The following is a 72,089-nucleotide window of genomic DNA, read 5'->3' as shown; positions in this document are numbered from 1 at the left end:
GCTAATACCCCCTTCACCCACCCCTGCTACCCACAATAAAAAAAATTCACACACAGCAGCCCCACAATAAATAAATAAATCTAAATAAATAAATAAATACATGAATATAAATAAATATATATATATATATATAACAACAACCAATGTAACCCCTAACATAATACACTTACTGTATATGCACATCAATGATACTATAGGCATGAATGTATTTTTAATAATATTGTACAGTGATCAGGGGGTTCCCTGAGCCACAAATTAATGCGGTTCAGCTCAGGGGACCCCCTGCTCCTGCACAATATTATTAAAATACAGAAATGCTGCTTCATTACCATAGCTGATAGCCGCTAAGGCAATGAAGGGTTAAAGCAGAATAGCGTGTTTATTGGGGACATTTGCCCCCAATAAACATTGCAATAAACAACATACAGTACACCCCCTGTGTATTTAAAATACATAAACAACAATAAATACATTAAATACATATTTTTAATGTGTCTGTTAAACCTCCCTGCCTTGACTGTAATCTGTGTAGGGCCCCCTCCCCCTAATGTGTCTGTTAAACTTTCCTGCCTTGACTGTAATCTGTGTAAGGCCCCCTCCCCCTAATGTGTCTGTTAAATCTCCCTGCCTGTGTTCCTGTGAGTGCAGTTTGTGTAAATGTTGGGAGGGGGAGGGGGATCCCGATGTCCATACAGTATAATGCAGCGCCTAACTGCCAATGGCCCACCCCGTGAGGCCTAACCACCCTCACCCACTACCCACAAGGGAGGCCTACGCCTTAATTACCTTTGCGGTTATTATCTGATAAGGTGTTTAAGGGGTTAATTGATATCTGAATGTACTTGCAATGTATTGGCTTTGTATTTGCTATGTATTTTGTGGGCAAGACAAGGATGTTGCTGGCGACTGAGACTTCTTATTGATGAGGTCAGTAGTACTTTTTTTATTTGAATATGCTAGTTAATGTTTTTAATAATGGGCAATTAATCTATTATCCATATCTGGATAATAGTTATTTTGCACATTATTGTACTGTAGGTGTTGGGGGGGGTGTACAGTATGTATTGAATGTATAGGCCAGGTTTATTTTTTTTACATTCAGGGTTTGTTCCGTGGTTCTGCGTGGGACATCTGGAGACCACCTGCGGGTCTCCTCGGGTATCTCACTGGTATCAGCCTGGTGGTTCCACGGGTGACACATGTGGGGATGAAGCGGTGGCCTCACATCTGTGGGGGCACCGCGGACCCGTAGTCTGCGGGTATGAAGCGGTGGCCTCACATCTGTGGGGGCACCGCCGACCCATAGGTGCGGGGATGAAGATGTGTGGTCCCACTTCTGTGGGGGCACCGCGGACCCATAGTGAGCATTTGTGAGTTCCCCAGACCCCCGTGGGAACCACCCGAGGCCCCGCAGACACCTGTGGGTCTGACCCGGGGCTCCCAGACATCCGCGGGCCTACCGTGGGGACCCAATTGTGGCCCATGGTGACCCAAGGAGACCACCTGGGGGCCATGGTGCTGGCGGGACCCACCAGCAGGCCTCCAGAACCTGTTTGAAAAGGGCTGCTGGTACCCTGTAGGTCTGTCAGGTGCCCCGCCAGCCCACGGGGACTCGCGTGGGGCTGCGTTATGAACCCTGTTTGTAAAAGGATAAAACTTGTATTTATGGGGGGGGGCACAGGGGGTGGGTAATGTATTTAATAAATATAATGATGCTTATTGTGGGGCTGTGTATTGTTTTTATTGTGGGTACTTGGGGTGGGCGAGGGTATTTTCCCCAAAGGTATGTGGGTAGGCCTCCCTTGTGGGTAGTGGGTGAGGGTGGTTAGGCCTCACGGGGTGGGGGGTTAGTGTGGGAGGGTATGTAGGCATCCCGAGTGGTGGGTGAGGGTGGGTTAACCCCTTAATGACTGTAGCGGTTAATAACCGCTATGGTGATTAAGGGGTTAGGGGACATTACTTTGGATAATTTAATTTTTGTCTCTGTTTTGCAGCAGCGGAGGGGCCATGGGCAGGATGGGGAGGTGGAGGGGGGGGCAACGATATGTGGGTAGGCCTCTCTTGTGGGTAGTGGGTGAGGGTGGTTAGGCCTCACGGGGTGGGCTATTGGCAGTTAGGCGCTGCATTATACTATATGGACATCGGGATCCCCCTCCCCCTCCCCACATTTACATAAACTGCACTCACAGGAACACAGGCAGGGAGATTTAACAGACACATTAGGGGGAGGGGGCCTTACACAGATTACAGTCAAGGCAGGAAAGTTTAACAGACACATTAGGGGGAGGGGGCCTTGCACAGATTACAGTCAAGGCAGGAAAGTTTAACAGACACATTAGGGGGAGGGGGCCTTACACAGATTACAGTCAAGGCAGGGAGGTTTAACAGACACATTAAAAATATGTATTTAATGTATTTATTGTTGTTTATGTATTTTAAATACTGTATTTTAAATACTGTATGTTGTTTATTGCAATGTTTATTGGGAAATGTCCCCAATAAACATGCTATTCTGCCTTAATCCTTCATTGCCTTAGCGGCTATCAGCTATGGTAATGAAGCAGCATTTCTGTATTTTAATAATATTGTGCAGGAGCAGGGGGTCCCCTGAGCTGAACCGCATTGATTTGTGGCTCAGGGAACCCCCTGATCACTGTACAATATTATTAAAAATACATTTATGCCTATAGTATCATTGATGTGCATATACAGTAAGTGTATTATGTTAGGGGTTACAGGGGTTGTTGTTATATATATATCTATATCTATATCTATATATATATATATATATATATATTTATTTATATTCATGTATTTATTTATTTATTTAGATTTATTTATTTATTGTGGGGCTGCTGTGTGTGAATTTTTTTTATTGTGTGTAGCGGGGGTGGGTGAAGGGGGTATTAGCCCCAACGGTGGTTGTTTAGGGCTTGCGGGGGGTAGTGGGAGGGGTTATCCCCTTCATGACCGTAGCGGTATTAACTGCTAGGGTCGTGAAGGGGTTAAGTGCACCTGCAACCCCCCCCGCAAGTCCTAAACTCACACCAAGGGCCAAATACCCCCTTCACCCACCCCCGCTACCCACAATAAAGCGGGCACGGTGGGTAACCCCTTCATTGCCTTAGCGGCTATCAGCTATGGTAATGAAGCAGCATTTCTGTATTTTAATAATATTGTGTAGGAGCAGGGGGTCCCTTGAGCTTTGATTTGTGGCTCAGGGAACCCCCTGCTCACTGTACAATATTTTTAAAAATACATTCATGCTGCTTCGTTACCATAGCACATAGCTGCAAAGGTAAGGAACGAGTGTTTATTGATATGGGTGTTTAATTCATAGTGTAGATGTGCAGAGGGTCTCCGGAGCGGAACCGCTTTTTGTTTTAGGTCCGGGACCCCCTGCTTCCTGAGATACAGGCCCCTTTATGGGGTGCCGGTATCCCTCTGCTTTGTTTACATTCCGCGGTCACGTGATCGGGATTTTCAAATTCAGAGGGATACCGGCACCTCATAAAGGGGCCTGTATCTCGGGAAGCAGGGGGTCCCCGGACCTGAAACCATTGCGGTTCAGCTCCGGAGACCCTCTGCACATCTACACTATGAATAAAAATGTATTTTAAATAATTTTTAATGTGCCGATGTTTGCACAGAGAGAGCAGCGGATCTCTCTCTGCTGCAAACACATCTCGCCCCCGCCAGCCTATAGTATCATTGATGTGCATTTACAGTACTGTATGTGTACAGTATGTTAGGGGTTATAGGGGTTGTTGTTATACAGTATATATACTGCATTACAATTCATGAATTTATGCCATCTGGCGGACACGCGAAGCATTGCAGCCTATTAAATCCTGAACCATTATCAATTAACACATCAACCACGCGTCAGCCAGGCATGGCCCGTGGCTGGGAACGCGGCATGCTCCGGATGAACAGCGTCGCATTCCAGGAACAAGCCAGGGACAAACCGGTGATTTGTTAGAATAAAGTCTGTCGCAGCCGTATATAGCACTATTGTGTATAGTGCATACATTGTGGCAGCATCTGTATGATACATTTTCTGATTCTATTGTGATAGATAGCACACAGTAATTTTATAGGATATTTATATTAATATATATATATATTTATATATATTATCATTGAAATATATATAAATCTAGAAAGTAAAAGTTATACTTTTCTTCTTTGCTGCTCAGCTGCAAAAGCATCTCTTAAATGAGGAGTTAGGATTCAAGTCACTAAAGCCAACAAAGGCACCGGGTCTGTGCAGACTATCAAATTAGATTTTTAAGACACAATCATTTGCGATCGCCGACTTGAGTTTCTAGCCGGTATTGCAGACAATGCTAAATTTCAATTTCTGCTCGCTTTCATGCCATGATTAACCCATGTTAAATTGTGGATAACTCGCGTGAAAAATTGTTGAAATTTCACAGCAGGGACAGGCTCAGAGAGAATAGGCCGCTACATCTGAACTAGGAAAAGCCCCAATATATTGTTTCGAGTGTGAAATATTCTGCTTCTCTTTGCCCTTACTATGTTTTTAAACATGGTATATACAAATTCTGTTCTTGAAAAGTACATTTAGTCATCCTCCTGAGCAGCACCTCTAGTGCACTTGCTAGAAAGAAGTGAGAGAGGTGTAGGTGTTAATCATGCCAGCTGTATTAAAACGAATCATATGAAGGACTCAGGAACCTTGGTACATTACAAAGGAAAAATGTGGGATTAATGCGACATTGGAGCAGAGGCTCTACACATATATAAATAGACACATATTTTCAAAAATAGAGAGAGGCTTTATGTTGAAAAGCCTTTCTCCAGCAAGAAGCACATTTATGGTGCACACCTAGGCTGTTAAAACTTAACATTTATTTATGCCATGATTAAAATAATGGTACACATATGAAATAAATTTCATCAAAAATTGAACTGTGTGTATCGTGTTCTTTAAAAACTTTGTATAGTAGGGGGGTGAAGATAGTGGGCTCTGTGCTATGAATACATACCCATCAGGGTTATGTTTGTCATGTGATATTTATATATAACAATCCCACGACGATGGGTAAATGTATCCTCCTGTATGCAAATGCTGATGTTGGGCTGACAAGGGTTAATTCCCAAAGAAATTTGCCATACCAACGATAAGATGAAAATTGCTGTTTATCAAGTGTATGAAATGTCTAATTGGTTACCATGATTACATGACATTTAGTACTGGTAAATAGAGAATGTGCTTCTTGCTGGAGAAATGCTTTTCAACATAAAACCTCTCTCTATTTTTGAAAATACATTTCAAATCAGCACATAGGTAGCACCCGGTATCTACCTTGATACTTTAGGCAAAATCAAATTTTCATATACTTATTATTTATACATATCAGTGAGCGATATATTCTACATTGGTGTTGCTATAAATAGAAACATACTGTTTATTCATAAGCAAATAATTTTTTTCCCCACTCTTCTCAAACCTACTTCCATTCTCTTCTCCCCATCCCTCACAGGAGGCTGAAGGGTTGAATGTCAATGGTGGACAGAATGTTTAAGTGTCTCCCTGTTCCTCTCTTATAACATACCTCCCAATTGTCTATATAAAACAAACCCATTCATGTAAACTTTCCTACTAATTTGGATGCTGATAATATTATGAAATATATGCAGGTTATGTTCTCTTAATAGCAAGAGTGTATAGAAAGCTTATTTGGTTGAATGAGTCTGGCCTAATCAAAGTGCAGAAGTAGAAACCTAAGGCTGCGTACATAATACACGCACGACTGAGCGTGTGATGTCACGCGTTTACCTCTCCTGCAATTGTTGGCATGTAGTGTAGAAGACGGAGCGCACGACGGGAATCGTGGCGGTGACGTCACGTGAGCAGTTTGCCCTCATTGGCTAAACCGCACACGTGACTGGCCATCTGTAATGGACGTGCTCGCCACAAACCAGGAACAGACCGCAGGGCTGAGGTGGGGATAGAGAAACACCGACCTGAGACCGTGAATTCCATCGTCATGGGTAGCCATGGAGGGATTGGAGATAGCAGGGTAAACGGTATCCAGGCTGGGGTCAAGGCAGGCAGCACAGGACTGTGACTCCGCGATGGTCGGCGTCACAGGCTGGGGTCTGTACCAGGAAAGGCTTCCGCATAGGAGCATCAGCACTGGAATGGCCTCTGGAAGGAGGATAGGTACCGGAAGCAATGAAGGCCTCTGGAAGCAGGGTATATTGCAGACAGACCACTGCAACAAAACAGCTATAGTGCTGGGGATCCAGCATTTCAGCACAGGAACAGCTTTCCAAAGAAGGGTAGGAACTGGAAGCAATGAAGGCCTCTGGAAGCAGGGTATATTGCAGACAGGAAACAGGAACAATGAAACTATAGCGCTGGGGGTTCAGCGCTTCAGCACAGGAAGCAGAGGTGCTTGTGACAAGCACAGGTTACACCCAAGAAAGTCCTCAAGGGATACAAGAATTATGCTCAGCCCTTTCCAGGTGAAAGGGCTTATCCAAAATAGCATGGACAGCCAATATGAGTAGAGCTGCACAGAAAGCAGCATCAAGACAAACTTGAGTCTGAGTTCAGAAACAGGTGATTCCAATTGTTGTTCAACGAGAGATTTGCCTGGAACCTCCATAGCCATGTAAGGGTGAGTTCCAGCCAAACCCAGGACAGAAACTCTTACACCGCAGTGCTGAAAAATCACATTTATTTGTCTGCCCAAGTTTCCATCTCCTACATGCATGCGCACTATTGTCATGTGCATTGACTGAAGCTATTTTGTATTACACGTTTGCGCCATTGGTTACGCCGTCTCCCCTACTATGGCTGCAGCCTACGGCATAGTTGAAGATCTGCTAAACGCATAACAACATATTATTTAGAATACGACACATCAACATACGTTTGTGTACTGCTGCGGCCAAGTTTATTCGAGCATTTGCCCGTTCTTGGCCGCAGCAGTAGCCTGGCGCGCGCCGGAGGGTGACGGGCGCGCGCCGAAGCAGCGGAAGAGCGCCCTCCGATCGGGGCGCTCTCCCTACCGCTGCCGGGTCCGCCGGGTCCCCCGGAACCCCCTGCCGCTGTCCCGCGATCGCGGGACACCAGGGCTCCCTCGGGGAGCCCCTGGACGCGCGTGCAGGGGGCGCACGCTCCCGAAGACGCGTGACCGCGCGTCTATGACGCGCGGCACGCCGAGGGGCGGCCACTAGCAAGCCGGGAAATCTCCCGGCTTGCGGTACCGGCCACACTTTAATAAAGTGTGTCGGTAGTGTATATAATAATTCAGGTAATAACAAGCCCTTTTTATGTTAATATATCTATATACTTTACAATTACAATCTATCCATTTATTTGATGAGAGATAGGGTGCATATTTCACACCTTTTTATAATTTGAATAGAATAAAATTGTGCAATTTTTCATAAATCTATTCCTGAATATTATAGACTATACAGCAAAAGAACAAATCTCAAGCATCTGCTACATAAACTAGTATGTAATTGAAAGAAATGAGATGTTGTCAGTAATATAGTAGGTGCACAGTTCTGCTTTTGCTGTATAGTTTGCAAAATGAAAAAAATGGCTTATGGAAAATGTTCATGTAAGCCAAATGTTTTCAGTTGCTTAACACCTTTGTATGAAATATACATTTTGTATAAAATTATAGACCTCATACAGTACTTCATCATAGGTGTAACAATTTTTTACCAATTTTATAGAAAAATTTTTTAGTTACAGTTAAATATATATTAAAGTCCAATTCCTACATTTACAATATTTTGTAAGGGTACACAAAGGGATTTTTACTTCAGTCACTTCAGTTTACTCCAGAACAATTTTATAAGCTTGTTCCTTAAATCAGTTATTATAACTTTTTACATAGCATCTCAATTCAGCCAAACTTTTCAAGCATGCTCGGAATCTGCCCTATTTGGTCTTCAAATAACTTAATTAGAAACACACTGCTCTCTTTCTTTGTACTATAATCCAACATAAGCATCAACTTTTTACTTGCTACAATATCTCAACCTCAACACCCACAAAGTGACCTTGTCTTTATTGTTTTGCATACATGCCAATTTCCTTAGGCTTAATCATGCATGTTGAAATAATTTCCCAATAGTAAAGGGCTTGTAAAACAAAAATTCAACTTATAAAGTTAATTAATGGTGATAAACACTTAGAGATAAAACATATTTGATCAAATTAACTGTACTAGGCTTTAAAATGAAAAACATTAGCCTTCAGAATAAAGTATTCCAGATTCTGTAGGCGTGCCACAAAATGATTAACTCATAGCTGTAATTTGGTGTTATATTTTTAAAAAAAAATGATTATATTCTTTTGGATGTTTTTTTTTTTTTACTATCTATGTATTTTGAAGTGGGACCATGCCCACTATCTGTACATCTGCCAAAAAAAATTTCAGTTGGTTTTCCAGTTGATTTAATTCATAAGTATGCTAAGTAATTTGTTCTTAATTGTAACAGACATGAAAAGGTCACATTGTCTGGCCTTTGGCCAAGCAATACCAACTAACTCATTATCATTTTTACATTATACTATGGCACTGCAAAGCTTGTAAAAAGAGGCACCAATCTGAACTCTTGGTGATCTATTAGTTTCCCAGCTGCTAAGCTAGTGTAAAATTCAAGCAATAAACAGATTTATCAAAGAAAATTTATCTCATTAATAAGAAATTAGCTGTTTTTCTTTGCTACATCAAATACAGTTTTGCAGCTGGGAGACTGCTGCATAATGCCTATCTGTGATAAGACTACAGTATAAACTCTTATCTAAAAAAAATTCCCTTGGTAAATTTTGGACCGGGGGACCGCCTGGACCAGGGGACCCGCAGAACTGACTCATGGTTCCCCTACATCTAAGGGCTCCACAGTTCATGTTCACCAAACTGCCTTTTGCCACCGTTTAAGAATACATGACCGGTGGACAGAATATGGCAGTGGGTCGACCGGCCACAGATGGGCTCCAGGTAAACTTTAACTTTTTTTTTTCATTTAAAAGATGGGGGGGAGGGGAGGGCGGATTCTGCTTTAAGAATCATCTTTAGATAAGATATACAGTAATTGAAACAGTGTTGTACCTACTGTGTATAAGTACATCTCAAAGCTTTCTCATCCCACCCAGTTTTCCCATCCAAAGTTGCCGTTCCCGTGGTAGTTGTTATGAAGTCATTGCTAACGCGACACATTCTGAAAACTGTATAGTTTTTAGATATAATAGTCTACAAGATTCAATACCATGCAAAGTAACAGGTAGAAACAAAAAATTGCAACTAAAAAAAATATAGGATTCTACAATAAACGAGAATAATAACATACATGTCCCAACTATGGATACAATCTGTCTAATCCTAATTCTAATATAGAAAGTATTACAAAGAAAATACTACAATTAATGAAAAATAAACTGATTATTAATGTTGAAAACATTGAAAACATTTTGTAGAATATTTTTGCACTATGAGTTAAAGAAAAGCCCATCAATTTTCTAGGTAAGATAATATATCCTTTTCCAAAAGCAAATATAAAATGTCTATCAATAAAACTTTCATATAATTAATATCACTTTTCAAGATGTATTAAAACACTTATATTAATAAAAGGCATGTTATTACAAATAGGTTATCCCTGAACAATATGTATTTTAATGTAGCATAAATTAGGACCAGAAAACTGTAAGGACGGGATGGGTAAAAAAAAGTGTTAAATATTTATTGGTCTAAAAAATATATATATTAAAATCCAATGAGTACAGTTGTACTGAACACTTCGGTTTACAATGTAATAAGCAAGCAAAAAAAAGGTATATCCATGAATCCCCTGAAAGGCCAAAGAAGGTGCACAGAAGTAAAACCTGAGTCACAAATATCTGCACATAGAGATGTACTGTACATGAAAATAACCATATGATTGAGGATTTGCACCTCAGTTTATTTCTGTAAAGTTTCTACAACTTTACAGAAGTACACTGAAGTCCAAATCCTCAATCATACCCTCAGTGGCACTTTTGTCGAATTTTTACATCCTAAAAGATTCACTTTGTTCACATTTACAGTCCCCGCCATGAAGTTTCATAATAATCTTGATCGTTTTGTGTTTTAATTGTGACCCATTTTCATAAAATGCTAACCCACAGTGCCTTTTTGTTGATCTGTTAAATTATGCTGCTAATTGTATACAGTAATTGCCCTGTCTTCATTAGACAAAGAGCTAAAAGGAGAGATAATATTTACCAAATAACATTAAAATTAGAGCCTGAAATTATGATTATTTATATATTTTACACGCAAAGCAAGTTTGTGAAAAATGTGAGTGAATTGTACTCTTTTAGCCCTTGTTTTGTTCAGTTTTCAGACTGGGAAGCTATAATAAATAGTACCACGTGACTCAAACTGAAAAGAAAAATAAATGAAGCTGATTGCTGCAAATACCTATGAGGTTTCTTTTCCTGGATATTGTACAGTATTTTAAAAATATTTGGTGATCGCTTCATTGTTCGATGTATTATAAATACAAAATGTTTACATTCTGTAGAGCTATTGCTATGTAGCTACCGTATGACTGTTGTTGTGGTTCCTTAGAGAAGCTTGTGATCGTAAATTATTGATGCAATTGATTTTGCAACATTTCTTGGCATTATAATTTTTGTTGAAAATTCTTGCTGTACAATTGAATTGAATTTAAAAATATATTACAACCGATGGTTTAAAACTAATTTCATGCACATTTGGGAGCATCAGGATACTAGAGCCAAACACACTAAAAGTGAATTTATCAGAACAACATTTCAATCTCATGGCAGGTAAGCTTAATTGTATTGTATGCATTGTATGTCTTAATTTATATAGCGCCATTAATACAGAGCGCTTCACAGTAGTAATACACGTGGTAATCAAATAAATAACAGATAATATAAATAACAGATCATGGGAATAAGTGCTTCAGACATAATAGTAACATTAAGGAAGAGGAGTCCCTGCTCCGAGGATCTTACAGTCTAATTGGTAGGTAGGGAGAACGTACAGAGACAGTAGGAGGGAGTTCTGGCAAGTGCGTCTTCAGGGGGCTAAGCTTTATGTATCATGTGTCCAGTATTATCCACAGTGCTATTCATATTTTTATTTAAGCAAGTGTGTCTTAAGGTGGGTCTTAAAGGTGGATAGAGTGGGTGCTAGTTGGGTATTGATTAATCAAGAATTCACTCCAAATAACAGGCAAATTACTTTTGCCCAATGTAACCCCTAATTGAAAGACAAGGACATTAAAGAATTACAAGCATTAAGAGCCTCAAAAATATTTGCAAGAAGTTAGAAATATCACATCTTTAAAATAATAGCAAAAATACTCTACCAGATTTATTAATGAAAATAATCTCATTGGCTTCAAAGGGCACATTTTTTATTTATAAATCTGGTGCACTTAATTTTGCTCTGCTTTTGCAGCCTCTTATGGGGTTATCAGGAAAACATAGGTGCAGGGATGCACCAATATAGGTGCTCAGAAATGTATAAAAGTTGCTGGAGAAATATCTCTTCCAAATATGAGTTGTAGGCATAAGGCAAAGCTGACAGGGCGCCAGGGTCTCTAGTAATGATGTGGCTCCCCAAGAGCACTATAATAACATGTTATGAGACTCACCCTTGACCAGCTGTAGATGCCGTGCCCGTGATGGATGTCCTGGTGTGTAGCACCGCCAACCCTCGAACGACTCGTCCGTCGTGAGGGCGGTCAATGACCGGCGGTGTGTTGAGTGGCCTCTGCTCCAGCAACCCGGTGTGCGACCGCAAATGGCAGATAAGAGAAGACGCCTCACAAGGAGGAAACACGCGATGCACCGCCGTCAGAACAAATGGAAGGCTGGTCAGCTGACTGTGAAAAAACTTTATTGCTCCCAATGTAGAGCTAGCACACTTTGACGCGTTTCAGCCAATTGGCCTTTGTCAAAAAGTGAATAGCAGCTCGCAGACCGCACATGATATAGCGTGTTCAATCATCTACACCTGTCACTCCCTCGTCACCAAGGTGAAGAGCCGGTGTGTGATGAACACAGAAATATCCACTGACACATTGAGTGAGTTAAAAACATATATACAGCGATTCACCTGCCCTCCACTAGCAACATAAACAATCCGAAATCGTGTAGAGGAGATGATAAAGAACAGGGCAGGCTTTATCACGTTAATGAATGGTTAAAAACAAATTAGTTACATTGGTAAGCATGAATCCTTGTATAGAATAAACATATTATTCATATTAAATGGCAAAACTGGATGACACTATTATATAATATATAGAGGTTCATGGTTAACATGGTGGAACAATAGGTTATATCTAGAAGTACATGTATTGTAGTAATCAAAGAGAGCATACAGTGCACTTACTGTGTATATATAAAAATCAGAATTCATGGGTATAACTGTGATGCCAACATTATGAGATAATGGAACAAGGAAGGGGGAGGGGGGGAGAAGAAGAAGAAGGGGGGGGGGGGGGGAGGGCGAATAAAAGGGGGGGGGGGGGGGTGGGGGAAGAGGGGGGGGGGAAAGGGGGGGGGGGAATGGAAAGGGGACAACGTGAATCCTAAAGGAAATTAATCATTAAGAAAATGCTGCAACTCCCAGTCTGTATTCAGACCATGGGGTTGTAGAGTATCCAGACAGAAGATCCATTTCATTTCTGTCTTATTCAGACGGTTAAGCCTGTTACCCCCTCTCGTGTCTATGGGGATGTGTTCTAAACCATAAAATCTGAAGTTTTTCAATCCACCCTGAGGGCATGTCGAAAAATGGTTAGATACTGGATGGGTAATATCTTTTTTCCGAATTAATCTGATATGTTCTGCGATTCTCACATGTAAGGGCCTAATGGTCCTCCCAACATATTTCAAATGACACCCGCAGGTGATGACATAGACCACATGGGTGGTATGGCAGTTAATATAGGTTTTAATCCTATATCTTGTTTTGGGGTATGTAGTAGTTATCCTCTTGATGGATGATGCAAATTGACATGGTCTACAAAACCCGCATTTAAAGAAGCCCTTAGGTATGTTTGAAATGGAGGGTTTTTGTGATTGAAATGTACTCCTAGATATATGAGTAGCTAGGGTATTGGCTTTCTTAAAGGCAAATTTAGGACCTTTTATAGTAATGTCATCTAGGTCTGAGTCAAGTTTTAGAATGTTCCAATGTTTGGACACAATATCTCTTATCTGTGAAGTATGTCTGCTGTGTTTAGTAATGAATAAAGGACATTCCCCAAACCTCTTTGTTGTTTGTTTGGTCTGTTTGCTATGTTTCACCAACGAGGCCCGGTCTATAGCATCTGCATGTAAATAGGCCTGATGTATGTCGGTGTCAGAATAGCCTCTGTCCATAAATTTTTTGGTAAGTATTTCAGAGTGTATTTGAAATGTCTTGTCTTCAGAACATAATCGTTTATGCCTCAGAAACTGCCCTTTTGGAATCCCACGTATTAGTGACTTTGGGTGGCAGCTTTTGGCATGGAGGTAGGAATTTTTGGAGTGTGGTTTAGAGAAAATATCTGTACTGATACCAGTATTAGAGTCACCATGGAGTGTCACGTCCAAATAGTTGATTGACTTAGAATCTATGTGGTATGTGAATTTTATATTAAGATCATTAGTGTTTAAATTGTGAATGAAAGAGTGTAATGTATCTAAATCACCATCCCAAATGAAAATCAGGTCATCTATAAATCTTCTGTAGAAAATTATATTTGAACGAAAAGTGTTTGTGCTACCAAAAATGTGAATAGATTCCCATAGACCCATGAAGAGATTGGCGTATGAGGGTGCAAAGGAAGTCCCCATCGCCGTGCCCTGTTTTTGAAGAAAAAACTGTGAATCAAAAAGAAAATAATTGTGTGTTAATAGAAATAGAATGGAATCATTGATAAACGTGGTTTGTGCTGTTGAAAGTGAGGATAAATCAAGATAGTGGTAAATGGCACGTAGGCCGTGTTGGTGCTCAATTATAGTATAAAGTGACGTGACATCCATGGTGACCCATCTAAAACTGTCTTTCCAAGTGAGATTTTGTACGGCTAGTAGTAATGCTGTAGTGTCTTGTATATACGATGGAAGGGAATGTACCATAGGTTGAAGAAATTTGTCCACATACCGGGACAGACCATCTCCCAAAGATCCAATGCTGGACACAATGGGTCGCCCAGGTGGGTTCTCCAGAGACTTATGGATCTTTGGGAGATGGTGGAACACCGGTATGATGGGAGTGTCGCAAGTGATGAACTTTTTCTCAGTGGCACTGAGAACATAAAGTACTTCACCCAATTCAATGAGATTGTGTAATTCTTTCATGTATCTATTAGTGGGATCAGATTTTAATTTATGGTAAAAATCTGAGTCCCCAAGTAGTCTAAGGGCTTCTGTTCTATATTGTGTGGCCGATTGTACCACTATGGCACCCCCCTTATCGGCGTTCTTGATGATAATCCTATTATCCTGTTTCAAAAGCTCCAAGTCTAATCTCTCCTGAGTGGTGAGGTTATCAGGAGTGTGGTGTTTTTTTGAGAAGGAATAACCCTTAGCCAATAATCTAAGGTCCCTGTCTATCAGTTTCTCAAAGGTCGATACACAGGGACCCTTGGAGCCATATGGCATGAATGTGGAGCGTTTCCTCAGACCTGAATCTGTGTGTCCAAAGAAAGGGGGGGCCGGTGTGGGGTCAATACTACCCTCCTCATAAAGTTCCTGTAAGTCAGACAAAAGAGCATTTTCATTAAATGAACAAACATGTGTATCAAAAGCATTATTATTCAGTTGACTAAGATTATAAGAGTCAGTATCACAGTCCCTTGTAGTTGGTTCTTTGGGTTTTTGATGATTAAAAAGTTTTTTCAGAGCTAGTTTCCGTGTGTATTTCTGTAAATCGATGATTGTGGCAAAGAGATCAAAGTCCTCCTGAGGGGCAAAGTTCAATCCTTTGTTTAGGAGAATAATTTGTGAAGGTGTGAGTTCTACATTGGAAATGTTAATAACATTACTCTTGTTAGGGTCTAGGAGTATTTTTTCCTCTTGTTGTCGGACTGAGTGTGTTTTACGCTTCTTCTTCCCCCTTCTGCATCTCTTCCGTTTTTTGATTGAGTATATTCTATATTCGGTGGGGCAGCTCTGGTCCGATCATCCCTAGAGCTCATGTATGTTCTATTGAAGTATCCACTCTCAGACTCCTTGTTTTCAGACTGAATATTTTTTGAAAAAGACACTGATTGTCTCTCTGTGTTGTCAGAGGAATCAGTGTCAAAACTTGACCTACGATCTGAGTTTGGGGACTTCAGGATAGATTTGGTATTGGATTTCTTTGTATCTTTATCATCATTTGATGACCCTTTATGTGGTGTGGATTGAAATGGACCTCTTGGTCTATTACCGTCACGAATTGGGACAGGCCGTTCCCAATAATACACCTGGTTCTTTTCGTAATCTAGTTTGTCTCTGGAAAATTTCTCTTGTTTTTTACTAACTACAATTTTTTCCATTTTTTCTATGTTTTGTAGCAAAATTCTATCATTGTGGGAGAATTGTTCCATATGGTTAAACTTATATAATTCCTTTTTGAAGGTATCTATCTCTTTTGTTAACACTTCTTTATCTTTGATTTTGGATCTGATAATCAATTCCATTAATTGTGTTGAACATTCGTCTAGAATTTTCCTCCAATGGAGTTCAAATTCTCTATTTGGAAATCCAAAGGATGGCATTTTTTTGAAGCGTAATCCTCTCGGGATACGCTTGACTCTGAGGTAGTTTTCTAATGTAATTATATCCCAAAATATGCGAATGTCTTGTGTTAACATTCTCTCAAATTTAACAAAGTGATCAATCAGATCCAAAGGAGTGTCACAAGTGATGTTATCTGATGCATCATCAAAAATATGTAATGCTCTCTTTTGTCTTTCTGTGTTATTGCCACATTTCTGTACATATGTAGTGAAATGTTCCACCAGTACATCCTGTACCTCTTCCATGGTGTAAAATACTAATGATGTATAATGAAAGTGAAAAAAATATATATATTTGTTTTGTTGTGTATTCTGGAGTATAATTAATGTATAATGATTACAATGTTGCAAGAAAAAACAGTTTTGCGACAAAATCAATGCTATATGTAAAAAAGTCACTGCCAGCCTTCCTAATGAAAAACAGGATTGTATGGGTTAAAATGTCCATAATGCAGTTCATCATGTGTATATATTTGTATTCATTTGGTCCTGAATCTCATGTGTTTCGAGCAACCTATTAATCAGCATAAGGAAAACATAGGTGCAGGGATGCACCAATATAGGTGCTCAGAAATGTATAAAAGTTGCTGGAGAAATATCTCTTCCAAATATGAGTTGTAGGCATAAGGCAAAGCTGACAGGGCGCCAGGGTCTCTAGTAATGATGTGGCTCCCCAAGAGCACTATAATAACATGTTATGAGACTCACCCTTGACCAGCTGTAGATGCCGTGCCCGTGATGGATGTCCTGGTGTGTAGCACCGCCAACCCTCGAACGACTCGTCCGTCGTGAGGGCGGTCAATGACCGGCGGTGTGTTGAGTGGCCTCTGCTCCAGCAACCCGGTGTGCGACCGCAAATGGCAGATAAGAGAAGACGCCTCACAAGGAGGAAACACGCGATGCACCGCCGTCAGAACAAATGGAAGGCTGGTCAGCTGACTGTGAAAAAACTTTATTGCTCCCAATTAGATTATTGGCTAAGGGTTATTCCTTCTCAAAAAAACACCACACTCCTGATAACCTCACCACTCAGGAGAGATTAGACTTGGAGCTTTTGAAACAGGATAATAGGATTATCATCAAGAACGCCGATAAGGGGGGTGCCATAGTGGTACAATCGGCCACACAATATAGAACAGAAGCCCTTAGACTACTTGGGGACTCAGATTTTTACCATAAATTAAAATCTGATCCCACTAATAGATACATGAAAGAATTACACAATCTCATTGAATTGGGTGAAGTACTTTATGTTCTCAGTGCCACTGAGAAAAAGTTCATCACTTGCGACACTCCCATCATACCGGTGTTCCACCATCTCCCAAAGATCCATAAGTCTCTGGAGAACCCACCTGGGCGACCCATTGTGTCCAGCATTGGATCTTTGGGAGATGGTCTGTCCCGGTATGTGGACAAATTTCTTCAACCTATGGTACATTCCCTTCCATCGTATATACAAGACACTACAGCATTACTACTAGCCGTACAAAATCTCACTTGGAAAGACAGTTTTAGATGGGTCACCATGGATGTCACGTCACTTTATACTATAATTGAGCACCAACACGGCCTACGTGCCATTTACCACTATCTTGATTTATCCTCACTTTCAACAGCACAAACCACGTTTATCAATGATTCCATTCTATTTCTATTAACACACAATTATTTTCTTTTTGATTCACAGTTTTTTCTTCAAAAACAGGGCACGGCGATGGGGACTTCCTTTGCACCCTCATACGCCAATCTCTTCATGGGTCTATGGGAATCTATTCACATTTTTGGTAGCACAAACACTTTTCGTTCAAATATAATTTTCTACAGAAGATTTATAGATGACCTGATTTTCATTTGGGATGGTGATTTAGATACATTACACTCTTTCATTCACAATTTAAACACTAATGATCTTAATATAAAATTCACATACCACATAGATTCTAAGTCAATCAACTATTTGGACGTGACACTCCATGGTGACTCTAATACTGGTATCAGTACAGATATTTTCTCTAAACCACACTCCAAAAATTCCTACCTCCATGCCAAAAGCTGCCACCCAAAGTCACTAATACGTGGGATTCCAAAAGGGCAGTTTCTGAGGCATAAACGATTATGTTCTGAAGACAAGACATTTCAAATACACTCTGAAATACTTACCAAAAAATTTATGGACAGAGGCTATTCTGACACCGACATACATCAGGCCTATTTACATGCAGATGCTATAGACCGGGCCTCGTTGGTGAAACATAGCAAACAGACCAAACAAACAACAAAGAGGTTTGGGGAATGTCCTTTATTCATTACTAAACACAGCAGACACACTTCACAGATAAGAGATATTGTGTCCAAACATTGGAACATTCTAAAACTTGACTCAGACCTAGATGACATTACTATAAAAGGTCCTAAATTTGCCTTTAAGAAAGCCAATACCCTAGCTACTCATATATCTAGGAGTACATTTCAATCACAAAAACCCTCCATTTCAAACATACCTAAGGGCTTCTTTAAATGCGGGTTTTGTAGACCATGTCAATTTGCATCATCCATCAAGAGGATAACTACTACATACCCCAAAACAAGATATAGGATTAAAACCTATATTAACTGCCATACCACCCATGTGGTCTATGTCATCACCTGCGGGTGTCATTTGAAATATGTTGGGAGGACCATTAGGCCCTTACATGTGAGAATCGCAGAACATATCAGATTAATTCGGAAAAAAGATATTACCCATCCAGTATCTAACCATTTTTCGACATGCCCTCAGGGTGGATTGAAAAACTTCAGATTTTATGGTTTAGAACACATCCCCATAGACACGAGAGGGGGTAACAGGCTTAACCGTCTGAATAAGACAGAAATGAAATGGATCTTCTGTCTGGATACTCTACAACCCCATGGTCTGAATACAGACTGGGAGTTGCAGCATTTTCTTAATGATTAATTTCCTTTAGGATTCACGTTGTCCCCTTTCCATTCCCCCCCCCCTTCCCCCCCCCCCCTTCCCCCACCCCCCCCCCCTTTTATTCGCCCTCCCCCCCCCCCCTTCTTCTTCTTCTCCCCCCCTCCCCCTTCCTTGTTCCATTATCTCATAATGTTGGCATCACAGTTATACCCATGAATTCTGATTTTTATATATACACAGTAAGTGCACTGTATGCTCTCTTTGATTACTACAATACATGTACTTCTAGATATAACCTATTGTTCCACCATGTTAACCATGAACCTCTATATATTATATAATAGTGTCATCCAGTTTTGCCATTTAATATGAATAATATGTTTATTCTATACAAGGATTCATGCTTACCAATGTAACTAATTTGTTTTTAACCATTCATTAACGTGATAAAGCCTGCCCTGTTCTTTATCATCTCCTCTACACGATTTCGGATTGTTTATGTTGCTAGTGGAGGGCAGGTGAATCGCTGTATATATGTTTTTAACTCACTCAATGTGTCAGTGGATATTTCTGTGTTCATCACACACCGGCTCTTCACCTTGGTGACGAGGGAGTGACAGGTGTAGATGATTGAACACGCTATATCATGTGCGGTCTGCGAGCTGCTATTCACTTTTTGACAAAGGCCAATTGGCTGAAACGCGTCAAAGTGTGCTAGCTCTACATTGGGAGCAATAAAGTTTTTTCACAGTCAGCTGACCAGCCTTCCATTTGTTCTGACGGCGGTGCATCGCGTGTTTCCTCCTTGTGAGGCGTCTTCTCTTATGGGGTTATGTAGAAACTCGTTTTTTGGATATTAATTGTAAGAGTGCACTATTTAAAAAAAAAAATCTTCCTTAAAATCTTTAGAGGCAGTAGGGGGCCCCTGCTGCAGCCACAGTGGAATGAGGTGGTGAGCGGTGCTTAGGGTGTACATACAGTAGTGAACAGATAGAGAGAGAACCCTGTATAGCACTCAGGTTCACGCTCTGATAAGTGAGTGATTTAAAACATATTCTTTATTAATAGCATCATATATTAAAATAGTAGATGTTGGAGCAACGTGCTGGAGGTAGGTTGATCCTAGATAATAATAGCCGTATTGGCTCCGGATCAGACGATATCTTATATACCAGATATATGTGTAATAGAACACTGGTAACAGAACAGCACAGAGATCCTGATGTGGACCTGTGTGGTAAGTGCGTGCTGTTATGTAGTCTCATTACCCATTTGAGCACACCTATCACTTAATGGCAGGGTCTGCGTAAGCCCTTAGTAAGGTGGTAAGTGTGATCTGTAGTTACTAATAAACACTGGGAGCAAATATATTGTGATTATCAGTGGCCGTGTGTGCTATCAGCTAAGTTACCACTCTGTAGTAATGGTGTGTCTAGCTAAGTGTCAGAATGACCTGAGGTAACCTCGAGGTGCTGTGCTGCAGGGATAAGTGTCCTGCATATTCCTCCTTGGCTATGTGTAACAGGTGGGTTACGCTGACTATGAGCAGAGGGTAAGGTAAAAGGAACCTTTGTCAGGGAGACACTGTAGCTAGAAGATATATAACACTGGTCTTATATCAGAGGGTAAGCTGAGGGTTTGCACAGAGAGTTAACCTTTGTGCTGCTGTCTGAATACCATGTACAGCAGCGCAGCTTGAGTGTTACTGCAGGTAACTTAAAGTCAATACACCTATGGATAGTGAGCACTTTCTTTATAAACACTGCACATTAGAGGCTCAAAGTGACCATCGGGGCACTTTTACCCTGTATATCCTGCACGAGCAGGCTGCCGCATAAACTCGCGGTTAGAGACACATAATGCGGAGGCAGTCACTGGTCTGCGCGTGCACGTGGGAGATAAGAGCCAATCTTTAGCAGCTTATATGATTATTCATGTCTTAACTGTGCTGCACATTCCCCTACACAGTGCATGTCCTGTTCATATATATGAACGCATTAAGATTTGTTTGCGTTTATTTGCATTTTACTTTTATGATAAGAAAAAGTTGGCTGACAATGTTTAGGTATTTATGGTACGTGAAAGTGTGACATGTTTGAAATCATTTTAAACATATCATTTGCATACAGTATGTGCACCACTAATATTCAAACACCGCCTTCAAAACGTTTTTTTCTTAGTGAAAAAAAGATGCTGCACATGCTTCACGACACATTAAAATCTGCTTAATATATTTACGCACCAAGACATTTTACAGATCAAACCCCGTTATAGCGCGATCCGTTACAACGCAAATCCGCATATAACGCGATGTGAGCGTGGCTCCCAATAATATACAGCATATCTCCTACCATACCCCTAGCATGCCATTTTCTGTCCTCTCCAGTTGACCAGGGCTTGTCATGTGCCAGGTGGTAGGGTACTTGCTGCCTGCGCGCCCCCCCCCCACTCCTCCTCAGTTACGGCATCAAATGAGGTTGCGGGGTCATGTGACATCACGTCGCCATGGAAACGAGACATCACGTCGCCATGGCAACATGCCATCACGTGACCCTTTGGCGTAATTTGACGCTGGTATTTTTTAACACGTAACGCGATCTGCATATAACGCGATCACATTAATTGGACCCCAAGCACCGTGCTATAACGGGGTTCAGCTGTAATTTTTTACTCTACTGTACTTCACTTTAAGAAAAAATGGCTTTCTGCCCCGCTTTATTCATAGACTCCAGGACACAGGAGGCCCCATAATGTAGTAGCTACATCCAACAATCCTGCTCTTTTTACTAGAGCAGATGACTACTCCCCTTCCATTCCTTCATCATTAATAGAAGCGCTCACATGATTGGAGTGCAAGAGGAACTGTGGCACTCTGGCCCCATGGCACTGTGGTCCCGCTGGCACACATAGGGTTAAAGATGCATTTCCACTGCCAATGTTTTTTTTTCTTCATATGCTACATGTATTAAACCATGTTGTTTCTGATCACTTGAAGAAATCTGAGAGATTTGAAAGCATGTAACATACAGTATAAACTACTTGTTGTCAGTACTATCATACACCCAGTATATCAAGCACGGTGCCTTGATGCCACATTTAACTCCTCCCTTAAATTCTCCGCTCACATTCAGAATGTGGTTAAAACCTGTGCGTTTTGGGCATGCGCGACGGACACGAGTATGGAAGTCTAGATAACTAGCTCCGTGCCGCACGTACAATAAAATAACATAAAAACACCCCAAAATCACCCAAGCACGATTAAAAAAGCTGACCAGCACTGTCGGAACGTGCGGAGATGGCCCCGAAAAAACCCGGGGGTCAAAAGCGGCCGAAAATCGTCGATGTCAGGGATTACTTCGGCGGGCCAGGAGCGGGAGAAATGGCGCCGGTTTCAAATCCGGACACTGACACGGAGCTGGAGGGAGAGGAGGAAGGGGCCTGCAACCCAGCGTTTCTGCCGGTCAGGAGATGCGACTTCGAGAGACTTTACAACGACTTGAAGTCTCTCCTACAAGCGGACATTAAAGAGGTCAAGAGGGAAGTGGGCAAACTGGGGGCCCGGACAGACGTACTAGAGACCAAGGTAGACCAGACCATCAAGGCCGTGAAAACCAACGACAAAAAGTAGGGGAACTACAGCGACAGAATGAGGAGCTGAAGGACCGCCAGGAAGACGCCGAAAACCGGGAGCGGAGGAATAATATCCATATAAGGGGGGTCTCTGAGGAGGTAGGGGACTGCGAGGATTATGTTGCTCGCTGGATTGAGTCCCTGCTCCCGGAGTGCCCACCGGAGACACGAGCCATGGACCGTTGCCACAGAGAACTCCACTCCCGACCGCTACAAACGGAGCAGCCCCGGGACATCATACTCAGGCTGCATTACTACACCACCAGGGAGGCGGTACTGCGCAAAACCAGGGCCTTAACAGCAGTAGAGTTCGAGGGCCACAAACTCATGATCTTTCAAGATCTGTCCCCGACTACACTACAGAGACGTCGCAATCTCCTACCTGTCACAAAGGTCCTACGTGACCAGAATATAAGATACAAATGGACCTTCCCGTTCGGTCTGATGGTGGCGAGGAACGGGAGGCCCATAATGATGAAAGACCCAGCAGAGGGGCCGGCGTTCTTGGCAAGCTGGGCCTGAAGGGAGCCCCCACAGAAGCGGCAGAGAGGGAAGAGACCCTGGAGCCGGAGTGGAGCGGGGGAGCAGGCCCATCTAATGCCAACGGAGGAAAGAAGAAGTGAAAGCCACGACTTCAGTATTTTGAAAGTTAATAAAAAGTTAATCTGTTAAAAGTTGCCTCGCCTGTTTCATCCTGGAAATGGCCGAAAACTAAGGTCACATAGACGTTACAGCTTCAGCATAGAGGGCAAAAGGGAGAACAAACTCCAGAGGGGCCGCAGTACACCTCCCAATCAACCCTACGAAGAAAGGGACTCTATCGCCGGAAAAAAAGATATGAAATTTACCTTCAGGCCACATCTGAGGTGAGGGGGAAAGATCGCGGGCACGATGGCATCTCACTACATCCAGCTTGAGCCGCAGGACCCGTAAATCTGGAAGAGGCGGGAAGCGAGCGTGCGCTCCAACCTCCACGCAGCAGGATCAATCTCAAAATGGCGGCCACCGGAAACCGGAAGCTGTCACCATCAGGGCCCGGACGAGAGGACGCCATCTTGGAGGAGGCAGAAAGGGGCGCCATAGGCGCGTGACGCAATAGAGAGCGCCGGACAGCAGGAGAAAGCCCTCGAGGAGTGTCCTGGCTGTTGCCGGACGCAGGGACGGAGGCGGCAAGCTACACAACGAGGACCACTACGAGGAGATTGGGAGACATCAGGAGTGGGGGGGGGGGGGGCGGGAAGGAAAGGGCAGTTAGTGAAAATTTAGGAAGTGAATAGCTAAAAGCTCTAGGAGAGGGGGGGGCACCCACAACTAGGGGGATAGAGTAAAGGGGACTGTAGAACACATATCCGCACTGGGAAAGCCAAGAAGGGCACGGGGATAGGAGATAGTAGGGGCGAACAAAAAGAAAGTGAGATACCCGATTAGATACGCCGCCGAGTTGAAGGTGGAGGAACTCTAAGGAGCAGAGGATAGCGTAGTAGGCAGTACATGATGAGTTGTGGCGGCCAGCCTTTCCAGGGTTAAAGCGGGCAAGTGGAGGCATCCAAAAAGTTTACCACACACAGTTTTAGGGGTGAGGACAACGCGCGGACACGGGGTAGGGGAGGATACACATACCCCGGAGTCAGCATGGACCTCAATCAGGCCCAGAGGGGTATGGACCCCATGGGCACCGATAAAGTCCTTTGGGGGGCAAGAGAGAGTGGTAGAGGGGAAACCACGCGGTTTGCCACCCTGAAGGCACTGGACTTGGCTGGGGGACAGGGAGGTCCCGCAACCGACGACAACCTGTTAATGTTTTCTGTGTTATTGATTATATGTTATGTTTTCCCCAGTGTGTCCCCTCATGTATTTCCATGGTGTGCCGTGCCCAGCCCCATCCCAGCCCAATCCCCACCTCCCAGGAAGTGCGAGAAAGACGCCGGAGACAACGGAGGCGGCGACGCTGAACACAAGAAGCCGAGGGATCAAAGCAACTCAGACCGAGGCCAAAGAAAGCAAGTCAGGACACCCATAAAGTTTGATGAATAAAGAAATAAAGTGTATCTCACATAATGTCAAAGGTTTCAACAGCCCCGCGAAATGTAAGTTGGCATTTAAAGAGTACAAACGCTTCAAGTCAGACATTATTTTTCTCCAGGAGACCCACTTCTCTAAGAACAGCTTTCCTAGATTTCTGGATAAAGATTTTAGAATAGTACACATGGCCTCAGCAGCAGAAAAAAAGAGGGGGTAGCTATAGCAATACATAACAGCTTGACATTCCAGGTAGACAAAACAATAGCGGATAGAGAAGGACGCTTCCTAATTCTCGTAGGGTCCATGCAGGGTCAGCCTCTCACGCTGGCCTCGGTGTATGGGAGCTCAACGAAGTGGGGTCACCCCTAGAGGCTAAGTCATAGGCCCGGCATTCTAGAATATGCAAGTTATCAGAAGAGAGATGGATGAAGCGCGCCTTAACCGCCCAGCAGTACAAGAGGTCGCTTTCATCTTAAAGGCAATTGAAGCTCAGCCATTCTGATTGGCTGGCGTCATTGCCTTTAAATGACGTCATCATTTTTTTCCCCGGTCAAATCACATGTTTTTCACGGCCCAATCAGGACCGTGGGAAACATTTGACCAAAATGTGACGTCATAGGCCTATAAAAGCCTATGTCGCCTCATTTTGAAGCCAGTCGCCGAGGAGGGAACACCTCCCCTCCTAAGAAGAAAAGAAGGGCGTGGCAGAAGAAGATGGAAGAAGAAGGAAGAAGACACACGGGTTTTTCCCTACAGGTCTGCAGTGCCCCCACAGATGTGTGGCCACCGGTTCTTCCCCGCAGGTGTCCCCCGTGGACCCGCCAGCCTGTTACCCGTGAGAAGCCCGATGAGACCTCAGGTGGTCTCCAGAGGTCTCTCACAGAACAAACGGAACCAACCCTGTATGTAAAAAAAATAAACCGGGCCTATACATTAAATTCATACATCCCCCTCCCCCCTCCAGCAAACTGGAGACTTAATGAGCTGCTACTCAAAATTCCAGCCCTCGGGAAGGAGATAGGAGTCAAAATCACAGAGTATTTTGTAGAGAACGAGGGTAGCGTGACATCACACTCCACGTTGTGGGAGGCACATAAAGCTACCCTCAGGGGATCACTGATGTCTCTGGCGGCTCGGCGCCGGAGGGAACAGGATCGCCAGATTAAGGAATTACAGGAAAAATTGGCATCACTTACTGCAACACATAAGTCCCTAAACAAAAACGCTAAAGAGTACAAACGCTTCAAGACAGACATTATTTTTCTCCAGGAGACCCACTTCTCTAAGAACAGCTTTCCTAGATTTCTGGATAAAGATTTTAGAATAGTACACATGGCCTCAGCAGCAGAAAAAAAGAGTGGGGTAGCTATAGCAATACATAACAGCTTGACATTCCAGGTAGACAAAACAATAGCGGATAGAGAAGGACGCTTCCTAATTCTCGTAGGGTCCATGCAGGGTCAGCCTCTCACGCTGGCCTCGGTGTATGCCCCTTGCGAGCCGGCACCGGCATTTTTTTCCAGGTTTTTTCAGAAACTCCACAGAATAGCAGAGGGAAATATAATAGTGGCAGGAGACCTCAATAGAACATTAAACCCCGACCTAGACAGATGTACAGTCACTAATCTGCCCCCCAAACAGGACATACTAAACATTACCCAAGGACTGCGGGACTGACAGCTAGTGGATATTTGGAGAGAGCAACATCAACAGGTTAAAGACTTCACGTTTTACTCCCACCCCCACAACCGGTATAGCAGGATAGATTACTTCCTTGTATCCAATAGACTGGTCCCAGGGGTCTCCCATACAGGGATACACGACATTTCGTGGTCAGACCACGCACCTATAGAGCTGCGGTGCATGTTAAATTCTTTAGACAGACCCGGAGCAAACTGGAGACTTAATGAGCTGCTACTCAAAATTCCAGCCCTCGGGAAGGATATAGGAGTCAAAATCACAGAGTATTTTGTAGAGAACGAGGGTAGCGTGACATCACACTCCACGTTGTGGGAGGCACATAAAGCTACCCTCAGGGGATCACTGATGTCTCTGGCGGCTCGGCGCCGGAGGGAACAGGATCGCCAGATTAAGGAATTACAGGAAAAATTGGCATCACTTACTGCAACACACAAGTCCCTAAAGAAAAACGCTACTTTAAAAGTAATCTCAGATATCAAACACCAACTAAATATTCGATTAACCTCCAAGGCGGAAAAGGAGATGAGTTGGACTAAACGTAGGTTCTTTGAGAAGGCGAACAGGCCGGACACCCTTTTAGCAAATAAGCTCCGAAATAAGGCACCAAATTACCACATTCAATCAATTCGCACGCAGGGGGGGGAGCTTACCTCAAACCCTAGGCGCATTGTAGAGGAATTCAAATCCTACTATGAGGCGCTCCATGATGGAGGTAAGGTCACACACAATCAGAAAACGAGGGACAATTTTCGGGAATTTTTAACGGGGGCAAAGTTGCCGCAGTTGAGCAGGGCGGAGAGGGAAGCTCTGCAGACGGACTTCTCTTTAGAAGAGTTAACGGCAGTTGTAAAGTCTCTCAAGCCAGCCAAGGCACCAGGTTCAGACGGATTTTCAAACCTCTATTATAAAAAATATTTGAAATTACTAGCACCACATTTGTTAAAACTCTTCAATTCGGTCTTACAAGGGGCCTCGTTCCCAGCACAGGTGCTCCAGGCGTCCATCTCCCTGATCTATAAACCAGGAAAGGACCCGGCAGACTGTAAGAGCTACCGGCCCATCTCTCTGATCAATACGGACATAACAATATTTTCAAAACTTATAGCCAACAGAGTGGGTAACGTCCTACCTGGGTTGATTCATCCAGATCAGGTGGGGTTCATCGGAGGAAGGCAAGCAGCAGATAATACCAGACGAGTAATAGATCTTATTGACTTGGCCCAAAAACATAATATCCCGTCAATGGTACTTAGTCTGGATGCAGAAAAAGCCTTCGATAGGATTGATTGGCCCTATCTAAGGGGGACACTGGAGGCATTTGGCTTTGGGGGACGCCTTTTGGGAGCTATTATGGCACTATTTGAGGGGCCGGCGGCAAGGGTGCGACATCAGGGATTTCCTTCGGGACAATTTCAAATCCACAGTGGCACGAGGCAGGGTTGCCCGCTGTCCCCCTTGCTGTTTGCCCTATGTATCGAACCCTTGGCGGCACACCTGAGATTAAGTCCAGATGTGTCAGGAATAACAGTCAAAGAGCAGACGCACAAAGTGGCATTGTATGCGGATGATGTCATACTGACACTATCCAGACCTCTCACCTCCCTGCCCAATGTGTTTGCAATATTGGGGCGGTTTAAACAAATATCGGGGTTCAAAATTAATCAGGCCAAATCAGAAGCCCTCAATATAAATTTACCCAAACCAATGGAAAAGCTAATTGAATTAAACTTTAATTTTAAATGGCAACCCTCCATGATCAAATATCTAGGGGTATATATAACTAGAGATGTCAAAGCATTATACAAGGCAAATTATCCCAGGTTGTTTAAGACACTGAGGGAGGATCTCAGAAGATGGGAGGAGTATGGCATCTCTTGGATCGGAAGAATTCATAGTGTTAAAATGAATCTTCTCCCCAAGGTGCTATACCTGTTTCAGGCCCTCCCGACCCCCCTGTTAAAAGATGATATCCTCTCGCTGCAGTCTAGAATAATGAAGTTTATCTGGAATAAAAAAAGCTCACGGATAAAAAAAGATATCTTGAGGAGGCCGACCTCGAGGGGAGGGTTGGGGGTGCCTTGCCTGTTCGCCTATTACAAAGCAGCCCAACTGAGCCAAATTATACAGTGGCACTCAGATCCGGCCCTCCGGAGATGGGTGGCGCTGGAAAAAGATTGCAGTGCGCCCATTGAGCTGCAGAACCTTATTTGGTTACCTAAAAATAGCTGGTCTGGAATTCAGACCCCACTACAGGCTATTTCGAACTCCTTGAAGGTTTGGGAGGCTACCAAATGTAAATGTTCTCTCACAACACTAAACTCCTTGATGACACCCATTTGGGGTAATCCGGACTTTGCTCCAGGCCTGGATCATCCACATTTCGCAATTTGGTTTAAGTCGGGATATATTAGACTAAATGATCTGGAGGGGAGACAGCATATCAAAACTTTTGATCACATCAAAGAGGAGAAAAATATACCTAATACAGAATTCTTTAGATACCTCCAGATCAGAGCATTCTACAACAAAGCCCCAATTCGGCCCAAGAGAACAAACTTTGAGCAGCTGTGTTCCAGAGCTACGGACACAAGGGAACTAACCTCTAGAATGTACAGGGAAGTGATCTGTCCAGAGACAATAAACGAACCCCGACTTAGTTATATGAGACAATGGGAAGCCGACTTAGGGGAAACGTTAGAGGACGAGGACTGGGACAGGATCCTGCAGGCAGCAGCCAAAAGCTCTATCTGTACCACGTTAAAGGAGAACGCATACAAAGTCCTGATGCGCTGGTACTACACCCCAACTAAATTATCGAAATTTGTCAAAGGCTATTTGCCGCTCTGCCCTAAGCAGTGCGGGGAAAGAGCGGACTTGCATCACATGCTGTGGTCTTGCACGAAGGTGGCTCCGATTTGGGCGGAGATTAGGGAATGGCTGCAAAGATTGATAGGCGTGGAGGTCCCCCTGGACCCATGGCTGTTCCTATTGGGCAGGCGGACCCGGGGGTTCTCGAACGCAATGCATAAATTGATCACACACTTTGCGACCGCCACCAGGTGCGAGATCGCAGCATTGTGGAAGCAACCAGACCTCCCAATTATACCCAAAATACGGAATCGAATTTGGTTTGTCTGCCGGATGGAACAGTTGACGAGTCTGGTCAATGACACCGGCTCAAATTTTCTAAAAGTCTGGTCACCCTGGTTGACCCAGACAGACATCCCGGGAGTAGATACCACCACAATTTTGCAATGATAATCAAATGCGTTCTATATTGACCAAATGGATTCTTGACCACACAGTGACTAGGAAACCCGGAGATATAGGGGAGCTCAACGAAGTGGGGTCACCCCTAGAGGCTGAGTTATAGGCCCGGCATTCTAGAATACGCAAGTTATCAGAAGAGAGATGGATGAAGCGCGCCTTAACCGCCCAGCAGTACAAGAGGTCGCTTTCATCTTAAAGGCAATTGAAGCTCAGCCATTCTGATTGGCTGGCGTCATTGCCTTTAAATGACGTCATCATTTTTTCCCCCCGGCCAAATCACATGTTTTTCACGGCTCAATCAGGACCGTGGGAAACATTTGACCAAAATGTGACGTCATAGGCCTATAAAAGCCTATGTCGCCTCATTTTGAAGCCAGTCGCCGAGGAGGGAACACCTCCCCTCCTAAGAAGAAAAGAAGGGCGTGGCAGAAGAAGATGGAAGAAGAAGGAAGAAGACCCACGGATTTTTCCCTACAGGTCTGCGGTGCCCCCACAGACGTGTGGCCACCGGTTCTTCCCCGCAGGTGTCCCCCGTGGACCCGCCAGCCTGTTACCCGTGAGAAGCCCGAGGAGACCTCAGGTGGTCTCCAGAGATCTCTCACAGAACAAACGGAACCAACCCTGTATGTAAAAGAAATAAACCGGGCCTATACATTAAATTCATACATCCCCCCCCCCCCCCAACACATACAGTACAATAATGTGCAAAATAACTATTATCCAGATATGGATAATAGATTATTTGCCCATTATGAAACACATAAAACATGCATAAATCAAAACATGAATTTTTAATCTTAAAATCACCACATAGCATGTTACAATAAATCCAGCATCGATAGTAAATATAAACCAACAAACCAGCAGCTACACAAATGTATATGAAATGTCACACAATTGCATTGAGTGTGTACATGATACAATTAATCTGTGCATCATGTAACACTATGCAAAATATATGTAACATTAAAATACACAATGAACAATGTCCTCTAACCACCAATGCCATCATGAAAATCAAATAGAAACGAAGCAACATCAATACAATTACCATCAATCAATTAATCCATTTCCTAAAACAATTACAATACAATACAAATCAATTATACAATTCCCTATTCAATTCCTAAAGCCAAACCATTGACAAAAGAATTCTAATTGAAAGTAACCACCATCATTCTAATCTAACTACCAGAAATAAGCCATTAAAAATAATCTGTAATTAAATACAAATTACATTATTCACACCAATGACAAAATAAAGCTGATAAATACATTAGCCATACATGAAAAGAACATAAACATTAGCAAAACAATCAATTATTATCCCTGTATGTCTATCCATATAGATAGATATACAGAATATACAGGGGCAATAATAGAGCATAAAAAACAATGCATTTACATACAAAAATCACATAGAATACACTCATTCAGTGTCCGTGAATGTATTATATACAAAGGTAGTACATAGATACATTCACGGGCATTAAATGGGACTGAAAAAATAAAATACGTGAATCAAAAATAAAAAAAACCCTGTAAAAGTAAAAATAATACACTTTTCTTTTGTTTACTTACCATTAGATGCCCACTCACCGAAATCCAGGCGACCAGGAAGCACTGGAACCAGACATTTGGAGCCTATCGTGGGGACCCAATTGTGGCCAACGGTGACCCGCGGAGACCACCTGGTGGGCCATGGCACCTGGAGGGACCCACCAACAGGCCTCCAGACCCTGTGTGAAACATGATGCTGGTAACCTGTAGGTCTGTGAGGTGAACCATCAGGCCTACCAGGGACTCCCGTGGGCCTGGGGTATGAATCCTGTATGTAAAAGAATAAATCATGTATTTATGGGGGGGGCACAGGGGGTGGGTTATGTATTTAATAAATAGAATGATGTTTATTGTGGGGCAGTGTATTGGGTACTGGGGGGTGGGGGGAGGGGGTATTGGCCACAAGTGTATGTGGGTAGGCCTCCCGGCTGGGTAGTGGGTGAGGGTGGTTAGGCCTCACGGGGTGGGGGGTTAGTGAGGGAGGGTATGTAGGCCTCCCGAGTGGTGGGTGAGGGTGGGTTAACCCCTTAATGACTAGCAGTTAATAAACGCTATGGTGATTAAGGGGTTTGGGTACATTACATTGGACGTTTTTATTCTTGTGTATGTTTTGCAGCATCGGAGGGGGCATGGGCAAGATGAAGATGAGGATGAAGAAGACCTTCATCGTGGGTGCCTGTAAAAGGTAAGTGTAATATATAATGACTGTATTTATTGTAATTTATATGTATTTAAAATGGGCAAATGCATTATTATTCATATGTGGATAATAGTTTTTTTTGCCCATTACTGTATAGTATGTGTTAGGGGGCGGGGGGGGGGATGTGTGTTGTATATTGCTATGTTTATTGGGGGCAATTGTCCCCAATAAACATGCTAATGTGCCTTAACCCCTTCAGTGCCTTAGCGGATAGCCGCTAAGGTAATGAAGCTGCATTAATGTAAATTTTAATAATATTGTGCGGGAGCAGGGGGTCCCCTGAGCTGAACCGCATTGATTTCTGCCTCAGGGACCCCCTGCTTCCCGAGTTACAGGCCCCGGTTTGGGGCATCGGTGCCAGTGTCGCCGCCATCTTTATAGAGCACACGTCGCGTCAAGAGTTGGGATGGAGTTCCCACGCTCTGATTGGCTACCGTACCATGTGTCGCCGGCCAGCTTAGTTTTGATGATTTCATCTTAAAGGCAATTGAAACTCAGCCATTCTGATTGGCTGGTGTCATTGTCTTTAAATGACGTCATCATTTTTTTTTCTGGCCAAATCACATGTTTTTCACGGCCCAATCAGGACCGTGGAAAACATTTGACCAAAATGTGACGTCATAGGCATATAAAAGCTTATGTCGCCTCATTTTGAAGCCAGTCGCCGAGGAGGGAATACCTCCCCTCCTAAGAAGAAAAGAAGGGCGTAGCAGAAGAAGATGGAAGAAGACGGAAGAAGACGGAGAAGACCCCAAAGAAGAAAAGAAGACCCCAAAGAAGAAAAGAAGACCCTAAGATAAATGGGAAGGATTACAAATAGAAGAAAGAAGACACCGTTATGGATAGTAAGGGTTTATTATTTTATGGTTACCTGTGGATTGGTTCCAGTGCTTCCTGGTCGCCTGGATTTCGGTGAGTGGGTATCTAATGGTAAGTAAACAAAAGAAAAGTGTATTATTTTTACTTTTACAGGGTTTTTTTATTTTTGATTCATGTCTTTTATTTTTTCAGTCCCATTTAATGCCCGTGAATGTATCTATGTACTACCTATGTATATAATACATTCACGGACACTGAATGGGTGTATTCTATGTGATTTTTGTATGTAAATGCATTGTTTTTTATGCTCTATTATTGCCCCTGTATATTCTGTATAACTATCTATATGGATAGACATACAGGGATAATAATTGATTGTTTTGCTAATGTTTATGTTCTTTTCATGTATGGCTAATGTATTTATCAGCTTTATTTTGTCATTTGTGTGAATAATGTCATTTGTATTTAATTAAAGGTTATTTTGAATGGCTTATTTCTGGTAGTTAGATAACAATGATGGTGGTTACTTTCAATTAGAATTCTTTTGGCAATGGTTTGGCTTTAGGAATTGAATAGGGAATTGTATAATTGATGTGTATTGTATTGTAATTGTTTTAGGAAATGGATTAATTGATTGATGGTAATTGTATTGATGTTGCTTCGTTTCTATTTGATTTTCATGATGGCATTGGTGGTTAGGGGACATGGTTCATAGTGTATTTTATTGTTACATATATTTTGCATAGTGTTACATGATGCACAGATTAATTGCATCATGTACACACTCAATGCAATTGTGTGACATTTCATATACATTTGTGTAGCTGCTGGTTTGTTGGTTTATATTTACAATCGATGCTGGATTTATTGTAACATGCTATGTGGTGATTTTAAGATTAAAAATTCATGTTTTCATTTATGCATGTTTTATGTGTTTCATAATGGGCAAATAATCTATTATCCATATCTGGATAATAGTTATTTTGCACATTATTGTACTGTATCTGTTGGGGGGGGGGGGTGGTGGATGTACAGTATGTATTTAATGTATAGGCCCGGTTTATTTTTTTTACATACAGGGTTGGTTCCTTTTGTTTTGCGAGAGACCTCTGGAGACCACCTGAGGTCTCCTCGGGCTTCTCACGGGTAACAGGCTGGCGGGTCCACGGGGGACACCTGCGGGGAAGAACCGGTGGCCACACATCTGTCGGGGCACCGCAGACCCGTCGGGACAACCCGTGGGTCCCCAGACCCCCATGGGAACCACCCGAGGCCCCTCAGACATCTGTGGGTCTGAACCCGGGGCCCCCAGACATCCGCGGGCCTACCGTGGGGACCCAATTGTGGCCCACGGTGACCCGCAGAGACCACTTGGTGGGCCATGGTGCCAGGCGGGACCCACCAACAGGTCTCCAGACCCTGTGTAAAACATGATTCTGGTAACCTGTAGGTCTGTGAGGTGACCCGTCAGGCCCACCGGGGACTCCCGTGGGCCTGGGTATGAACCCTAAATGTAAAAGAATAAATCATGTATTTATGGGGGGGCACAGGGGGTGGGTTATGTATTTAATAAATAGAATGATGTTTATTGTGGGGCAGTGTATTTTTTTTATTGTGGGTACTGGGGGTGGGGGGGGGGTATTGTCCCCAAGGATATGTGGGTAGGCCTCCCGGCTGGGTAGTGGGTGAGGGTGGTTAGGCCTCACGGGGTGGGGGGTTAGTGGGGGAGGGTATGTAGGCCTCAGGAGTGGTGGGTGAGGGTGGGTTAACCCCTTAATGACTGTAGCAGTTAATAACTGCTATGGTGATTAAGGGTTAGGGGACATTACATTGGATGTTTTTATTCTTGTGTATGTTTTGCAGCATCTGAGGGGGCATGGGCAGGATGAAGATGAGGATGAAGACGGCCTTCATCGTGGGTGCCTGTAAAAGGTAAGTGTAATATGTTTTTACTGTATTTATTGAATGTTATATGTTTTTAAAATGGGCAAATGCATTATTATCCATATGTGGATAATAGTAATTTTGCCCATTACTGTATAGTATGTGTTAGGGGGGTGTATTTAGTTATAAATATTGTTTATTATTTTTGGAGGCGCAACATTGGTACCGCAGGCCCGCGGGCACCCTGGGACTCCCGCAGGGACAGCTGGGGACACCGGCACGACCCCCTGGCTCCCTCGGGGACCCCCGTGGGCTCAGCCTGGAACACCAACCGGCCTGTTGTATGGATTTTGCGCATGCAAAAATGAGAAGCAATCATTTTTTCTATTTCCAGCTTTTTTTGCATCTATCTTGAGCTGACGTGTTCTGATCAACGCAACTTTCACGTACTCTAAGGTTGTGTTGCTTAGTGCATCCCGCTTAATGGCAGAATTTAACACAAACAGGGTTACGAACGAGCAAAGTTGGACTTAGAAAAAATTCCTGAAAAAAGTCAGTTTTAGAGCGCAAAGTGCCTGTTTGCGTTGCTTAGTGCATCGGGTTCAGCGCAACATCACGTTCTAAGAGCACTTTGCACTCTTAAAGTGACTTAACGGAGCTTTGTGCATGACCCTCTTAGTACGATGGTGCTATATAAATAAAGATATACATACATACAAAAGGTATCACTGTTAAAAAGACCAATCCCCAAAAATACTAGACATCAAGCCAAACTTATCCTCCCTCTGTTCTCGGCCACTAAATGTATGATAGCAGCCAATTGGAAAGCAACCGGCTTCTGAATTCTCCTCAATCCTCAACAAGATGTTGGAAATAATGTACATGGATGTCATGATAATATCAGGAGATATTATGGGGCCTATGCACTAAGCGGCAAAAATAACTTGTTGTGCTGTTTAAATTGCCAGTTTTGACAGCGTTGCTATCACGTTATGCATAAAGCCCAGAATACCTGTGATAGCAACATTTGCAAAACAGGCGAGTAGCTGGCGACGTGATGAACGCCTCCCTGAAAATGTCTCACCCAGCGATTTCTTTCTGCTGCAGAGATAGAGACGTTCTCCCCGCGCAAATCTCGCCAGAGTTCAAACATTTTTAATATAAAAAGTAATTCTAGTGTATTGTAGCATGTAGCAGAACCTCGTTGATTTGGGTCTGGTGACCCCCTGCTTCCCAAGATACAGGCCCCGTTATGGGGTGACGCTATCTCCTATGCATTTGATTCCCATGGTAACGTGATGTGGAACATTTAAATGCATAGGAGATACCCGCACCCCATAACGAGGCCTGTATCTCGGTAAGCAGGGGGTCTCCGGACCTCAAATCAACAAATTTGTTACCGTAGTGGCTATCTGCTATGGTAATGAAGCTGCTTTAATGTAATTTGTATTAATAGTGTGGGGGAGCAGGGGGTCTCCTGAGATGAACCGCATTGATTTCAGTCTCGAGGACCCCCTGCTTCCCGAGTTACAGATAGCCGCTAAGATAATGAAGGGGTTAAGGCACAATAGCAGGTTTATTGAGGGCAGATGGGGTGAGTGAAGCGGGTTCTTGGCCCTTCATTCACCCCCTCTGTCCCCAATAAACATTACAATACATTACAACCACCAATACACAACCCACCCAACCCCTGTGCCCCCACAAAAATATTTTTATATTTTCTGCACAGGATTGATGCCAGAGGCTGGCGGGGGTCCCTGCGAGTGTCCGTCAGCCTCGGGGTGTCCAGGGGCCCCACAGGGGTTCCCTGGTGGTCCCCGTGAGTGTCTTGGGGCCCTTTGGGAGTCTCCGTTGGCATCTGCGGGTGCTCGTGTGGTCCCCGCAGGTGTCTGGGGGCCCTTGGGTGGTCCCATTAGTGTCCGGTGTCCTCACGGGTGTCCGGGGGTCCTCAAGTGGTCCCTGTGGGTGCCAAGGGGTCCTCATGTGGTCCCTGTGGGTATCCAGGGGCCTTCGGGTGGTCCCCGTGGGTCCTTGGGATCCCCACTGGCCTGCGGTACCAATCCTGTTGGATAACAAATTGTGTAATACATTGCAATGAATACATCTCCCTCCAACACATACAGTATAATAATGGGAAAATAACTATTATCCAGATATGGATAATAGCTCATTTGCCCATAATTAAATAAAACATTAGCCAGCCAGCATAAAAAAAGTAAATAAACCTTTCTACTTACCCCTGCCCTCATGATGGACATCCTCGTCAGCATACTGCAAGTCCATGTCCTTCGATGCCAGAAAGAATACAATAAAAAACACAATCTAATGGCCCCTAACCCCTTAATCACCTTAGCGGTTAATAACTGTTATAGTAATTAAGAGGTTAACCAACCCTCCACCGCTACCCACCAAGGAGGCCTAACCACCCACCCCAGGACCACTATACACACCCTGTACCCATTGATTGGCATAGTGGTACATCATACTCATATAATATGGGCATGATAAGCCACTATAGCAGCCAATGGTCACTATAATCAAAAAGCATAAAGGCCAAAAATACATAATAATAAAACATATACACAAGCACATAAACACCACAATTAAATAAATAAAAGCACTAGCCAACCAATTAAATAAATTAAAGACCTAGCTGACCAATCAATTAATTAATTTTAAGCACAAGCCAAAAAAAAATTAATGAATTTAAACCACTAGCTAACAAATTAATTAATAAAACCACTCGGCAACACATCACCAGTAGCCAACAAAAGAAATAATTAAATAAAAACGCAAACAATCGGAAAATGAAATTAAAAAAGCCACCCAAATTACAAACAATTTAAGCCAAATAATAAAAAAAAAAAAATAACAATCAATAGAAAAAACGCTTTTGCCAAAAAATGCATTGACGGTCACTGTATTTATCTGTACCCTAAACGGGCACAGATTAATACATTATCAGTCAAGGGTCAATGAAAAACATAAAAAGAAAAATACAATAAAAAAAAACCCTGAAAAAAAGATATTTACAAACATTCAATATTTTTCTTACCTTTAGAAGTGTTGGCCCTCCGAATCCCGGCGTTTCTGCAAACTCTCGTACTGCAACGTCATCAAAGTCAATCCAACGCCATCCACCTTGAAGATCCGGAACAGGTAACAAAATTCTTTCAACCAATTATTTCTAGCTTTTCTTTAATCTTCTATCTTCATCTGTCAATCCATAGCCCCATGGTAAATTCACAACACGATGTTGTCTCGTCGGCTTTTAGAGGTAAAATGAGACATCAAGGCCTTATATATGGCCTGTGACGTCGTCACATTTTCAAGTCAGATGGTACAGCTCCAATAGAGGGTTTCGTTTAAAAGTCATTTTGTAAGAGGTTTTTTACTCTGTCGTAAACCTGTCAATCTCACAGCTGAATTACGACAGGGTCTGGGTTTATGTTGTTTCAATGAGAAAGAATACTACATAAGAGAGCAAGGTTTTATGAAAAATCAGATTTCAACAGAGGAGTGTTTTGGACAAAACACATGATATCTCATCTCCTGCACCAATGACCTCTCTGTGAGAAAACCTATAACATTTGGGTAATGTACTGTGTAGGGATTTCTATTTGATGTGTTATCCTTTAATTTTGAGAAACTGTTCTGCATTTATTTTACTGTGTGGTCTTGCAATCCTATTTTCTGTAACGTAAGCACTGCATATATATATATATATATATATATATATATATATATATATATATATATATATATATATATATATATATACATATATATATATATATATATATATATATATATATATATATATATATATATATATATATATATATATATATATATATATATATAATAAATAAATAATGTTTTGGGCTCTGAGAGTATTGACATTTTCGGATACATTTTGCTAAAACTTATTATTGGTATGTTAACGTGCATAGTTTTTTTCTATAATACACAGGGACCTGAGAAACTGACAAATATTAATTTGACATCTTATCTTTGATTTGCATAAGTATCCCGGGTGGTGGAAGTGTATAGATATGATTGCAATTGACTAAGAGGTTAATGTCTACTCATTGGAGGTACCTTTGTGGAGGAGAAAGATGAGATGGCTAGAGTAGCCGTGTGTAGTAACCCAGATTGCATATCTAAATCACGTGTCCACTTGTGTGCTAATCGTGACAGGTGGTATATTGGAAGAATTTAGGGGAGATGTTAACTCATTTGAGGGACCTTTGCGAAGGTTAAGAGTGGTGCAGCATGCGGGCTGTGTTTTAAACCTTGTCCTGCAGAGGAAATATTGTCCATTTGATTGACCACTGTGGATGTGAAGAGTGGGGCAGCTTGCGAGTTGTGTATTAACCGTTGTTTTGTAGAGGTGATATTGTCCATTTAAGGGACCTCTATGAAGCTGGAATGTGGAACCGCTTGCAAGCGGACTATTAACCCTTGTCCAGTATGCAGGTCATGTACTCACAGGTGGGGTGTACGTGACAAAGGAAAATTTCACAGGGCTCCTAAGTGACACAATGGATAATTTCACTAAAACCTGCTAACCATGGTGCAAATCATACCCACAATAAAGTTAAAGACTCAATGGTCATATGATAAAACAATCACACCAGATGAATGAACTATCAATAGAATCTCTTAACTGAGGCCCAAACCCCCCCTAAGTAGAGTTGTATGCATTAAATAGGTGAACCTCAGATCTTTGTGGACAGGTTCCCATTATTGCAACATTGGAAATCTATTTTTCCATTATGAGGACCTAGATAGCCACAGTGACAATCAATGGATTTATGTTTAAACATGTTTTCCCTATATTACTGTACATTGTTTTGAATGTATTTGTACAGTATATATTGATTTTTTTTAAATAAATGTAATTTGTATGACTTTTATTGGCTAAAATACTGATTAGCCACATTTGGCGAATAGGGCTATTGGCCATTAGTTTAGTCTAGTCTCCCATAGGGTTCTAGAATAGGTTAGTGATTTTCCTTTGGATTTCCCATAGGGTTCTGTAGTAATTGATATTATGGAACATTATGGTAGACATACAGTAGTAGTAAAACAATCGTGAAAGTTGCTGTAATTAATACGTTATTAACGGTCACGTTAATTCCCGCATCACGCCTACCCCAAAAATATCACACCCCATTAATTTGTACTGCAATCTTGATGACTTTGATCATAACATTGGGGTAAGAAGAAGTTCTAAAAATGTTTTGAAAGATGTAGTATTCATTTGGTTTAATTCGAGTTTGATGACTAGGCCATTGATTAACTATAATGCTTATTGAATCGTTTACAAATCTTGTGAAATCTGACTTAGCCGAGGATCAAAAAATGGCCAATTTCTCACAGTTTGCGACCTCATAGAGAAGTTTTTGCACATCTCTCCTTAGGTCAAATTGAATTGTCAGGGTCATTCAAATAAAATAAATGGTTCCAAGTGAACTTTGCAAAGCCTTTGCAAAAATATCCAAAGTTTAAATGTTCTTCAATACTTATAAACTGTAACTCTCATACTTCATAATTGATTGAGTAATCTGTTACGTAAAGAATTTACAATTATGTAATTTTTTAGACTATATAGATTTCTATTGGAAATAAAAAGGGCAGGTGATTTATTTTTTTAGGAAAGAGGTGCAAAATTTGGCCTTTTTTCTAAATCTTTCAACATTTTTGGAAAATTGCAAATAAATTCAATGCTTGCTTAATTTTTATGTAGTTTTATTCAAAATAACTAGGTTACATGACAAACGTGACCAGCAAATTTATAATGGGAACTTTCACGTCATGGTCATATGACCCTGCTCAACTATTTGGCTGAACTTTACTACTACTCGCTGGAGGGTGGGGGGGGGGGGGGGGTGGCTTGTAATGGTGAAGTTTGAAGATCACTTATAAGCAGTCATTCCAGTGTATGGCGGTAAATGTGTTTTTTGGTGTTTCAATGTGTATTATGGCATTTCACTGCTTATCATGTTTTATTACGTCTACATTATGAACTGTGTATAATCATTGCCATGGAGAAACCTACCAGGTGAGAATAGCAGCACAGAGCACTACTGTCAACAACTCATTGTGAGATATATTTAGCGATTACTGGATATCTGGATTCTCATCTGAGACTGTCAACTTTTTTTATATTTTGACAAATAAGCCACTTACACTACTGGATCAAACCAGATAGTGCATAGAGAAGATTTAAGCCTGTAGCTATTCTTTCTATTTGTGTCACTTGCCAGGAATCTAAGTTGCTCCTGCTCTGCTTATACCCTCTCAAAACTGCAAATTATGATCTATTTTAAAATTCGTTGTGATATGGCTGGGTTCTTCCTTCCCATCAATGCAATGTTTCTCATAACCTTTATAATAATAAGAGAATATTTTCAGAGAATTCAAAAGATATACTGTAAATACAGTATATATCAACCAAAGCTAGATTTGGTAAAAGAAAAGCATTAAATATTTACTGTAGGCGTGGAATCAGAACCAGTCTGTTACAGGGTATCGTCCCTGTGTAGAGAGCTTGAGCCTAGCACCGACCAGGTTAATTCAGAGGAGACTATCCTAATTAACCTACTCAGGTGGCTCATTAGCTCCTTTATAAAGCCTGCAGCATTGACTCCAGCTATAATTTCTAGCACAAGGGAGAGTCTGTGCTGTCAGAGAGATCCAGGGGAAGAGACACTCTGTTCTTAAGAATGCTGGTCCCTAGAACCTGCCAGAGGGAACCCCCACAGACACCACCACAGACCTTGGATTGACGTGGAGAGCACTCTACCTACAGTTTCCTCTCTTTGGGACTGTGTCAAAAGTTGGTAAGAGGCCTAGCCTTCCAGCCCTCTGATAGGGACTGCTGAATGTTAGTCAGTCCCCTACATGGGGTTAGGCCTGGTTATTTTCTGCTCTAATTTTGTTTAGCTTATATGAAGCTGTTTTCTGTTTAAAGCTGCTGGCTAATAAAGCCTATAAAGCGATTATTTTCACCTAAAAACGTTTCTGGCGTTTTACCCTCTGTGCACAGCCCTTTACATTAACAGGTAGTGAGTCAGTCATGAATTTATGTAGGTCAGACATATTTTTCCCACTATCCTTTTGTGTCTGTAGTAACCTGTTTAGATATCTCTTTATTGATAGCATTGCATATGGTAGATTTAAAAAGAAAAAGTATATTACGGGGTAATGTATAGTTAGACGTTTCCACTTTAGCCATTTCTCAGAATTTATTCCAGTATTGCTGGAATCAAAGTATTTTTTAAACAATTACAAGCTAGTGTTAGTAGCAGCTAAAACATGAAAACAATTTGAAATAGGCTTTTATCAGGATTGTTGAGGTTAATATGTTATTTTAATGCTTCTAAAACCAATCAATCTCTTGATAAATGTCAAAACAACATGCAGTTTCCTCAGAGCAGTGAAAAAAATGCAATTTCCAACATGGATATGTCTTCTGGATTGAGGGCTCTATTTATAAACTGTAATGCTGTGTTTTTTGGAAGTATTCTACTTCAAGTAAAAGGTGGAATTTAGTTGCTGCTATGCTACAAACACACTCGATTTGTAAATAAACTTTTAAAGCAAAACAAAGAAAATATATTTGGCGCGTGATACAGTATTAAAGTCCCGGTAAGGTATAGCCAAGACAATACATATGTAGTATACAACTGTTTGATGTTAGTTGAAGACCAATGTCCTGGTTATTCCAAACGGATTTCAGTACAGATGGACTCCCACTACATGAAATGAGAGAAAAAGACAGAACATAGCATAATACTGTTGGATGATGTATCAGCACTAAAAGTGCTGGAAGGAAGCCTCAGAGATAGGTGAAAATAAAGGTGTGACAAAAGGGAAAAGTACATTTATTAAAAGTTAAAATAATAAACAATATAAAATATGCAATATAAACAACAATATGGATATTGCACATTATAGGCTAAAGCAGTAAAATTCAGGGCATTATTGAAAACACTGCTCTCTGAATGGTTAAAATTCTGGGCATTATCCATGGTAATGCCCTGAATTTCAGCAGCTTGCAAAATGCAGTTTTCAATCTGTTTATTTCCAGCCAATCAGCTTTCAGAACAGCTGAGACAGGGCAGGAGATTGGTTTGAATTAAGTAAAAGCTCTGAGACATGGCAGGGGATTGGTCAAAATGTATCAGCCACGGTTTCACTCCTCCCCCTACCGAGTTGACAGTTTTTCTGAGCAGATTCAGATGAGTTGGGGGGGGAGAGAGACTGCAAAGAAGTAAGTGTGTTGTGTATAGAGGTGTGTGTGTGTGTGTGTGTGTGTGTGTGTGTGTGTGTGTGTGTGTGTGTGTGTGTGTGTGTGTGTGTGTGTGTGTGTGTGTGTGTGTGTGTGTGTGTGTGTGTGTGTGTGTGTGTGTGTGTGTGTGTAGGTGCTGTGTTGTGTGTAGAGCTGGGGGGAGAGAGCAAAGTTTAGTAAGTGGCTGCATTATTGATTGTGGCTGCAGTGTGTGTGTATGTTGTGCTGTTGTACGTGTAGCAGCAGTTTGAGTGAGTATAGAGCTGGTGTGTGTGTGTATAGAGCTCCAGTGTGTATGTGTGTGTGTGTGTGTCAGTAGCAGTGTTTATGGGTGTATCATGTGTGTGTAGCAGCAGAGTTTGTGTGTGTAGAGCTGCTTCTGTGTGTGTAGAGGTGCTGTGTAGTGAGTGTAGAGGAGGTGCTGTGTTGTGTGTGTGTGTGTGTGTGTGTGTGTGTGTGTGTGTGTGTGTGTGTGTGTGTGTGTGTGTGTGTGTGTGTGTGTGTGGCAGCAGTTTGTGTGTGAGCTGCTTGTGTGTGTGTGTGTGTGTGTGTACACAGAGGGGGCGGCAGTGTATGGATATAGATATCTGCAGTGTAAGAGTATATAGAGGTGGTTTCATGTATTTACCATTTTATTTGAATAAAAAAATCGATTTAACTATACAAAAGTGTCTATTATTTATGAAATAAGCCTACATTTAGCCTATAATAGTAATAATCCCCTCAGAACAGGGCATTACTGGCCAATAATGCCCTGGCTGGGTTAAAGTCCCTCGGCTTCGCCTCGGGCCTTCAACTCTTCCATCCAGAGCATTATTGGCCAGTAATGCCCTGTTCTTCAGGGATTATTACTTAAGTATGGATCCAATGATAGTGTGCTGCAACAAATTGGAGCCCAACTTACTAGATGTAGGTAGGTTATGCGCAGTGGATATATTTAGGAGAATATCCTCTTTGATCTGTGTCAAAATAGCCCAACGGTCCCCGCGGTGTGTCGTGTCTCAGACCAGCTGATGGCGGCGAATTGTTATCACAAGGACAAAGCTGGAACGTGCCTATGGCCGCGCAGATCTCTCCTGTTGCCTCTTTTCATTCCTACAGGCTTCCTTCTCCGATTTCGCGGGAAGAGTTGAAGCTGGTTCCAGTATCAGAAAATTCAGCGAGAGGCTGTCTATGCGTGTCAGGTGAACTGGTGGGGCTATGCAGGGCCAACAAAGACTAACCCAACGCGTTTTGAGAGTTCACTCTCTTCTTCAGGGATGTAAAGGTAAAAATAAACTTTTAAAGGCCAAAATGTTTTTCTTTTTTAAATGGTTGATTGAAATTGCGTTAATCTGTTATTGGGGTTGTAGGTGTTTTGCTTTTTTTTTCACAAAAAATTTATTGAACTGAGAAATACGTTATGTGATTATATAATGTTGTGGTCATACTTGATATTGATTGACTAATTGTTCCATTTTTATTATTTCAAGAGTTTGCTAAAATTCTGATACTATTCATTTGTTTTGCAATTTGAGGTATATGGAGCTTGGGAAGGTATAACACATGAGTTATTGATGTTTGTGTTAAGAAGAAAATAAAGGGAAAATGCTGCACACTGTCAAAAAAATGAATAAAGGATACAAATACCGGTGCTCCTGGTTTAGGACTCTCTGTAATAATCCAAAGTATAATGAAGGGTAAAGGAACAGGGCTACACGGATTTCTAAACAAACTAATTTATTACCAACAAGATAACTTGACGTTTCGGACACACTTGGCCTTTCTCAAAAGCAGAATGCCATTCTGCTGTTGAGAAAGGCCAAGTGTGGCCGAAACATCAAGTTATCTTGTTGACAATAAATTAGTTTGTTTAGAAATCCATGTAGCCCTGTTCCTTTACCCTTCATTGTGTTAAGAAGAAGCCAGTATGGGTATAATACACGTGTGTGTACATAAGAATAACATGTTCTTGTACAGCGCTGCTAGTTTTTACGCAGCGCTTTACAGAGACATTTTGCAGGCACAAGTCCCTGCCCCGTGGAGTTTACAATCTATATTATTGGTGCCTGAGGCACAGGGAGATAAAGTGACTTGCCCAAGGTCACAAGGAGTCGACACCGGGAATTGAACCAGTCTCCCCTGCTTCAAACTCTCAGTGCCAGTCAGTGTCTTTACTCACTGAGCCACTCCCTCTCTATATATGTGCACAATAATTTAGTTCTTCAGTATTAGGTGATACCTTTTTTATTTGTACTAACAATTTATGTCATAGGACAAGCTTTCAAGAGTTTTCCACTCTTCCTCAGGTCAGCAATACTGGTATACAAAGGTTTCCACAACTTAGACAGAGATTGGAAGGAAAAAAAAAGGAAGAATAAAGAACAGAGAGGCAGTGGAAGGGTGTTAAAACAGAGATAAGGAAGGTGAGAATTGGGGATGGGGGGGGAGAGGATGCTGGGGGGGGGAGAGGATGCTGGGGGGGGGAGAGGATGCTGGGGGGGGGAGAGGATGCTGGGGGGGAGTTATAGGATGGCACAATGGCAGGGAGACAGGGAGGACCATTACAACAAATTATGATAGTGTGTGAGAAACCCCATGTCTGCATTAAGTCCACTTGTTTTGGTGTCAAAGGAGGCTATGCACTAAGCTCAATGGCTTTGCGTTCTGATTTTGCAAAAAAGCAGGTTCGTTAAAAAGTGAGGCCGGGGATGCGATTCACTAAGGCCTTGAGCCCATTTTTTAACGTACCTAATCAAAATAGCTCAAAACACCCACAGCGTAAGTGTTGGTTTTTTTCTTCCTACTAGCATTTTTTTTTTCCAACATTCTGTTTATTGTTTTTTTCAGAGTATAACATACAGTTGTCACATGTTCAATGTAAAAAGCTTTCCATGGGACAAACATCATTCATACCGACATGGGGGAGGGGAGACAGGAGGGTATGGGAATAGGAAGGGGGGGGCAGAGGAATCCTCTCTGGTGTACGATATTCTCCGCTCCTGTTCCTTAGATCAAGTATCACGCCCATCTGTTTCAGCGAGGCACCGGGTAGTGATTAGGGGGTTAATAAACCTATTATAGCGTCCTCTCGTGGCGGGATTACTGTCTCCCTCATATGTGACTAATTTAGGCTCCTGCCCACCATCCAAGGAGAACTCACTTGCTGCTATCAAAGCCAGATGGAGGCATTGCTCACCCCTGGGATGTCCGTCTGTGCCAGCCAAGGCAACCAGACTTTTTGAAACTTTGGGCCAGTGTCGTTGACCAGACTTGTCAACTTTTCCATCTGGCAAACAAACCAAATTCTGTTCCGAATTTTGTCTAGTGATGGAATTGCATTCTGTTTCCACAATGCTGCAGTCTCGCACCTCATAGCCGTAGCAAAGTGTGCGATCAATTTGTTCCCTGATCTAGACACGTCTGTCGTGGGTTTGCCTAAAAGGAACACCCACGGATCTAGCTGAATTTTGAGGCCCAAAAAGATCCTCTGTAGCCAATCTCTAATTTGGATCCACACGGGTCTGAGTCGTGGGCAAGACCACAGAATGTGTACCAGGTCCCCTTGTTCCCCGCACTGCCTAGGGCAGAGCGGGGAAGCTCCCGGCGCGAATTTTGCCAATCTAACTGGGGTGAGGTACCACCGCATTAGTACTTTATATGAGTTCTCCTTTAATGTTGTACATATCGAACTACTAGCCGCAGCCATGAAAATCTCTGTCCAGTCTTCGTCCTCTAGTGGCCCCGTCAGATCTGTTTCCCATTGTGTCATGAACCTGGGTTTATGTGAACCGTCACTGTCGGAACCGACCACCACCCTGTACAGAGCAGAGATGAGTCCCCGTGTGTCGGTGCCCCGACCACAGAGCTTCTCAAAATTAGTTAGCGGCGGTCTATTAATGTGTTTGGTGTAAAATGCCCGGACCTGGAGGTATCTAAGAAATTCTGTGTTGGGGATGCCAGTTTCTGACTGTAATAGATCAAACTGTTTAATGGTGTCATGCCCCTCCAGGTCTTTTAGTCTGTGGAGCCCCCTGTTTTGCCAAAGTGTGAAGTTTTTGCTGACCAATCCCAGAGCAAAATCTGGATTCCCATATAGTGGGGCCATTAAGGTGTGTTTTGAGGTTAATGAGTGATTAGTTTTGGCCGCCTCCCAGACCGACAGTGAGTTGAGCACGGAGGACAGAGGGTCCTTTAGGTCTTTCAGTCTGGACTTTGGGTACCAAATTAAGTTTTCGATTGCAAGCGGGGCGCAAACCTCCTTCTCCAATGCCACCCATCGTCTCAAATCTGGATTCCCATGCCACTGGGTAATTTGGCATAATTGGGCCGCTTTATAGTATGCCAACAAACTCGGCACTGCCAGGCCCCCTGTCTCTCTGGATCGTTGCATAATTGTCATTTTTACCCGTGGTGTTTTATTTTGCCAAATAAATTTTGTGACTGAATTTTGTAGTTCTTTGATCTCTGATCTTACCACCGGTATCGGGAGAGTTTGAAAGAGATATAATAAACGGGGGAGAAGGTTCATCTTAACACAGTAGATTCTGCCAATCCAGGAAATTCCGTAAGTGGACCATATTTTGAGCTCCTTTGTCAAGGCCCTTAGGAGCTTTGGATAATTCGCCTGATAGAGAGTGGAGCTCTGTTTAGTAAGATGCACCCCTAGGTACTTTATTGTTTTCGGCTGCCATTGAAATTTAAAATTAATTTCTATTAATTTCTCCATGTCTCTCGGCAAATTCAGACTGAGCGCCTCAGATTTAGCCTGATTGATCTTAAAACCCGAGATTCTATTAAATCTTTCCAGTAGGGCGAACAGATTGGGTAGCGAGGTGAGTGGCCTTGTCAGTGTCAGAATAATGTCATCTGCATATAGTGCCACTTTGTGTTCTTGTGACTGAATTTGGATTCCGGAGATGTCCAGGTTACTACGAATGTGCGCTGCTAGCGGTTCCTCGCATAAGGCGAACAGCAAGGGCGAGAGTGGGCAGCCCTGTCTGGTTCCGCTTTTGATATTAAACAGCTCCGATGGGAAGCCTTGGTGTACTACCTTGGCTGCCGGGGTTGTGTATAATGCTTTTATTGCCCCTAATATTTTCCCTCTAAACCCAAATGCTCCGAGCGTAGACTCCATGTATGGCCAGTCAATCCTGTCGAAGGCTTTCTCCGCGTCTAAGCTTAGTGCTATGCCACGGATCCCGTTGGCATTGATGAAATCAATAATATCTATTATTCTTCTGGTATTATCGGCCGCTTGTCTATCCCTAATAAAACCAACCTGGTCTGGGTGAATAAGCCTTGGCAGGATCGCACTCAATCTATTAGCCAGTAGTTTAGAATAAATTTTAATGTCTGAATTGATTAATGATATCGGCCTATAACTTTGGCAATTCATGGGATCTTTGTCCTTCTTATGTATTAAGGATATCGACGCCTGGAGCATGTGGGCCGTGAAGGGTTCCCCCGACAGTACCCCATTGAACATTTTGAGCATGTGCGGCGCTAAAATCCCAACAAATTTTTTATAATATAAATTGGAAAATCCATCAGGGCCTGGGGCTTTGGAGGGTTTTAGGTTCTTAATAACCCCTACCAACTCCTCTAATGTAAAGTCCTTCTGGATCGCCTCGTGTTCCAACCTGTTCAGCCTAGGGAGATCCGCTTCTCTTAGGAAAGACTGGAGTGTGGCGCTAGTTTTTGTGCTATGTGCAACCTTCTCCCCGTTATATAATTGCTCATAAAAAAGTCTAAACTCTTCCACTATTCGTTTAGGGTTGGAGGACATATCTCCTGTTTTGGTCTTAATTGCCTGAATGTTATAGTTTGGCTGCTTATTGCGGATCCGATTAGCTAGCATGGTGTCAGGTTTGTTGGCTTTCTCAAAGAATTTCCTCTTTGTCCAGCTCATGTCCCTCTCGGCCCAGGAAGTAAGGAGGAGGTTAAGTTCAATCCTTACATCTTTCAACTCCTTTAAGATATCCCCTCCACCTGATCGGCTATGGAGTGTGGAGAGCTCATGTAACCTCTTATATAGTTGGGTCAATTTGGCCTCCCTTAGCTTCTTTCGTCTTGCTGCAAGACTGATCAGAGTTCCCCGCAGCGTGGCTTTGTGGGCTTCCCACAACGTTATGTGTGAATCTACAGTACCCGTGTTTAGTGAGAAAAACTGCCTGATCTCATCTTTGATTGTCTGTTCAATTTCTGGGATCTTAATCAGGGATTCATTTAGTTTCCAATTTGCTCCGGGACTGATCGGTCTAATTTGCGTGCATCGCAGCTCTATTGATGCATGGTCCGACCATGTAATGTCATGAATTATAGTGTCGGATATTTGGGGGACCATTCTGCCCGAAACAAAGAAGTGGTCGATCCTACTATAACTGTCGTGGGGGTGTGAGTAAAACGAATAACTACGCTCGCCAGGATGCTGCTCCCTCCAAATGTCAACCAGACAACCTCTCCGTAGTCCTTCCAGCAGTGCTGTGACTCCCGTCTGTCTTTCTCGTTCGTGTCTAGGGGATCTATCGATGCGGGGGTCCATAACTTTATTAAAGTCTCCCGCTACAATAACGTTTCCTACTGCCCATCTTTGGAGTTTAAGAAAAAATGCGTCAAAGAACTGGGGGTCCCGCTCACATGGGGCGTAAACGCATGCTAAGGTCACCCTGCACTGCTGCAGAAGACCCACTAGAATGATATATCGACCCTCTGGATCACGCTTTATTTGTTCAACCTCAAAGGGGACTCGGTTATGAAATAGTATAGCGACCCCTTTTTTCTTTTCTTTAGCTGAAGCAAGGTAAAATCGTCTGAAGTTTTTGTCTATGAACCCTGGGTTTTTACTTGAGCTATAATGTGTCTCTTGGAGGAAGAGAACATCTGTTTTCCTGCTTTTAAATTCTGCAAAGGCTATTCTGTGCTTTTGTGGGGAGTTGAAGCCCTTAACGTTTTGTGAAACGAACATCAGTGCCATGAGTGCGTGTATATGAAGTCTAGGTATGTAGCAGAAGGACATGACCTACCCGTGCCTCGTGTCCACGAAGACCGCCAGTAACAGCTGAGTTGATTCCGTCTTGTCTTTGCCTTTGCTTTTCCTCTGAGGAAGCCTGTAGGTGGGGGGGGGGAAACACCGTGGGGGGGAAACAAAAAACACAGAACCACACAAAATTCACACATAAAACCAATTTGGTCCTAGACGACCTATGGTTTGCTGCCCGGGAATAGCAGTCACGCCTTGGACTCTCCCTCCCTCTTGTCCAGGCTCGTGGGGAGTAATCCTGCCTACGCATTCACAGGTCTTTGACTGGGCTGCGGTGTAGGACCGCAGCCCCGCCAGAAAGGCACATGCCAACAGGCGGGGACAAGGGCAGTCACCTGCCCCCCCGCCGATGATACAACGATATCTGAATAACCAATAACCTAGCTATCATGTTAGCCAAAACTTAACCCATATCAACTCCCAACTCCTCTAATGTAAAGTCCTTCTGGATCGCCTCGTGTTCCAACCTGTTCAGCCTAGGGAGATCCGCTTCTTTTAGGAAAGACTGGAGTGTGGCGCTAGTTTTTGTGCTATGTGCAACCTTCTCCCCGTTATATAATTGCTCATAAAAAAGTCTAAACTCTTCCACTATTCGTTTAGGGTTGGAGGACATATCTCCTGTTTTGGTCTTAATTGCCTGAATGTTATAGTTTGGCTGCTTATTGCGGATCCGATTAGCTAGCTTGGTGTCAGGTTTGTTGGCTTTCTCAAAGAATTTCCTCTTTGTCCAGCTCATGTCCCTCTCGGCCCGGGAAGTAAGGAGGAGGTTAAGTTCAATCCTTACATCTTTCAACTCCTTTAAGATATCCCCTCCACCTGATCGGCTATGGAGTGTGGAGAGCTCATGTAACCTCTTATATAGTTGGGTCAATTTGGCCTCCCTTAGCTTCTTTCGTCTTGCTGCAAGACTGATCAGAGTTCCCCGCAGCGTGGCTTTGTGGGCTTCCCACAACGTTATGTGTGAATCTACAGTACCCGTGTTTAGTGAGAAAAACTGTCTGATCTCATCTTTGATTGTCTGTTCAATTTCTGGGATCTTAATCAGGGATTCATTTAGTTTCCAATTTGCTCCGGGACTGATCGGTCTAATTTGCGTGCATCGCAGCTCTATTGATGCATGGTCCGACCATGTAATGTCATGAATTATAGTGTCGGATATTTGGGGGACCATTCTGCCCGAAACAAAGAAGTGGTCGATCCTACTATAACTGTCGTGGGGGTGTGAGTAAAACGAATAACTACGCTCGCCAGGATGCTGCTCCCTCCAAATGTCAACCAGACAACCTCTCCGTAGTCCTTCCAGCAGTGCTGTGACTCCCGTCTGTCTTTCTCGTTCGTGTCTAGGGGATCTATCGATGCGGGGGTCCATAACTTTATTAAAGTCTCCCGCTACAATAACGTTTCCTACTGCCCATCTTTGGAGTTTAAGAAAAAATGCGTCAAAGAACTGGGGGTCCCGCTCACATGGGGCGTAAACGCATGCTAAGGTCACCCTGCACTGCTGCAGAAGACCCACTAGAATGATATATCGACCCTCTGGATCACGCTTTATTTGTTCAACCTCAAAGGGGACTCGGTTATGAAATAGTATAGCGACCCCTTTTTTCTTTTCTTTAGCTGAAGCGAGGTAAAATCGTCTGAAGTTTTTGTCTATGAACCCTGGGTTTTTACTTGAGCTATAATGTGTCTCTTGGAGGAAGAGAACATCTGTTTTCCTGCGTTTAAATTCTGCAAAGGCTATTCTGTGCTTTTGTGGGGAGTTGAAGCCCTTAACGTTTTGTGAAACGAACGTCAGTGCCATGAGTGCGTGTATATGAAGTCTAGGTATGTAGCAGAAGGACATGACCTACCCGTGCCTCGTGTCCACGAAGACCGCCAGTAACAGCTGAGTTGATTCCGTCTTGTCTTTGCCTTTGCTTTTCCTCTGAGGAAGCCTGGAGGTGGGGGGGGGGGGGAAACACCGGGGGGGGGAAACAAAAAACACAGAACCACACAAAATTCACACATAAAACCAATTTGGTCCTAGACGACCTATGGTTTGCTGCCCGGGAATAGCAGTCACGCCTTGGACTCTCCCTCCCTCTTGTCCAGGCTCGTGGGGAGTAATCCTGCCTACGCATTCACAGGTCTTTGACTGGGCTGCGGTGTAGGACCGCAGCCCCGCCAGAAAGGCACATGCCAACAGGCGGGGACAAGGGCAGTCACCTGCCCCCCCGCCGACGATACAACGATATCTGAATAACCAATAACCTAGCTATCGTGTTAGCCAAAACTTAACCCATATCAACTATTGAGTATTCCCTTTATAGCTCAACTGCATAGTTAACTGCACTATACTGCTAAAAGTGACACTCTTCCTCAACCCCTATAAATTTGTAGCGATAACAGCCTGTACCTCGGCTGGCCCTGCCTCTATCTGAGAATTCAATACCCGCCGCTATATTGGTATACTTGTTCCCCGTCTCCCCTCCGCTTCGGTGGTGGGACCGTATCCCCTTTTCAATCTCCTCTACGGGGGAGTGCGCGTACCCCCTAGGAGCCTCTCCAGCCGCCTTCCAGGGCTTCCAGTGGACCTGCTCCGCTTCCGCGGCTGTCACTTTCGGGTCGTCCAGGGTCTGAGTGGATCCGCCCCCTGACGTCATCGCGGCCGCGTCCTCACATCCGCCCGCGAGCAGCAGAGGGGGAAGGCGTGTCCTGCGGGCGGAGCCGAGCGGAGCTCCCGGACTTCGCGCCAAAACAGCATCCTCCATCGCAATTTCACGCTTCTTCCCTAGCTTGTCCCTCGTGTGCTGCCGGGCCGCCATCTTGGTAAGTGGAAGAAATTGTCCGTTTGGATTTTTTCTTCTTTTTCTTTTTGTTTTGGGTCCAGCTTCTGTTGATCCAGCCAGGCCGAGGAGTGCATTCCAGAGGGGGTGGGGGGACGAGGCCGAGCCAAGGGGAGGGGGGAGGAGGGAGGAGGAAGCCATTCATCGTGGCCTTCCCACCCCCACCCTCAGCAGCCAGTTAGGGGGTGAGCCAGGGCCCGGGGCAGGCAACGTACAGCAAGTATAGTACTGAACCTCAGACGGGTCTCGATGGACCTGCCTTTTCCCTCCGCTGACCACTCGCTGTGCCCACCTTCCTCCACTCCCGTAAGAGCTTTGTAATGGGTTGGAGGGCCCTCCTTCGCGCTAGTATGACCGGAGAAATGTCTTGAAATATAGCCATTTCGATCCCTTCAAATGGTACCAGTGGGGTGGCCCTGGTCAGTCGGCAGATCTCCACCTTTGTGGTGAAATGATGAAGGCGGAGTATGATGTCTCTGGGAGGGTTATTGGGCAGTGGTCGGCCCCGCAGTGCGCGGTGACACCGGTCCATGACTAATTCAGCCTCGGACTTCCCTGGCATGATAGATGTCATCCATCTATTAATCAGCCGCTCCGGGTCCAGGATTTCTTCCGGTATTCCCCTGACCCGTAAGTTGTTCCGCCTGTCCCGGTTCTCACTATCTTCGTGGCGCTCCTCCAGCTCTGCCACCCTCCGCTCCAGCCTAGCGATCTGGGCTCCCATCTCCCCTTGACATTTGGAGGTCTCCTCTACCCTCTCCTCCAGTGCATTCGTGCGATTACCGATGCCGAGTATATCTTTTCTCAGCTGGTCCACCTCTCCCCGAAAGAAAGTCTTTAAATCGGAGAGAAGCTGTGCAATCTCCTGTTTAAGTGAACCCGTGGGCTCCTCCGTGGCCATCTCTAGCTCCGGTGCGGAGTCAGAGTCAGATGCCGCCATGTTAGCTGTCTCTCTGGGCTTTTTTGCACCGGTGACGTAGGTACGCACATCTATCCTCTGCTTAGGCTTTTTGTGTGTCGCTGCCATCCTTTTATGTCCAGTGATGTTAGCTGGATCGGGGGCAATATTTTATTTCGAGCTTTATTGGGTTTTTAATACGTTATTTTGCTGAATATACGCCGGCGGGAAACGGAGCACTCAGATCCAGCCTCCATCTCCGATCCCGTCGCGCATGCGCCTCCCTACTAGCATTTTTAACCTTTACGTACGCTAGCTGATAGAAAAAAAAAGCTGCATGTAACATTTGCATGGAGATTTGCCATCCCATGCAAGGCTGTTACAGGCGATCGTACACTAAATAAATACATTTTAATTATAGTGTACAGGAGCAGGGGGTCTCAAGACCTGAACCGCATTGGTTTCAGGTCCGAGGACCCCCTACTTCAGGAGATATAGGCCCCGTTATGGGGTGCTGGTATCCCCTGCACTTTAAAGCTCCCGTGTCACGTTACCGGGACATTTAAATTCTGCAGGGGATACCGGCACCCCATAAAGGGGCCTGTATCTCCTGAAGTAGGGCGTGCCCGAGGCTGAAACCAATGCGGTTCAGCTCAGGAGACCCCCTGCACATCTACACTAGTATTAAAACACACATAACAATAAACAATAATTCCTTACCTTAGCGGCTATCCGCTATGGCAATGAAGCTGCATTAATGTACATTTTAATAATAGTGTGCAGGAGCAGGGGGTCCCCTGAGCTGAACCGCATTGATTTCTGCCTCAGAGACCCCCTTCTTCCCGAGTTACAGGCCCCGGTATGGGGCATCGGGTGCCAGTGTCGCCACCATCTTTATAGCGTCCAAGACGCGACGTGGGCTCAAAGATGTCGGCGACCCTAGCACCGATGCCCCAAACCAGGGCCTGTAACTCGGGAAGCAGGGGGTCTCTGAGGCAGAAATCAATGCGGTTCAGCTCAGGGGACCCCTGCTTCGGCACACTATTATTAAAATTTACATTAATGCAGCTTCATTACCTTAGCGGCTATCCGCTAAGGCAATGATGGGGTTAAGGAACAATAGTATGTTTATTGGGGACAATTGCCCCCAATAAACAACACACATCCCCCCCGCCCCCTAACACATACAGTACAGTAATGGGTAAAAAGACAATTATCCACATATGAATAATAATGCATTTGCCCATTTTAAATACATATAAATTACAATAAATACAGTAAAAATATATTACACTTACCATTTATAGGCACCCACGATGAAGGCCGTCTTCATCCTCATCTTCATCCTGCCCATGCCCCCTCCGATGCTGCAAAACATACACAAGAATAAAAACATTCAATGTAATGTCCCCTAACCCCTTAATCTCCATACCGTTTATTAACCGCTACAGTCATTAAGGGGTTAACCCACCCTCCCCCACCACTCGGGAGGCCTACATACCCTCCCCCACTAACCCCCCACCCTGTGAGGCCTAACCACCCTCACCCACTACCCAGCCGGGAGGCCTACCCACATACCCTTGGGGCCAATACCCTCTTCCCCCACCCCCAGTACCCACAATAAAAACAATACACAGCCCCACAATAAACATCATTCTACTTATTAAATACATAACCCACCCCCTATGCCCCCCCCATAAATACATGATTTATTTTTTTACATACAGGGTTCATACCCCAGGCCACGTGAGTCCCCGGTGGGCCTGACAGATCACTTCACAGACTTACAGGTTACCAGCAACATGTTTCACACAGGGTCTGGAGGCCTGTTTGTGGGTCCCGCCAGGTGCCATGGCCCACCAGGTGATCTCCGCGGGTCACCGTGGGCCACAATTGTATCAAATGATGCATTTAGAAATACTATATCATGATGAAGACGTCATTACATCGAAACGCGTAGAGTCGGGCTTTCTCAGCCATCTTGGAGAAGGAAAGAAGCAGGGGAATCTCTGCTGTCTGCGGTCCCGACGAGCGGTGACGTCACATTTCGGAAGTGACGCACGCGGAAGCTGGTAGCAAGGAGACTGAACGAGAAGAGCTGCGCCGTAGCAAAGACCCTTTTTCTTATGCTGTTATTCCTTCAAAAGCCGTAAGCCTCCATTTGTCTTTATATTGGATAAAATTGTATTTTCTATCTACACTATGGTTGTTTTCTGCTTTCTCGAGAATTGCTGATATATATACCTCACCTCCGGACTGGGCTGCATCACAGTTCCTATCTGATTTATATGCTAATTTTCCTGTTGCGCTTGTGAGTAGGAATTTGGAAGCTCTTATATATTTATTTTCACATTGGTTTTACAATATCACACGATCCACTATTTTTTCTTTTTGGGCACTCGACGACGCTCCCCTGGAACTTCACCCATACTGCACCTCACAGACCTACAGGTTACCAGCAACATGTTTCACACAGGTTCTGGAGGCCTGTTGGTGGGTCCCGCCAGGCACCATTGCCCACCAGGTGGTCTCCGCGCGTCACCATGGGCCACACGTGGGTCCCCACGGTAGGCCCGCGAATGTCTGGGGGCCCCGGGTCAGACCCACAGGTGTCTGAGGGGCCTCAGGTAGTTCCCATGGGGGTCTGGGGACCCATGGGTGGTCCCTACGGGTCCGCGGTGCCCCCACAGATTTGTGGCCACCGGTTCCTCCCCGCAGGTGTCCCCCGTGGACCACGCAGCCTGGTGCCCGTCAGAAGCCCGAGGATACCTCAGGTGGTCTCCAGAGGTCTCTCGCAGACCAAAGGAACCAACCCTGTATGTAAAAAGAATAAACCTGACCTATACATTAAATACATCCCCCCCCCACAACACATACAGTACAATAATGTGCCAAATAACTATTATCCAGATAGGATAATAGATTATTTGCTCATTATAAAACACATTAACTAGCATAATAACATAAATAAAGTTCTACTAACCTCATCAATAAGAAGCCCCCGTTGCCAGCAAAATCCTTGTCCTCCATTGCCAACAAAATACATAGCCAATACATTGCAATTACATTCAGATATCAATTAACCCTTTAATCACCTTATCGGATAATAACCGCAAAGGTAATTAAGGGGTTAAGCCACCCTGGCCCGATACCCACCCTTCACCCATTCATTTGTACAGTGGTTCATCATTCAAATATATATATATATATATATATATATATATATATATATATATATATATATATATATATATATATATATATATATATATATATATATATATATATATATATATATTACACACATGATGAACCAATATACAAATAAATGTAGAAGGGTTATCAAAAACATGCTCTACTACAAATACCACTTTTCCATACAGACACAGTACAATAAAATAATATTTCCTAAAAAAATCCATCTCATCTTCCAATCAAAAGCCTCAAATGCCAATCAAAACATTGCATTTACATTGTATTGTATTGTATTGTATGTCTTTATTTATATAGCGCCATTAGTGTACATAGCGCTTCACAGTAGTAATACATGTGGTAATCAAATAAATAACAGATAATATAAATAACAGATCATGGGAATAAGTGCTTTAGACATAAAAGTAACATTTCGGAAGAGGAGTCCCTGCCCCGAGGAGCTTACAGTCTAATTGGTAGGTAGGGAGAACGTACAGAGACAGTAGGAGGGAGTTCTGGTAAGTGCGTCTGCAGGGGGCCAAGCATTATGTATCGTGTTTAGAATATCCACAGTGCTATTCATATGCTTCATTAAGCAAGTGTGTCTTAAGGTGGGTCTTAAAGGTGGATAGAGAGGGTGCTAGTCGGGTACTGAGGGGAAGGGCATTCCAGAGGTGTGGGGCAGTCAGTGAAAAAGGTTTAAGGCGGGAGAGGGCTTTAGATACAAAGGGGGTAGAAAGAAGACATCCTTGAGAAGAACGCAAGAGTCTGGATGGTGCATACCGAGAAATTAGGGATGAGATGTAAGGAGGGGCAGAAGAATGTAAAGCTTTAAAAGTGAGGAGAAGAATGGAGTGTGAGATGCGGGATTTGATCGGAAGCCAGGAGAGGGATTTCATGAGGGGAGATGCTGAGACAGATCTGGTAAAGAGTAGAGTGATTCTGGCAGCAGCGTTAAGGATAGATTGTAGGGGAGACAGGTGAGAGGCAGGAAGGCCGGACAGCAGGAGGTTACAGTAATCAAGACGGGAGAGAATGAGGGCCTGAGTCAGAGTTTTAGCAGTCGAACAACAGAGGAAAGGGCGTATCTTAGTTATATTGCGGAGGAAAAAGCGACAAGTTTTAGAAATGTTTTGAATGTGAGGGGCGAATGTGAGAGAGGAGTCGAATGTGACCCCTAGGCAGCGTGATTGGGCTACTGGGTGAATGATTGTAGTTCCAACAGTAATGTGGAAGGAGGTAGTAGGGCCAGGTTTGGGAGGAAGTATGAGGAGCTCTGTTTTAGCCATGTTGAGTTTAAGGCGTCGGAGGGCCATCCAGGATGATATAGCAGAGAGACATTCAGAAACTTTGGTTTGTACAGCAGGTGTAAGGTCAGGTGTTGAAAAGTATATTTGTGTGTCGTCGGCATAGAGGTGATAATTAAACCCAAAAGATGTTATTAGGTCACCTAGAGAGAGTGTGTACAGAGAAAAGAGAAGAGGTCCCAGGACAGAGCCCTGGGGTACCCCCACAGAGAGATCAATAGAAGAGGAGGAGATGTTAGCAGAAGAGACACTAAAAGTACGATGGGAGAGGTAGGATGAGATCCAGGATAGAGCTTTGTTCCAAATACCTAGAGTATGGAGAATGTGGAGGAGAAGAGGGTGGTCCACGGTGTCAAATGCTGCAGAGAGGTCGAGTAATATGAGCAGAGTGTAATGACCTCTGTCTTTGGCAGCATGGAGGTCGTCAGTTATTTTAGTGAGGGCTGTTTCGGTGGAGTGAGCAGTGCGGAAGCCAGATTGTAGAGGGTCTAGGAGAGAATAGGTGTTGAGAAAATGGAGCAAGCGAGAGAATACAAGACGTTCAAGTAGTTTAGAGGCAAAAGGCAGGAGGGAGACAGGTCGATAGTTAGAAAGACAGGTAGGGTCAAGCTTGCTGTTTTTGAGTAATGGTATGACTGTTGCATGTTTGAAGGAGGATGGAAAGGTTCCAGAGCAGAGGGAGGAGTTAAAAATGTGTGTAAGTGTAGGGATTATAGTAGGAGCTAGAGGTTTTAGGAGATGGGAGGGAATGGGGTCAAGAGGGCAAGTGGTAGAGGGAGAAGAGGAGATCAACAGCGACACATCCTCCTCTGAGACAGTGGAAAAAGACTCAAGGAAGGCAGGAGGAGAGTTAGGAAGAGGTGTAGGATGGAGGAAGAAACAGAGGGGATGTTCTGCCGTATGGATTCCACCTTTTCCTTAAAATAGTCAGCAAAGTCCTGAGCGGAGATGGAGGAAGGAGAGGCAGCTGAGGGTGGTTTGAGTAGAGTATCAAAGACAGAGAACAGTCGGCATGGGTTAGACTTGTGCATGTTGATTAGTGCAGAATAGTAGGCTTGTTTAGCTTGCGAGAGGGCAGAGTTGAAACAGGATAGCATAAATTTGTAGTGAAGGAAGTCTGCGAGAGTGTGAGACTTCCTCCAGAGGCGTTCAGAGGAATGAGTGGAGGAACGCAGCATGCGCGTGTGGAAATTTAGCCAGGGTCTAGGGTTAGAAGGGCGAGGGCGGCAGAGAGAAAGCGGGGCATGTAGATCAAGAGACGAGGACAAGACAGAGTTGTACTTTCTGACCAGGTTGTCAGGGTCTGTAGCAGAGCTGAGAGGAGAGGGAAGAGCGTAAAGTGGACTCAAAGTCAGGTAAGTGAATAGAGCGCAGGTTTCTGCAGAACTGGGGGGTAGATGGAGGTGGAGAAGGGGAGAAGCGAGATAAAGAGAATGAGATGAGATGATGGTCAGAGAGAGGAAAAGGGGAAATGGAGAAATCAGAGAGAGAGAAGTTTTTAGTGAAAACCAGGTCTAAGTAGTGGCCATCCTTGTGGGTGCTTGCTGCAGTCCACTGTTGAAGGCCAAAAGAAGAGGTAAGAGAAAGAAAGCGGGAAGCCCAAGAGAGAAAGGGGTCATCAATGTGGCAATTGAAGTCCCCAAGGAGAAGAACAGGGGAGTCTGAGGAGAGAAAGAAAGAGAGCCAGGATTCAAAGTGAGAGAGAAAGGCAGAAGGGGGATGAGTAGAGGTAGGTGGGCGATAGATGACCGCCACATGAACAGGGAGAGGAGAGAAGATCTGGACAGTGTGAGCCTCAAAGGAGGGAAAAGCAAGAGAGGGGGGGATAGGAAGGGTTCGGTAATGGCAGACAGAGGAGAACAGGAGCCCCACGCCTCCACCCCTGCCATCAGGGCGCGGAGTGTGGGAGAAGGAAAGGCCACCATAGGAGAGGGCAGCTTCCAGAGCAGAGTCAGACTGAGTGAGCCAGGTCTCAGTTATAGCAAAGAGAAGCAGGGAGTGAGAGAGAAAGAAGTCATGTACAGAGAGGAACTTGTTAGAATGAGAGCGTGCGTTCCAAAGGGCACAGGAGAAAGGGAGAGAGGAGGGAGGGTGGCAGGGGATTGGTATGAGGTTGGAGGGGTTGACACCAGAAGGAGTTGAAGTTGCATGTGGGAGACGAGGACGAGAGCAATGCATACAAGCTATGCACCAGGTACACTCTGCCAATGAATGTTAACAATAACATATTCCAAACAAAATACCAATACATCCAAACAAGTATACTATTTAAACCAATCAAGTAACCATAAATCAATTAGCATTCATTAATTACATCACTAAACAATTTAAATTCCATCCATAACAATTAAACAATTGCTTTTATAGGCCTATGACGTCACATTTTCGTCATATGGTTCCACGGCCCTCATTGGGCCGTGAAAACCATGTGATTTGGGGGGAAAAAATTAATTTTGATGACGTCATTTAAAGGCAAAGACGCCAGCCAATCAGAATGGCTGTGCTACAATTGCCTTTAAGATGACGTCATGAAAAGAAAGATGGCTGGCCTCACATGGTAAGGTAGCCAATCAGAGCGTGGGAAATGCATCCCGACTCTGATTGGCTCTAGTACCATGTGACAGGCTTTCAATGACGTCACATCCATTCTCCCCCAAGCCTCTGTCACATGGTCTACTAGAGCCAATCAGAGTTGGGATGTCTCTCTCTCTCCTCTCTCCCCCCTCTCTCCTCCTCTCTCCTCTCTCTCCCTCCTCTCTCTCCCCCCTCTCTCTCCCCTCTCTCTCTCCCCTCTCCTTTTTTTTATATATAAATATTTGCATGATGAAGCCACTGTACAAATGAATGGGTGAAGGGTGGGTATCGGGCCAGGGTGGCTTAACCCCTTAATTACCTTTGCGGTTATTATCCGATAAGGTGATTAAGGGGTTAATTGATATCTCAATGTAATTGCAATGTATTGGCTATGTATTTTGTTTGCAACGGAGGACAAGGATTTTGCTGCCGACGGGGGCTTCTTATTGATGAGGTCAGTAGAACTTTATTTATGTTATTATGCTAGTTAATGTGTTTAATAATGGGCAAATAATCTATTATCCATATCTGGATAATAGTTATTTGGCACATTATTGGACTATATGTGTTGTGGGGGGTGGGGGGGATTGATGTATTTAATGTATAGGTCATGTGTAATTTTTTTACATACAGGGTTGGTTCCTTTTGTCTGCTGGAGACCACCTCGGGCTTCTCACGTGTACCAGGCTGTGTGGTCCACGGGGGACACCTGTGGGGAGGAACCGATGGCACACATCTGTGGGGGCACTGCAGACCTGTAGGGACTACCCGTGGGTCCCCAGACCCCCGTGGGAACCACCCAAGGCCCCTCAGACACCTGTGGGTCTGACCCGGGGCTCCCAGACATCCGCGGGCCTATCGTGGGGACCCAATTGAGGCCCACGGTGACACGCAGGGACCACCTGGTGGGCCATGGCACCTGGCAGGGCCCACCAACAGGCCTCCAGAAACCTGTGTGAAACATGTTGCTGATAACCTGTAGGTCTGTGAGGTGACCCGTCAGGCCCATCGGGGATTCACGTGGGCCTGGGGTATGAACCCTGTATGTAAAGAATAAATCATGTATTTATGGGGGGCACAGGGGTGGGTTATGTATTTAATAAATAGAATGATGTTTATTGTGGGGCTGTGTATTGTTTTTATTGTGGGTATTAGGGGTTGGGGAAGGGGGTATTGGCCCCAAGGGTATGTGGGTAGGCCTCCCGGCTGGGTAGTGGGTGAGGGTGGTTAGGGCTGATGGGGTGGGGGGTTAGTGGGGTAAGGTATGTAGGCCTCCCGAGTGGTGGGTGAGGGTGGGTTAACCCCTTAATGACTGTAGCGGTTAATAACCGCTGTGGTGATTAAGGGGTTAGGGACATTACATTTGATGTTTTTATTCTTGTGTATGTTTTGCAGCATCGGAGAGGGCATGGGCAAGATGAAGATGAGAATGAAGACGGCCTTCATCGTGGGTGCCTGTAAAAGGTAAGTGTAATATGTATTTATTGAAAGTTATATGTATTTAAAATGGGCAAATGCATTATTATCCATATGTGGATAATAGTAATTTTGCCCATAACTGTACTGTATGTGTTAGGGGGTGTATTTAGTTATAAATATTGTTTATTATTTTTGGAGGCGCAACATTGGTACCGCAGGCCCGCGGGTACCCCTGGACTCCCGCGAGGACCCGGGACGGCCGCGGGGACTCCAGACTCCCGCGGGGACCCCTTGACTCCTGTGGGGACCCCTGCTTGGTGAGCCGGGGACCCCCGCCGGCCTGTTGTATGGGTTTTTTCTAAGTCCAGCTTTTTTTGCGTCTACCTCGAGCTGACGTGTTCTGATCAACGCAACTTTCGCGTACGCTAAGATTGCGTTGCTTAGTGCATCCTGCTTAAGGGCAGAATTTAACGCAAACAGGGTTACGAACAAGCAAAGTTGGACTTAGAAAAAATTCCTGAAAAAAGTCCGTTTTAGAGTGCAAAGTGCCTATTTGCGTTGCTTAGTGCATTGGGTTGAGCGCAAAATCACGTTCTAAGAGCACTTTGCGCTCTAAAAGTGACTTAACGGAGCTTAGTGCATGACCCCCAGAGAGTCTTATCATTCTGTGCACAAATGTTTTCCGTTCTTGGAGGCATTTGAACATTCCATTGAGGATTTTGATTTTTAAATCGTTTATGGAAATATATATATATATACAGTGTTCGACAAACCTATACATTTGGATTTAACCCCCGGGCGAGTAAATATTGGCCCAAGCAGCACTCGTTTGGTACTAGGGGGCGAGTAGATTTTTTTGTGTGGCGAGTAGATTTTTTGCTGATTTGTCAACCACTGTATATATATATATATATATATATATATGAGGTATCAGTACCGTGTTAGCCAAGCTTCAATAATCAAAAAATAAATAGATGATACCGTTCTGTGGCTAATGAAATGCTTTTATTTGTGCGAGTTTTCGAGATACATTGATATCTTCTTCCGGCGATGTTACAATGAATGAAGCAAGCAAAAGCTATACTATAAACAGTGTCTATTGGAATGTTATCTGTGCTGGTCCTTCCCCCGGTGTGGATGTGTTTTATGGCTGGAGGTGTCAAAAGGTTCCTGAAAGCAAGTGATGAAAGAGTGTGTATGTGTATCAGTGTGAATTAACATGAATGGAGAGCCCACAGTATATACAGTGCTTTACAAAAGGTGTGTGTGGAGTGGGAGCGGATATAAATGGTGTGGGTGGGTGTGGAAATGTGAGAGTTAGTAGCATAACTAAAAGTGTGTGTGGATACTATGTGGTCCCTATTGGTGTATAGGGATGGAAAAACAAGGAGTATAAGTATGTGTGAGAGACAGCTGTGTGTGCATACATATATATATATATATATATATATATATATATATATATATATATATATATCCCTGTTCCCGACCCCCCCCCCTCCACCCCCTACGTGAGATCTGGCGGCAGGCTGTAAATATTCTACTGGTGCTACCTTTACCTGTTGGCTCACAGGGGCCTGAGCCTCAGCCACAGAGAGCCTGGGGTGATACATTTACAATCCGGTGCAGCGCCTCCACCTGTGAGGGATCCCACGATGAGTGAGAGGAGCCCCTCACAGGACCCAACAACATAAATCACACCCACACAGTGCAAAATATAAAGGCCCTTAACTGTAACATATAGAACAGATAACGCTTAACACTCTATCCACTATGATGACTAAGAGTACAACTACCACACGCCTCGCAGAGCTGTAACCCCAAAGTCCCACCCCCCCACCCCCCTGGTGTGTGAGACAGCGCTGTTCACTAATTTGAGATGTTGGATGGTGCACTTGTGAGGGTGAAGGTACCTGCCGGGTGTGTCCACACCCAGGCGCGCTGGATGTGGAGATAAAGTGGATCCTCTGATCCCTCGATGAGTCCACCTCTATGTGGGGTGATGTCCTGCTGGATGATCCCACCATGCAGACCGTCTCTGTATCTTGAAAGGGTCTGGTCCCAAACCACACTTATCAAGGATGCACATCTTAACCACTTTGTCCCTTAACTACTAACAACTAAAGGGGCAGGGTCCCTACCTAAGGGCGTGTCCCTGTAGAAACCACAAACTGGTATGTGAGTAGGGCCTAGCTGGGGAATAGGGGATTACCTGGCCTAGTGCAGGGGTCCCAGACCCCTGCACACACAACCTCCCCTAACCTTTACCCAGCTTCAACTAACTAGCATGGTCCCTGCCTGATGACTATATCCTGTCATCCAGGGGAATCTGTAAGCCCTATTGGCTGTAATGCAACAGGTGATAGAGGTGGAAAGGCAGTCCCCAGAGGCTTCTGGGTAATGTAGTCCCCGTGGGGCCTCTTTGCTATTGGGACCGCGTGCACAAACTTTAACGCGCATGCTTGTCAATGTAATGGCCGCCGCTATCTCTATCTGTGCATCCGTGACAGTGTAATGGCCGCCACATCGTGCAATCTCCTGCAAATTCGTGAATGGTCGCCCCAACCCCAACATGGCCGTCGCTACTCCTGGGGCTACACTGCACATGTGTGAGCTCCCGCGAATGTGCAAGCACAGCAAACATGGCGGCGCCCTGCCTCTGGCACCGACAGGAGCCCCCAGTGACGCACTCGCCCCTGCAGCATCCCCCACCGAGATAAGGGTGAGGGAGGGGGAACGGAAAGACCGGGGAGCCAGAGGGGACCTGGATATATATATATATATATATATATATATATATATATATATATATATATATATATATATATATATATATATATATATATATATATATATATATATATATATATATATATATACTACTCTCCATTGACATTATATATATATATATATATATATATATATATAATGTCAATGGAGAGTAGTTGGCATTCACATGTATGCAATAAAAGGTAGGTGCATATCCCTTAGCAGTAGTTAACAGGCAGGGAGGGGTGTTCCTCACAGCAGTGGTGCAGTCGCAGCAACGCAGTAGGAGCGAGACAGCACTCAGAGGTAATTTTCAAAAAGATTGTATTAGAGTAGGTGGCACAAATGCCAACATTTCGGTCCTCACAGGGGGACTGCTGTGAGGAACATCCCTGCATATATATATATAATTTTATATATATATATATATATATATATATATATATATATATATATATATATATATATACATACACACACACACACAGTCCCACACGCACACGTCCAACAAGAAAGTCTCTTATCTGTTTCTGTTGTTGTTGCTGTAGGTGAAGACCTCTCTGTTCTCCTGGGTCAGCATCCTTGTGTGGTATGGCACTCTCTGTGTCCAGGTATAGAGGTCTTGTCCCCTTGTCTTGCTGTCAGCATACAGTCCTTCTGTGTGCATCAAGAAATCATCTTTTCCTCAGGTCAGTTGTGGGCTAAGGAAATCTATGTTCTGTCCTCCTTCTCCTTATGTCAGCCACTTGTGAGCTAAGGAATCTCTCTCCTGTGTCTCACATGAGGCTTTTTACAAACCTCCCCCTTAGTACAGGCGGAGACTAGCTAATTGAGTGGCTGCAATTAACTATCTCTCTACTGGATTCTCAGAGCTCTGAGGCTGCTTATTTAAACAGGGATAAGTTCCTGTTACAGTTAGTCTAGATCCATTTTAGGTACAGCTGGATACTAATGCCAGTTTACATGAGATTTTTCAGCCATTTCTGCTCCTCTAACGGATCTTACCAAGGCTTTTGCACTAAACATGGTTTAAAGGACAGTGAACCATCAGGATTCCTTTGTGTGATTAAAGGACTTGCTCAGTAGTGCCCCTACTGTATGTTGAGGAATCCTGAATTCATTAGGGAATACAGACAAGGTGTAGATGCATGAGAGGTGGGGAGTTGCGTGCAGTTCTGTGCCTAGATATAAACGAGGAAGAGCACCAAATCCTGTATATCAGCCGAAAAATATATCCACAGGAAACCCACAATTCCACCAATTGAAAATAGTGAATTTATTTATAAAATATTTTACCAGGAAGTAATACATTGAGAGTTACCTCTCGTTTTCAAGTATGTCCTGGGCACAGAGTTAAGACAAATAATACATGGTTACAAATACAGTTACATAAATAAACAGGGTATACATTATATACAAGACATTGCATGCACAGTTAAAGAAAATATATATTATGAGCGTATGAAACAGTTACAGACCAGATTAAAATGTGAGACAGCCTTAGATTTGAAAGAACTTAAACTGGTGGTTGATGTGAGAGTCTCTGGTAGGTTGTTCCAGTTTTGGGGTGCACGGTAAGAGAAGGAGGAACGGCCGGATACTTTGTTGAGCCTTGGGCCATGAACAGTCTTTTGGAGTCAGATCTCAGGTGATAGGTGCTGCATGTGGTAGAGGTGAGGAGCTTGTTCAGGTAGCTGGGTAGCTTGCCCATAAAGAATTTAAAGGCAAGACAGGAAAGGTGAACTTTGCGCCTAGACTCTAGTGATGACCAATCTAGTTCTTTGAGCATTTCGCAGTGATGTGTGTTGTAGTTGCATTGGAGAACAAAACGACAAATTGAATTGTAGAGGGTGTCAAGTTTGCTAAGGTGGGTTTGAGGTGTCGTGCCATATACTATGTCTCCATAGTCAATAATTGGCATTAGCATCTGCTGTGCGATACGCTTTCCGACCAGGAGACTTAGGGAGGATTTGTTCCTGTAAAGTACCCCTAGTTTGGCATAGGTCTTGGTTGTCAGGGTATCAATGTGCATTCCGAATGTTAAGTGGGAGTCAAACCATAAGCCCAGGTATTTAAAACTAGTGACAGGGGTTAGGGTGGTGTTAGTGTTGGTTCTAATATGGAGCTCAGTCGCTGGATGCTTTAAGAATTTAGTCTTGGTCCCAAATACCATTGTTACAGTCTTGTCAGTGTTTAAAAACAGTTTGTTTTGGGAGATCCAGTTTTCGAGTCTCAAAAAGTCAGACTGAAGTATGTGTTGAAGGTCAGAGAGGCTATGGCTGTGTGCATATAGGATTGTGTCATCTGCATACATGTGTATTGAGGCTTTCCTTACAAGTTGTGGGAAGATCATTAATGAACACTGAGAAGAGTAGGGGCCCCAGAACAGAGCCTTGCAGGACACCACAGGTGATATCCAGGGGGTTGGAGTTAGAGCCTGAGATGGACACATGTTGGGATCTTCCTGATAGGTAGGACTGAAACCAGTTTAAAGCATGCTTCCCTATTCCAGAGCTCTGGAGTTTGTTAAGCAGGATAGCATGATCAACTGTATCAAAAGCCTTTGCAAAATCTAGGAATACTGCACCAGTGAGTTGTCCATGTTCCATTCCACACTGGATTTCATTGCAAACTTTTAGCAGGGTAGTTACGGTGGAGTGTTTGGGACGAAAGCCAGATTGGAATTGGCTAGGGAAATTTGTCTTGGTGTAGTAGTCGTTTAATTGGGAGTGGACACATTTTTCCATGACTTTGGATAGAATTGGGAGAAGTGAGATTGTTCTGTAGTTTGAGACAGTGTTTTTGTCCCCACTTTTGAAGATTGGGACAACTCTGGCAGTTTTCCAGGTCTTAGGGATATGGCTTTCAGACAGGATAGAGTTGACTATGGAAGCAATTGGTTTGGCAATGGCTGGGGCACCAAGTCGTAGGAACCTAGATTGTAGCAAGTCAGGTCCGCATTGGCTGCTAAGTTTTAGTTTGAGGAGCGCTTGTGTAATCTCCTCTTCAGATACTGGGCCAAATTGAAAATTGTGGGCAGTGTTGGGAAGGGGTGGGGCTATGTGGGCACTCCCAGAATGAGATTCAGGTTTGTGGTTTGGGCTGCGTTTTGCTAATAAGTTAGTGGCACACCCCACAAAGTAATCATTGAATGCATTTGCAATGTCAGTGGGGTTTGTCAGAGTAATATCCCCCTTAGTGATATTACTTGGTTGTTGATGGTTAGGAGGCTGGAATATATTGTTGATAACCTTCCAGCAGTTAGCTGGGTTTGATGTATTTTGGTGGAGATTGTCAGAGTAATATTGTGCTTTTGCGTGCCTTGTTTGCCTTGTGCACATGTTCCGCAGGCATCTGTAGTGATTGAGATCCTTGGTAGTGCCAGTTGATTTGTAGCTTTTCCACAAGGTATCCGTGAGCTGGTAGAGTGCAATAAGGTCATGGCTATAATAGAACCTCCAAAACCCTCAGGTATTATCACTTAGGTTGCAAATGTATACTCAAGATTGCCCATGCTGATTTAAAATGGTTGCAAATTGTTAAAGCTTCCAACACACCAGAAAACAGGTGGTACCTGGTACTGCAGCTTTCTGCCCTTAAATTATGGCACTGAGCTGGCAAGACAAATGGCAATACCAATTTTCTGTCCTTTAATTGTCATGGTACGGCCTGTGAGGACAGTGCACTCCTCAATGGGGGCATACAGTACATGGTAGTGAATTGGGTTACAAATGTGGTGCTGGGATAGTGGAATCAAGCACAAGTGGACTGCAGTGAGTGTTGATTAGCACATAAAAAGGCAGAGAGAACAACACTGGCTGCTAAAGTCTTGAGAGGGACTTCATGAGGAAATTCTGCTGGACAGATTATAGGTCTAGAATGGGCTGGTAGTCTCTGATGTAAGCAAGGCGCAGACAGAACATTATTTCATTTGTAGACACATTATTTAATTTGTAATTTTTGGTTTCTATAAGCATGTTTGTGCTGCAATAAAGGCTGATCTGAGGAGTTGCTCATTTTAAGCCCCTGCCAATTTGAGTGTCTGCACCTATAACACAGCCCTAAATCCATCCGGTTACAGGCCTATAATCTTTTCAGGCTTTCATCGTGGCATAATCATTCCATACCATTAATGACCCATGTTGCTTTATTTCAGCTGAACTTGAAGCTTCTTCAGTTCCTTTTTGAGTGCACGTTACAAGAACTGAATATAATATAGTACATAATATTCATAGAGGTATTTCCATTAACTTGTCAGTGTAATTTGCTACCCTAGGCTTATTCATGCCGTTTTTTTTGTTGAAAATTGTAATTATATGCATCCTGTGAAAAATGTATGTTTTCCGTTTTAAAGGTTTCTGTGAAATGATTTATCATAAAGAGTGTGATTGGCATAATTCTTTTAACCACAAGAGGTTTTCCATCATGTAATGATTATGTAGATAATATGTTAGTAAGGGCAGTTGATGGTGATTATGTTCTATGTGTTAAGATGTATGATAGGAATGATTATGCATAGCACTATATATAGAAATCAATATGCTGAGTAGGTGCCTAGAGCCTAGAGCCCATAGAACACAGGTTGGCACAGCAGAGGTTCACTACATAACTAATCCATCCCTGTGCTGATGTTTGACATCAGACCAGACCTTTTAGTGCCTCCTCCGGCAGCTTCCACTCTCCCTTTCAACACCACAGCAGTAGAGATAGGAAAAATGTTCACAGAAATTCAAATTCACTGCAGATTTGCAAATACCTTTCATCTGAGGATTTCAGCATATCTGTATCAAAAAGGCAGATTCGTTTTTTTCCCCTATCACTATAAATCAGTTCAAACGGAAAATAAAATAACCACCAGCACAGTGGCATAACAAGATATGAACGGGCCCCCGGACAAAAAAATTCAGGGCCCCATTAATATTAATTCTGATTGTGATTTTTTTCTCCCTCCCCTATCCTGTTCCTGATCCTCTCTCTCATCATCCCTCCCCATCAGCTCTTCCCCCTCCTCCTCATAATCTCTCCCCTCCACATCATCATCATCCTCTCACTCATCCTCTCCCCTCATCATCTCTCCCCTTCCTCCTCATCATCCTCGCTCCCCTCCTCCTCATCTCTCCCCCTCATCCTCATCATCATCTTTCTCTTCCTTCCCCCAGCATCGCTCTCCTCCACTCCCCAGTATGTCTCTCTCGTTTCCCCTCCCCCCAGCATCTCTCTCCACTCCCCCCAGAATGTCGCTCTCCTTCCCGCACCAGCACATCTATCTCTCTCCTTCCCACACAGAATCTTTATCTCCTCCCCCAACATCATGTTTCTCTCTCTCCTCTCACAATCCCCAATATGTCTCTCTCTCTCTCCTCTCCCTCCACCATGTCTCTCTCTCCTGCCCTCCGAGCATGTCTCTCTCCACCCCCGAGCATTACTTTCTCACCCCCCCACCAACTCTCTCTTCTTACACTGCTCATATAATTCTCTCTGTTCTCCCGTCATGTATTTATCTTATTTCTCTCTGATGTCTTTTTTCCCCCTCTTCTCTTTTCTCACACATGCCATTCGTTTTATTTATTCCCCCATATATTCCCCTCTCTCTCTGTTCCCTCTTATGTATTTCTCTCTTGTACTTCATTTTCTCTTTGTATCTCTTCTTTTCTGTCTTCTTCCCTTTCTGTGTCTGTTTTTACCCCTGTGATTTAACCCTTCCCTCCTCTCACCTTTTCCAGCCTGTCTCTCAGGCTGCAGCTCCAGTTGCCGCGTCCGGTAAAGCAGGGAGGAGGAAAGCAGCATGCGGCTGCTCTCACCAACTACGGAGGCTCCCGTGGATCACAAACAACAGACTGAAAGGAGCTACGCGTTTCGCCAAGACCTCGGCTTCGTCAGGCTCATAAAATTGCATACGGGGTCCTTTCAATTTATATAGACCCTACGTTTTATTATTGTTGATTGACAAATGTTCGTGTGTCAATTAATTACAGGCTAAACATATCTACTGTATATTAAGTGTTAGCCCTCAAATACACCTGCTTAAGTCGCTCCCTGCAACAGCGTAATGCATAATGTTAACTGAATGTACACTTTACAAACATAATCAATTAAAAATAACAATTAACTCCATGTGAACATATTAAACAATAATTGTAGAAAATTAAATAAAAAGCATTAAGTAAAAAACATCTATAAAACCATATTAATCACAAAAGGATTCAACTCGGTATATTTCTAATGTGAAAAGGTGAAAGCCAAAAAACTTTCACATGAACAATAATTTCCATGTCTGCTGTACATGAGGAATTAATGGTATTTGCATTGCTGTTTAGTTATATAACAAACAATAAGCCCGAAAAGGGACTATAGAGGGGAAATTAAAAAGCGTATACTTTAACTTCTAAAAATTTATTACTAAAAACATATTACTAAAAACATATATTGTACATATTAATCATCCTAAAAACAATCTATACTGAATATAAATTTTAAAATAGCATATAACAAAAATAATACAAATTCAAACTGTGAACAGAATAAAATAAAGAAAAAAGAAAAAGGTTAAGACATGCAGATGCTTGCAAACAATAAACTCATCAGTCAGAGAGTATACCAATAAATAAAAAATTATATATAAAATGTATGATCTCCATGTACACTGAATGGGGAGAGAGAAAAAGACGGAATTGGATAAAGAACAAGACCCATATCTTATGGACAAACTACAAAAAGGCCGCAATGTCCAGGTCTACATTCAGGCCATGGGGGGTCAATGTTTTTAGCTGATAGATCCAGAACATCTCCCGTTGACAGAGGCGTCTGAGTCTATCACCCCCCCCCCTCCAGTTCTCTACTACCACTTCAATCTCCCGATATTCCAATCCTGAAGGGTCTCCCCCATGTGCAATATTAAAGTGCTGAGAAACACTATGGGTGGTTAGACCTCTACGGATATTGCCCACGTGCTCCAGTATGCGGACCCTTAGACACCTTGAGGTCCGGCCCACATACTGGGGACCACACAGGCATTCCAAGAGGTATACAACGAAAGTCGTCCTACAGTCTATAAATTGTTTGGGTTTAAAAATCTTTTTGGTAATATTGGAACTAAAGTTTATCTTCTCTTAGGATGCTTGTTTGCAAGCCTTGCAGTTAAAACAATTAAAAAAGCCAACTGGTTTGGAAATCCAGTGTGCATTCTGAACCGCTATCTCTCTCTTAAATACCTTTGGGGCCAATTTGGATTTCATATTTTCTGCTCTTTTAAAAATCACCCTTGGAACCTCTGGTAGATAATCCCGTAGTACCAAGTCTTTACGTAAGACATGCCAATGTCGTTTTAAGATATTACCTATTTTGTGAGCCTCACGGTTGTATTGTGTCACAAAAGGCACTACATACTCTGTGCTCATTGTGTGAGTTTTAGGCACCAAAAGATCTTTTTTATTCAACTGTGAGGTTTTAGATAGAGCTTTCTCAATAATGTCTGGTTTATAATCTCTCTC

The 72,089-nt window shown here is 43.6% G+C and overlaps 1 long non-coding RNA gene across 1 annotated transcript; it reads left to right on the top strand.

Moving 5' to 3' along the window:
- The first annotated feature begins 42,523 nt into the window (after positions 1 to 42,523).
- Positions 42,524 to 70,749, top strand: LOC142492128 (uncharacterized). The gene is made up of 5 exons (XR_012800762.1): positions 42,524 to 42,576; positions 43,696 to 43,861; positions 44,883 to 44,999; positions 65,148 to 65,288; positions 70,323 to 70,749. It is a non-coding gene; the product is annotated as an uncharacterized LOC142492128 (long non-coding RNA).
- The last annotated feature ends 1,340 nt before the right edge of the window (positions 70,750 to 72,089 follow it).

The sequence above is a fragment of the Ascaphus truei genome, chromosome 4 (assembly GCF_040206685.1).
Source record: "Ascaphus truei isolate aAscTru1 chromosome 4, aAscTru1.hap1, whole genome shotgun sequence".
NCBI classification, from domain to species: domain Eukaryota; kingdom Metazoa; phylum Chordata; class Amphibia; order Anura; family Ascaphidae; genus Ascaphus; species Ascaphus truei.
Note: the sequence above shows the minus strand (reverse complement) of the source record. Positions and strands in the feature narration are given on the sequence as shown.